We start from the raw sequence: 72,089 nt of genomic DNA on the forward strand, positions 1-72,089 counted from the left end.
TAACCTCAGCAAAAACTGGCAACCAAACGCCTCCTTCATGGAGTTGGTGGCATGAATTTCAACGCCTGCCGTCTACGGCGTACACTAGCCGTTGCCTATGGTTGACTAAACGAGACACGCAAGCATCTTCTGCAGGGTTCCGTCAACTGCCTAAGGCATGTTTGCATCTGTTGAAAAGGAAAGGAAAGTGTAATATAATAGTTCTAATACTAATCCGTACGTGGAAAATGAAAAATGATTGGAAGTGATATACAGGCATTTGGACAAAGATAAGCATGAATGAAGGTTTCAAAAGAGCTGGGCCATAAAGCATAGTAGTATTATTTTGAGAATAAAACAAAATGAGGTAAAATAAAACATGCAATAAAACAGCATGCAATAACTATTCAGAGGAACAAAGAAAGAAGTAGTGGGAGGTAAAATAAAGCATGCAGTAAAAAAGTAGGCAATAACTGTAATACAATAGTGGTCAGAAAACGGCTCTAGAGTTTTTCTACTTGTAATTCAAATTTTGTAGCTGATAGTTGAGGGAAAAAAGGGGAGAATTCGAAAGTCGAACTAGAGATCTCCTAACGGCCATTTCATTAATACCCAAATTGGTAAATTACTGCACAAACAAAATTCCACATAGATCCAAACCACCTGTAAAGGCTAAAAATTAATGACAAGGATAGTTTTGAAATTTCATAATCTTATTTTGATTGCACAAAAATCGCTTCTTTTTTTAAAAAAAAAAAAAATACCTAAAAGCTTTTTTAATGTAATGGTCTAGACAACAGTAGTGCTAAACATTTTTTTTGTATTATGACTGGATTAATGTTTTCAAGACGAACAATAATAATTACGTGTCATATTTTGCATGCTCAAAACCTGTTCGTATAAAAGAATTTTTTTTTTTTTCGTTATAAGTAGTTAACCAATAAATCCTTAACCATTACCACCTAATTCATGTTCCATCCAACCAATTGTCATCATAACTTTACACATACGTACTTGCACTTAAGTTTAAAACTTTATAAACAAATTTTTTTTCCTCATGTCACTTTCCTTAATCCTAAACAATTATAATCTTATAATCCGAATTAACCTCGTTGGGTTGTTCGGGGTACGCTATTAAGTTTACCATTATGATGAACATTGGAGATTTGTTGACCGTCAATCAGATTCGAAATTTACTAAACTTTTTGTTATCCGGGACCGCTTCTCATTCTTGAGAAAGACGCGGATTTCGAACTCTTAAGAGCTACCTATTCGGTCAAACACGTAAACGTATTAAGAATATTTTATATTTGATTTCTTATATTTTATAAGTAGCTTATATTTTTGGGGATCTACAAGAATCAAAAGCTCATTAAAGAGAAAAGGAAATTGAGAATATTATATATCAAATTTTTTTATTACACAGCAAAGTTTCTAGAAAAGAAGCTAAGACTAAAAATCAATTAAAAACAGTTCTATAGGTAGGCACAAAAGCCATTATAATCTTATCAACTATCACAATTTATTTAATTTCTTAAAACATGCTATTTTACTCCATTCATTTCTTTTGACTTTCTTTTTTGGCAGCATAATGCGTTTCTTATTCTAATGCTTCTAGAAAAAAAAAATCTTAATTTAATGTGACATATAAAGTCTAAAAAATTGGCATTAGATTTTCAATTTTCGCCTTTTCTAGCTACTCATTGTCATTTTCATTAGATTTATTTTGTAACTCAAGTACATTAGTATATTGGACGGATTGCCATTAATTCTAGATTAAATTAGTAAGAATATCATTACTCTACTTTTATAGGGGATGTAATTTCGATCTCAAATTGAGCATAAATTTTTTTAAGAAAATTATTTATTTTAAAAAAGAAAAATCTAGAGCAAGAAAAGTAAACCAAATCGTGGAATTAATACAATTTTAATTCCACATGGGATAAATTATCTCCAAAATCATTTTAAAAATATGTTATAGACGATTTTTTTTTTATAAAGGGAGGAAGTTAATTTAACATCCCTGTATTTCAAATCCCTTTCATGCATTCATGAATCGCATTATCAACATTAAGACTAGCATAAGGTGCAGATTCAGCCCCTCTATCAGATAGGGAACATCATGGTCCAATACTGCTCCAAATACATTCCTGACCAATACAAAAAAAAGGGAAAGATATATATCAACTTGCAACTATAAGAGAATTTTGATATGCATAAGACAATTTTGATAATGATTCTTCTATTACTTGCCTTTAGGGAACTTTTAAAAATTTGGATTGTGGTTTTTCGTGAACACATTTTTCAATCATCTTTTAATTTCACATATATTAAATTATTACAGTATATTTTTCTACAAAAATTTCTAAAAATAGAAATCCAAACGGGATCCTTCTCTTACATATATTCGTGTTCAAACGGGATCCTATATTCGTGTTCATGGGGCAGGTGATAATATTAGAATTTTTATTATGAAAACATATATTGTGTGTGTGCTTTAAACTTTTGATAAACATGAAAAGGCAAACCATGAAATTGATAGAATTCTAATCCCACTTGTTACAAATGAATTCTAAAATATTTTAGAAAGATATAAACGAAGGAAGCTCTTAAATCCAAAACTCTCTATTTCAAATCCTTGTATGTATTTTTCACTCGTATTTTCAACATCAAGACTTACAAAATGCCATAAATCAATTTCAAATTGATAATATACTAGCTAACTGATGAAATATTAATAGCAATCCACTACTCCACTTTTTGTTACTCACGCATATAGTTTAATAAATAAAAATTATACATAAAAAAATGCTGGGAAAGTGCGATCAATAGTAGTGAGAGTGCAATTAACGTACACGCCGCCTCCGCGAGTGGTAGCTTGAAACCTCAATCGTTTTCAAATACCACTATCCAACAAAGTTGGTAATGCTGTCTATTATTCCACGCTCCTCCAATCTCCACCCGCCCCGTCGACACGCTTCTCTCCCTGCATTTTATCCTGTTCCCATTCTCCTCCGTCTCCAACAACACCCCCCTCCCCCAAGGCCCCAACCCAAAAAAAAAAAAATCCTACTCTCAGTTCACGTGCGTCCCCGTCTCTCTAGTCTTTCCCCACAATCTCCGCCTATTCAAGATTCACAAATACATACGTTACATTCTATATAATATAGAATACCCTCCGTCCATATATATGCATACGCCTGTACATACACTACTGTGTTTTTTACGTATTCAAAAACGAAAGTCATCCAGCCGGCTTCAGTCAGTCTTCATATAAAAGGCAGCTCAGATAATACTGACTTTTGCTGAACTTTCGCTGGTTCGTTGGAGTCGGAGGATTTGGCTGTTTGATAAGAGAGTCGTGGTTGAGGATGGCGTTTTTCGATGCGGCTGCGATGATGAAGGGGCTGAGGGGGGCTTACGCGAGCGGAAAGACGAGGAGCTACGAATGGAGAGTTTCGCAGTTGAAAGCGTTGCTGAAATTGATGAGCTTTCATGAGAAGGAGATCGTCGATGCTCTTCGCTCCGACCTCTCCAAGCCTGAACTCGAATCTTTCCTTCAGGAGGTGGGGGGCCCCACTTTCTTTTGGCTTTTTTCTAATGATTGGGTTATTTAATGCTGTGTTATTCGCTTTTTCATTTTTTTTGGGGTTGATGGTTTGTAGCTTTGTATATGTTTGTGTTGGATTGGTTTTTATTTTTTATTTTTTTGGAACCTGATTCTGACTGAATTTTTTTTCTTGTGAAAAAAAGGATAGTTTTTTTTTATTTTGATGGTGAATTATTGAGATAATTTTAAACCGAATTTGTACTTCATTTTCCTTTTTGTTTTACAAAAGATATGGATATGATTCTCACTGGGAATTTACATTTGCTATAATGCATAGGAGCTTGCTCAAATAATTTTTTTTAAAAAAAGCAGGAATGTTAGTAGGAATACTAGTTTTTAGTCTTAAAACTAAATTTAATGGCTATATTTATTTTATTTTATTTGTTAAGGCAATACTTTTGCATCCTAATTGCACCTTTTGAAAAGGGAATTTATTTCTGTCAGCTACTATTAGTAGCTTTTCCCATATCTTTTTTTTTACGAAGAAAATTGAAAAGAAGAAAGAAAAGAAAGATGGATGTATGGCTATAAATGTTTGAAAAAGGGCACATTGCTGGGACTGGGAGGGGATAGTGACAGGAATTTGGCAATGGCAATAAATTTTGCAGCACTTTGTTTGGGAAACTGACTGCGTTTTTTGCAAGAAAATTGCGGCTATGAGCATTTATTGCACACCAGACTAGCTGAATTAATGTGATATTGCTGACTTAATTTCAGAAAATTAAGGTTCTTTTTGCCTGTGTATCATTTTCCAGTGAATGTTAACGGTAATTTTATTACTTTTTCATTTTGGATTGTTTCTAATTTTCGTCCGAAGCCTGGGCTTCCACAGTTATGGTGGATGTGATAAATGGGGGGAGGGTACTAGAGGAATGGGAGTTGAGTGCCCCTGCTAAAATTCTGGGCGAGGACCTGGTGGAGATTCCACCATTTCAAAAAATGAATGGTGCAGATTGAAACTTTGAGAAATTTTGAAAATATAGTAGGTTTGACGGATGAATAATGCCCACTATAATTGTTTATAGTTTTGGTGTCTACATTTACTGTATTAACTTCTAGAGCACTAGTAATTGCACTGTTAATTGCTATGACCCAGAGCCACCTGATTAGAAGTGTGTGGATTTCTCACATTTTACATCTGATTTAATGTTTTGGAGCTTCTCAACTATGTGTCTGACTTCATCTTGAATAGTGAGACTCAATTGTATAGTCCAGTTCAGACTTGCAAATGCTGTTATTATACTTGTGTTTCTAGCTTAAAATCTCCTTTTTTGTCAACGTTTATGTTATGGAAACTCTTGACTACCTGACATTATCTATCATCTTCTTCATTTCTTATGATTAGATGTTTTGTTCTTAGTTTCTGATGACATATCACGATGCAGATTGCTTTGTTGAAGGAATCATGTGGGTTGGCATTGAAGGAACTACATCGTTGGATGGCACCAGAGAAAGTAATTTCCTTCAAGTTACTTTCTCTTGCTAAATACAGTTTTGTCATTTCTCATTTACAAAATATAACGCAAAAAATTTTGTATTTTCAGGTTAAGACAATGATGACAACATTTCCGTCATCAGCAGAAATTGTTCCGGAACCTCTGGGTGTTGTCTTAGTCATATCAGCTTGGAATTATCCCTTCTGTATGTTAAGAATGGATCCTTGTTACCCATTTTCCTTTTTTCAGCGCCTTCAGATAGCCTGCTTTCATACTTCAAGTGCTTCTAATCTTATGCTCAGTTTAGGATTTGCAGAAAAGTCTACTTATCAAATCAAGGACTATCTATTTAGTTAATAAGTATCCTGGCTATGATTTATCAATTCTGTAGTTTATATCCTTCTTTCCTTATGTACTTTAAAGCCATGCTATTCGTCCCTATAATTGGTACCTGAGCGTATCTGCCGGATGTTGGTTTCATTAACAGATTGCCATGGCTGTACTTCATCAGATCTTTTTTCTTAGATATAACGTTTTCACAGAAAAGATTAATGTGTCCAAATGCTTTTCTGGTTTCTGTTCATTATGTACTGTGTTTACTTTCTAGAGAATATCAAACTTGTCTTATATACCACTTGAATGATGACTTAATAGTAACCTTTTTCTGCTCTTTTGTTTGTTTTTGTTTCCTCTGTCTTGCTCTGCAAACTTCTTCCAGTGTTATCTCTTGATCCCGTCATTGGAGCTATTGCAGCTGGCAATGCTGTGGTTTTGAAACCTTCAGAAATTTCCCCAGCAACATCGTCTGTTCTTGCTAAACTTCTCGGACAGTATATGGATTGTTCAGCTGTTAAAGTTATAGAAGGAGCTGTACCTGAGACAACTGCCCTACTGGAGCAGAAATGGGACAAAATTTTTTATACAGGTTCTTGAATATTGCGTAGTTTATGTTATCTTTCATTCTATTTTAGGAAGAATGTTGATGTAGTCTTGTTGTCTTCCGGATAATAAAGAAAAATAAATATTTGATGGACATGAACAATCATTGAAACCTTCTTCCATCTCTAAATAAGTATTTGTCTCTTTTTAGCCACCTTACCAACCACCTTTGCCAAGAAAGCAAACCACCTGGGCACTAGGCCCAATGTGAGTTGGATCACTTAGCCACGCTTCATAATTGGAAAAACGAGCACCTTGGAAATACATGCTGCTCGACCAAAGAGATGAGGGAGAGTTGGCCAAGATGGACACTAAATACTTTTCGAGAAATCTCCTCCAAATCACTGTTATGGCTATCGAAATCATGAGCATCAGCATGTAGATTCCAGATCCAAGTGGTAGTATCAGGTCCTTTAGCTATTGTTCTTGAGAAATGACCTGGTTTGGCCCATTCCTTGAAAAATCTTGTGCATCCTTGGATTTCAATAAGTTCATCATGATTTCAGATCCCACAATGAAGAAAGAAAGGGTTCAAGAAATAACATCAGGATTTTCTAGGGTTTTTCTTGGTGGCACTTCCAACGAACCAACACTGAAAGATTTAGCAAAGTAAATAACGAACATAATTACTGCCGTACACCTAAGCACTCATTACCTTAAGTGTATCTTCTAAGTTGTTGTAGTTTATATCATGATACTTTATATGGTTGATGAATTTTGATATTCAAATATCTTTTAATTTGATACATTTGTTTAAATCTACAAAAGTAGGTGAAACCATATGAACTGATTCCAGCAATTAAAAAAAAAGGAACTAGTTGAATACTAAAGAAGATTTAACATGTTATAATTATCTTAAGGTGGGTCCCTGCATTGGAATAGAATATTCCAACTTCACAACTTGAATAAGATAACTGTTGTCAACTAGCTTCTATTTTCAAATGTTAAACTTGGCCTGAAAACTACCATTGTTGATTTTTGATCAAACATGTAAGCCTGCAGGAAATGGAAAAGTGGCGCGCATTGTTTCAGCTGCTGCAGCAAAGCATCTAACACCTCTGGTGTTGGAGCTTGGTGGAAAATCTCCGGTTATTGTTGATTCGAATGTTGATCTAAAAGTAATGATTGGCTATTACAAGTTTTTCTTTTTTCTTCCTTTTCTTTGTCCTGCAACTTGTATGCCTAGCCTTGAAAGTGACACTATATATCTTGCACTTTGAAGGTTGCAGCAAGGAGAATTATTGCAGGCAAGTGGGGATGTAATAATGGACAAGCCTGTGTTTCCCCTGATTACGCTATTACAACAAAGGAGTTTGCCCCAGATTTGGTAAGATTCCTTATCAATAGCTATACTTGTGAACTACACAAATAATGAGCTGCGTCTAACTTCTTTTTTTGTCTCCTGTATTGCAGATAGATACTCTGAGATCTGAACTGGAGAAATTCTATGGGAAGGATCCATTAAAATCAAATGATTTATCTCGCATTGTGAATTCCAACCACTTCAATCGCTTAAGTAAGCTATTGGATGATGATAAGATTTCTGGTAAGATAATTCATGGAGGTCAAAAGGACATTGCCAATCTGTGAGTCACGTTTTCTGTTCTTTTAGTGCTTTTGTAGTTTTAGGAACACTAAAGCTAAGTGAGAAATCTTGTTTATGCTTTGTCCTTTCTGTGTGCTAGAAAGATAGCACCTACAATTTTGCTGGATGTCCCAGAAGACTCTCTAATCATGGAGGAGGAGATCTTTGGTCCTTTACTTCCTATTCTCACGGTAATTCTGCTTGCAGTTGAGTTAAATTTGGATATTATCTTAATTTTGGCACCTTTTAAGATTCTTAATATTAAACAATTCAAGTAGGGGCATTTATGAACAAGATTAGCACATTGCGACCTAATCAGCAGCAGTAGCATTTGTTATGTTGGTTAATTTCTACACTGACTGTCATTTACTAAACATTGATTTAGATCATTACAAGTTTTCTACTCAGTTACTAAAAGAAACATCATTCAATGCTGATGGGCTATAGAGAAGTGATCAAACTAAGAACTGCATTAACCAAATTTTGAAATCCCAAAGTGATACAATTAAATTTGAACATCTGATGACTTAGTTAATTTTTTTTTGGGTTCTGTTTCTACAATGCTCTGAAGGATCATCAATTTTTCTTTTTGACGAAGGTTAACAACGTGGAGGACAGTTTTAATATCATTAAATCCAAAGACAAACCACTTGCAGCATATCTATTTACAAACAACAAAAAGCTGAAGGAGAACTTCATCAGGAATATATCAGCTGGGGGTTTGGTTATAAATGACACAACCATGCACGTAAGTATCTGAACTTGAACTGAATGAAGCTGAACATTTTCGCCTAAATCTGGATTTCTTTGCATCTATTCATATTTATGGTCAACTACACGTTTCATTATATGGGTTCTAACTGTTGCTCAACTAATCAGATATTTATCGCACTTGTTCATTCTTCTTGGTGTTTAGCACAGTTCCTGCCATGCTGATTTTGATTTTAATTTACTCCAGATTCTTATTTTCATGTTTACATAATATTCACATGTTTCATTTTAGGTGTTTTTCCTCCTTTTTTTGCAATCTTTACATGATAGCTTCAGAACTTCAGCTGAAAGATAAACAAAGTGAGTCAGTTTATAGGCAAGCATTTCAAAACACAGTTGAAGAGATATATGCACAGCAAGCTTTCTTCGAACTTGTAGAAGTTGCAAGTTTATTGCACATGTTGGAAAAATAATTAATAGCTGCATAACAGAAACAACAGCACAGTTGATAAAGTAAGGATTGTGGCTTTTGGAGATTTGTTTAGATTAAGTCTGATAAGGATGCACAGGCCATATACAGTGTAAATATGTTTGGCTAATTCTGTGGCGAAATTGGTTATAATTAGCCACAAGAAGAAATGAACCAAATAGAGACAAATGGCTTAAATCAACTCTAAGGAAGAGGAGCCTGTGAACTTTATAAAAGAGAGAGCCTGATCTTCAGACGAAATGTGAGAACATAAGGACTAAGGTAGCCTATGAGCCACTGCTCTTTATATGGCCCTTCTTCCCTCCACTGAAAAGGGAAGTTGAATGCCTTCAAGGTACTGTCCCATCGGAAGCGAATGAGAGAAGGAAAAGCAATGACAGAAGTGGGAAGATAACTGTGTCTTCTTGTAACTTTTCAGCATTTTCCCCTTCATGTATGAGTGAATTTATTTTTTCCCAAAATCAAACATTTCCGTGCTAGTCAATGGGGGATCTGAAATTTGATAAGTTGATGAAGATGACTCCATTAAATGTCTTATTTTGCATTAGAACTGTTGGGACTGGAAAGGGTTTTTTATGTTACCACGAGCATTAACGAGGGTTACAAGTGCTTCACTTCATGGTACACGATCAAAATCCAGACCATATCAATTAATTCATCTGCATTCTCTTTCTGATGTCTTTGCTTATGTTACCCAAATGCAAAAATTTTCTCTACGTTTCTGAGCCAGAATCTAATGGCAGTCATTTAGGCAGCATTGACAATATAGTTTGGGCTTGTAGCAAATGTTTATCAATTCATCCACTGGAATCACATTTTTGAACTTGGTGCAGCTTGCAGTACCTACTTTACCATTTGGAGGGGTAGGAGAAAGTGGAATGGGAGCATACCATGGTAAATTTTCTTTTGACGCCTTCAGCCATAAGAAGGCAGTTCTGCTACGAAGTTTTGCAGGGGATTTATCTTCCAGATACCCTCCCTACACACCAAAGAAGCTGAATCTACTGAAGGCACTAGTGAATGGCAGTTTATTTGGAATCCTTCGTGCTCTATTAGGGTGGCATGATTAGTACCGGTGAAATGATTAATCTTCTGCGTAAATTCACATTTGGAAACTAAAGATTCCCCAAGACTGCTAGGCAGTTGTGGTTGTGTACTGTTTTCTTTTGGTTTAAGTTGGTCTTTGTTTTCTTTCATTTGAAGATGGTGCTTGTGGCTGTGACTTATAAATTCTCTCCATTTAAATTTGTAAATAATCCACTCAGACATTTTTGCACATTTTATTTCACGCACCTTATGACAAGGAAATCATAATAGACACAATAAAAGCAGAACTTTGTACGAAGCCATGCTCTGGTTAATGTATGCCTACTGTTCTTGTAGGAGCTTTTTAACAATTGTTACTGTTAAAATTTTTTTAGGGAATTATGTACCTCCTGAGTTGCTGTAGTTAGAAGCATGAATATTACTCCAGTGTCAATCAATGCCAAACAAAGCTCTGGATGCGGTAGTTATCCCAAAAACTTGATAACCTTATCCTGTATATTCTAAACACATTCTACAAATAACCTAATCTCCATATCAACAAAATGGAGTAGTTAAGCTATTAATAAGAAGCTGATTTTGATCAACAAGAATCTCGTAAAATACTAACAATTTCAGATCTCTGTTCATCTGTGAGTTCTGTTGGAAACTTAACAAGCATTGTTATTATTAAGTTTCCTCTTTCCCCCTGTTCATGTGGCTTTGGCATACCATGTCCTGGTATGATCTTTTGATAACCAGGGTATATGATATCATCAATCGTCAAAATCATCTTCTCTCCACCTAATAAAGGGATTGCGAAAATACAGCCAGTTAGAGCTTTTACCAAAGGGATTTCAACTGCCAACTCCAAATCATCCCCTTCTCTTCTATACATGTGGTGTCGTTTCTCTAAAACTGTGAATATAACATCTGCAGGATCTGCCCCGGGCATCTCGTTTCCCATCCCTTCAAATGTAATCTTTGTTCCTTTTCTCCATCCTGGCTTAACTTTGATGGTTAGCACTTCATCTTCTTGTATTAATTGCCTGTGAAAAGTAAGAACTGATCATGAGCTGATTTCTCTCAAGATTTTGCTTCATCAAATCTTTTACTTCTACGATAGAAGTGCAAAACTTGTAGAACTTATGAAGATCAGTATTTTGTGTCTTCCTCAACTTGTAAACTATGGTGCATATTTAGACAGGTAGCCTAAATATATTCAATGCAGAGAAATGAGCTACGGTCGTCATTTTTGAAATTGAGTCTTGCACAGCAATTTCCTATTCTTCAGTTCATATCAAGTGCCTATACATGTAAACAGATATTCAATATTCAAGTTACTAGACATGTCATATAGCAATACAAAGAAGACATGGAAGAGGATTGACAAATTAACAATTCAGTACTGAAGATTCTGTTCCTGTTTGACTTTAAAATCATGGCCGTATTAAAATTCTTCTCAAGTTATGATAATCTCTGCCATGTGCTAGTCAAGTTGTGTTGGATTGGAGCAGGTTGCCACCTTAAAGCTGCCAAATTCATGAAAAAAAAAAAAGACAAGGACGATGAAACAGTGTGTACCCATCATCAGTTACTGAATCTCTTGTGATCTCCATCTTCTTGATGCATCCAAAGCACAACTCTTCAAGCGTGCACTCGAGAGTCATTTCCATTGCTGGGGGCTTCATTAGCCCATTCGAGTTGGAATACATGATTGTTGTTGAAGCCTTTCGGCTTACACTCCTAGAAAGCGTGCTAGGGAGTGTAGTTGCTTCAGCACTTTTTCGGCGGCTCATGCTTCTCAAGAGATTAGCTGCAGCAGAACGGATTGGGGTTAAACTCCTTTTGCTTGTACTTCTGGACAGAGGAGACGGGCTTGTGTTTCTTGAAGCAGGAGGGCTTGATAGAGGTGAACGTGTGAAGTAGGCTTTCTCATAACTTCCACGCTTTGGTATTCCTCTTGGGGATCCTTCTTCATGGTATCTGCAATCATGCATCCCATTCATGTTTACCTGGTTGCAATTGCTGCGGTCAAGAGCCTGCAGAAAATGTAGTTACCAAACATGAATGTGATCAGACATCTGTTTCTGCATCTAGTTTTAACAGTTCATTAAAATCAATCTAATTTGCCAGACACTAACTTCATAAAATATAGGTTAAAAAACAAAAAAGCTCCCTGTGGTAAGCCTAATACATAGAAAAGCCCCCTATGGTTTCAAAATATACAATACGACACCTCATGCTTTGAACTAAATTATAAAGGTGACGGAATCCGTTAAACTTAACGGAAATGACTTATTGGAACCTAAAAAAAAATTTTTATGCCTAATTTTTATCAAATATACCTGTTCTACCCCTTAACCCTTAATTCTCTCTACTTAGAGAATAAAACAAATGATTTTTTTGAGCTGTCTTTTGCTTAATTATATCAGTGCATTTTGGTCATTTCGTCCATTTCCATTAAGTTTAACGGATTCCGTCACCTTTACAATTTAGTTCAAAGCATGAGGGATCGTGTTGTATATTTTGAAACCATAGAGGGCTTTTCTGTGTATTAGATTAACCACATGGGGTTTTTTTTTGTTTTTTACCCTAAAATATAATAACAAACATCGAAGAAAATTGCAATTAAGGTTGAGTTTTAGTTCAATGGTCTAAACTATGATTCTTTAAAACTTCTTTTTGTGTCTTGATTAATCATGTATTTATTTGCCTACAATGTTTAAAAATTTACGAACTTGAATATACTGAAATTTCTTGTTATATACTCAACGGTATAATTCAGATGTAACAAGATCATTATACGGATTCATCTACAAAAGATCCGAGTATTGAACTTGTGATTCAATCAAAACTCTGTCCATATATATATTTTTAAACTCTCTCCTTTGTGCATCAGTTCACATATCGGGTCGTGCATGACAGAAAAATCAAGAATCAGATGTAAATAAATATCATAGAGAAAGAGTTTCTTTAGACCCATTTTAGCATGATTATTTTCTGATGTTTTAATATGTTTGGATAGATTAATTAGGCCTCAAACAATCTGGTAAATCGTAATGTATATTTCATAAGACTAAATTTTCAATGAAAACCAATCAAGTATTCAACATGATATATTATACCTTGTGTTCCTTTTCCAGCGATCTATGCTTGTTTGTGTCAGTTGTTTTCAAAGGAGATGGATGCCTCTCCGGATAGCATCTTCTGACAAATGATTTGCATTTTCTACATACGCCTTCTAGGCTGCGGCCACTGTGCAAGTCCGGTGGTGGTGCCTGAGAATGATCTTCCATTGAGAGAGAGAGAGAGAGAGGAAGAGAAAAAAAGAGAGAGAGGGAGATCATGCATGTAATCCACAAAAAATGGATGGTTAGCCAGCCAAATATAGAGCTGTCTAGGAGATACATAGGATAATATTCCATAATCTCAATTAGTTTTGGAACTAAATCTACTTTGTAGCTTTAAAGTATATTTGGTCGTACCCGAAACTTTGAGTAATGATGATTTACATGCAAGAACTTTTATCTATTGCTGTACAGGTACAAACCTTGAAGCTTGGATTTAATTCTTGTTCTCAATCCTGTCTATAGTAATATTAACTATTATAAGCAAAATCTTGTTTCTCCAAATTCAAAGAATTTGACTTTGTCGTAATTAGAACTTGATCATTGTACTTGGCCAAATAAAAGTGAAATACATATAAAACATGAAAGGGCAAATCACCACAAGTTAAGAATTATTTGTGGCAAGTTAAGAATTATTATGTGAACAATTGATATTATTGCATCGCATGACCCTAACATAATAAACATGACACCATACATACGAACTCTTCGATATTTATTAGCGATTGATGATTCTATTACATGATACGTCACTTGATACACATGAACTTGTTAATACTTCTAGGATTAAGGGTTGTGGTTTTACTTATTAGTTACTATGTTTTTGTTATTTTAATTGTAGGGATAAATTTTATTATTTTCAAAAAATGATGTGTTGTTTTTAATATGATTTACATATATTCGTACCTTGAGCATACACTATCCAATGAACTACTCCCTCCATCTCAAAAAGATTATTCAATGGCACACAACTTTAGAATATTTAAGTCAATTGAAGACACATCAGTAAACAAAATTCAAACTTCCAATAACACCTCCAATCCAATTTATAAGTTGTCTTTTACATGGATGGATTTAATGCAACTCCACAACTAACACACAACTAATGAATTAAGTCACGATATCTTATCTATATCTATCTATCTATCTATCTATTTATACTATAAAGTATCATGAGTTTTGATACTTTGGAGTGTAAGTGTAAACATTGCTGTGATCTTAGTTTTTCTTATTCCTATTATACCTTTATTGATTGATAATTAAAGTTTCATATTGTGCCCTTATTATTTAGTGTGATTAAAGTGCACTATACTATATATATTGGTCTAGAAGAAAATGGTCAATGAGAAGACTAATTGTCATCAATCAGTGGTTAATGAGAAGCCAAAAGGTTAAATTAATAATTAAGTTCACCATACTACACCATATTGATTAAGAAAAAAATTAGCAAGAATAATTTCAAAATACTTAGGATACAAGGTCCACAAGCACTAAAACTAATGAATATTTATTCTATGTACATTTTTAATTGTATTATACCTTTCAAAGTTGTGTTTATATGCCCATTCTGTCCCATTTTTTTACAATTCTTAATGTTTTAAACTCTAAAATGTCATCAAAATGTTGCTTGCAAAGGTTTTTCTCAAATTTGTCACAAATTTTGATTTACAAATTAGTCTTTTGAGGAGTGTGTCGTTGGCAAAAAAAAATCATTGCTTCATTTTTGTTGATGAAATTTTGTCAAACCATCAGTGAAGGCTTGCTTAATTATGCACAAAACTTGGGAATGAAATAATCATATGGTCAGGGGGGAAGAAAAAAGTTCCCCTCCTGGAGTTATGATGGTAATTAATTTAATGCAACGTTCCGCTCTAAAACTGGTCATTGATTACTTCATTTCCTTCCACTTCATCCCATTTTTCCACTATTCCTAGCTTCCTACAACTCCTCAACAACCATTGCTAAAATGAAAAAAAGGAGCAATAAAGAGATAGTGTTAATCATTAATTGAGCCATTCATATCCCATAAAATGGTGAAAATCAAGATTTATTGAAGAGTAAAGCTGTAAATATACTTTTCAAATTGCATGAAAAGGAAGGCCTACTTATGAAGAGGGCAAATATTATTGGAACATATGAAGGTATAGATTCAGAACTTCAATTTGCATATACTATAGCATGGAAATTCCACATGAATCCCAAGTGTATTGACCTGCTGCTTCATAGCATGGAAATGCATGAGCCATCTCACGAATTTGTCTACAATTACAATTAACCAACTATAGATAACAACAAATAGTTTACCTATCACAGTCTTTGTAATTCTATCCAATATTCACATCTTTGGCAAACAACGTTACAGTTTACCTATATCAGTTTTGATTACTACCCCTTTTCCGTCCTTTTTTACTGCATAATTACCGCTTTTAGTATGCTATGCACCTTGCAGAGGTTGCTCTAATTGGCTGGGCTATCTAATTCACTCTATTTGCCATATAACAAAGTTGGTCTAATGGATTGTCTAATTCATTCTATAAGCCATTTTATGGCAAATATCTACTGAATCCACAATAGTAAGAGTTTTCTCCCGGTTTGTTCCAATATCAATATTAACTTTGACAAACATAAGCCAAAGAACTTGGTTTAGACAAATGAATCAAAACAATTGAAAATAATAGACAAATGTAAATATCCAAGAATTTAAAAATTTATCCTTCTATAGGTTTTTCCCACAACCAGAGAACATATTTGGCATTTGAAGAATAACACGAGCAAAAAACATGTAAGCTCATGTTTTTTCTCCCAATATCCCCTCTCATTCTACCAATTGTCTGTAATTCTAACATAAAAGGTTAATATTATACAAACTAATCTCAAATAGTAGTAGAGTCAAGACCCTGCACTGAGTGGTGTTAAATTTGAGATGTGGTAGAATAAGTCAATGTTGAACACTTTTTTTTTTTCTCAAATGTGGCTAACTAAAAAATCATTCAACAATTGATCCTCATGAATTATGCACATTGGCGGATTAAAAGGAGGCAGGAAAGGGCAGCCGCCCTCCTAAGATTTTGAAAATCTCATATATCCTCTTAAAGTTGTAAGAATTTAATTTATATATTTATGAAAATTAGAGTTTGTCCCCCTAATTTTTTACGAAAACCTAAAATTACCTTCTTCAGTATACATCTTTGCTAGTCTTGCCCCCATCTTTCTTTTCTAGTTTGGCCCCACCTGTTGATCTCTGTTTCTGCCAGTGATTATGTAGCCATCTTTTAATAATGTTTATTGTTGAAAAATTTCCCTTAACAATTGCACTTAATATAAGGACTATTTTTTGAGGGGTTAAAAAAATGGAAGTACAATATATTTTTCAGTTTTTAGTTTGAAATATATTATGAAATCTTAAGATATTTAACTGTAACTTTTCCCAAATATTTTGTGACTCGCTAGCCATTTGAACTTTTCATTTAAACATCTATATATAACTTCATAAAATTTCATAAGTGAAAAGGTAAAATTTGATACTTCACGTGAACATATAATATGTAAAATAATTAATTCTAAAATATATATTTAGTTAAGGCAAAATCTCCTGTCTTAATATTGTAGGAGAATAATTTTTGGAATAAATCTTCAAAATAATTGATGTCTTAATATCGTGCAAATGATTTTAATATATATATATTTATTGTTTTAAAATTTAACTCATTTTTTGGTATTGTTTCAAATTCTTTGGGTTAATGTGCTTCTCTAAATGACATAAATCTGGCATGCAATTCATTTTCTAGAAATATTCAAACAAGTCTTGGTTCACTTCCAAGTTTGAACTTTCTAAATCTCTCAAATAATCAATTTTTTGGTTAGATTCCTCCAAACTTTTCATCACCATATCTAAATCTTCTTGATTTGTCAAACACTTGGTTGGGCACATCCCAAATTCTTTATTGATAAATGTTTTTGTTTGATATAACGACTCAAGTTAACCAAAAGGATAAAATTATACGTTTTAATTAGTTGGAGGGCTAAAATTTATCAGTTAATAATTAGAGGGTCAAAAGTTGAACTTTGTAATAGTTTGAGGGGCACTAGCATCTCATGAATTCTTTATTTTTGTTAGACATAACGACTCAAGTTGACGGAAGGGTTAGAATTATATGTTTTAATTAGTTGGAGGGCTAAATTTTATTAGTTAATAGTTTGTGGGCTAAAAGTTGAATTTCGTAATAGTTCGAAGGCCATCAGAGCATTAATTATATTCTACCAGTCTTAATTGAATATTCAGAAATAGAATTTCTCTACCTCTATTTGAATATTTGAAACTTATTAGGGATCATTTGATATTTTCATAATTTCATAATGTTATATTTCAAAACAAATTCAAATTTATTTTTGTAAAATTGGTGGTCAAAACTAGCTACAATACTTTGTGTCTTGCATTTTTAGCTCATTCTGGTAAGATAAATGCAACCCTAACAAAAAAAAAAAGACCCATTTATTTATTTACAAAGAGGACATAAATGGCATGAAATGCTCATTTCTATTGTTCATCCTATTATAAGTTTGTCATTGCTAATCTACAAGGGTGTAGGAATACCTATCTCTTTACCTGAAGGACAATATACCTCCTATTTGTGGCGGTCATTGAATTTTTTGCTACAGATTTACTCATTTTATCAAACAACAATAAAGTAAAATTTGAAACTTTCATAAAAAAATTAGCAGAACTCTGCAAGAATCTCAAGACTAATGCAGACGAGCAAAGCATGGAAAGTATGTGAACTTGAATATTATAAAACACACATAAGTAGAAAGTGTGCATTAAAATATTTTATTACCTCGCATATTGTGATCACTAGGATATATTTTTGTTTTTTTTAGGGAAGCACTAGGATATAAAACAAAAAAGAATGGGTAAAATACATAAAACCCCCCTGTGGTTAAGGAAATTGACACGAAACTTCCTCATTGTTTAAAAACTCCCACATAACCTCCTTGTGCTTTGGACTAATTTGGAAAATGGACGGAAATCATCCAAATTGACGGTGTTTGAGATGCACTCGTGTATTAAGGGAGCTTCAAGTGACATTGTCAAGGACAATTTAGTATTTTGCAGTGTTTTATCATTTTTTTTTATTTTCCTTCTCCATTTCTTCCCTGCTCGCAACCAAACTGGTCAATAACACCAAAATGGTCAACGACACTGGTGAACACCAATCATCATCAGTACCGCCACTGATCACCAGTAGCTCCACCATCACCAACAATCACTATCAACTCTAGCACCAATCATCACTCCGCCGTGGGAATCTCAGGGCCAACCACTTGCAGGAGGTCGCCAACGATGTCGCTTCTAGATACCCCATCGGCAACGCCAAAACGGCCGTTCAGTGCCAGCACAAGATGGAGAAGCTAAGGAAACGTTACCGTGCTGAGATCCAACGTGCCGCCCCCTATGGCGGATCTAAGAGCCACAGGTATTGTTCCTCCTGGGTCCACTTTAAATGCATGGACGCCATGTAAAAAGGTCCCAATTCCTCCGCTGCGGCGGAAGCCGATGAGGATGAAAAAGATCAGGAAAATTCACATGTTAAGCCTATTGGAGATATATATAACACCAATAGCTTGAATCATACGGGTAGTTATATCAATAATAATAGTAGTAACTGGAGTAGTTTTCATGGGGGTATGGTGAACGGAGGCACTGGGTTTCGAATTAGGATCCCGGGAAGGGGGAACGTGGGGCCTGCCGCGGCTGCCAAGGTATATAGTAGATTTGATGAAGTGGGTGGGCAAAACCCTAACCCTAACCCTAACGTTGGTGTAAATTATGGGTCTATTAAAGCTTTGAGAGATGGGTTTGGCGGGAGAAGTGATATCGGTAAAAGGGTTGTCGGAGGTGATGTGAAAACGGGAGACCCGTTAGCAGAAATGGTGTCGGCTATACGGGTTCTAGGAGATAGGTTCGTGAGGATGGAGAGGATGAAGATGGACATGACAAGGGAAGTGGAGGAAATGAGGATGGAGATGGAGAGGGAGATGAAGAGGACTGAAATGATTCTTGAGTCGCAACAGAGGATTAGTGATGAAGATACAGTAATGAAAGGGTGGTGTTGGCTGGATTGATAGGGCAAGAAAAGGAATGGAAAATCAAAGGGGAAAGGGAAAACAGGAAAAATGTTAAAAAAGGAAGAAACAAAAGCCCAGAATGTCCTGACATTTCCTTGAAGAAGATGATACATTTTATAAAATTTCAAATGAGCCCCTTAGTTCTACCTTTGTTTCAAATGAAGGAAGAAAGTTTTTAAAACTTTAATTGAGCCATGAGTTAAACTTCGATTCAGTTTGTAAATAGGGTTAATATAGGAAATTTGCATCTTTTCATCAATTTGGATGATTTTCGTCCATTTTCCAAATTAGTCCAAAGCACAGGAGGTTATGTGGGAGTTTTTAAACAATGAGGAAGTTTCGTGTCAATTTCCTTAACCACAGGGGGGTTTTATGTATTTTACCCAAAAAGAATAAACCTTGTTATTAATATGAAAATATAATATATTAATGGGTTACTAAATAACTTGGGTTAACCATTTTGAACTTGTAATTCCACTCAAAAGTTACTTGAATCAACTTGTGGGCTCGGGACTTTGTTCGACTCAAAAGTTACTTGAGTGAGCCTATGGGCTCGGGCCTTCACAAATATAGTTGTTTCGAAATTTTTTTGCCGGCTCATGCTTTTCAAGAGATTAGCTGGAGAAGAAAAGATTGGGGTTAGGCTCCCTTTGCTTGTGTTTCTAAACAGAGGACACAGGTTAGTGCTTTTTGGGTGCGATAAAGGCCTTGTGCTTTTTGAAGCAAAAGGGAGAGGTGAACATGTGAAGTAAGCTTTCTCAAAACTTCCTTGCATTGGTATTCCTCTTGGGAATCCCTCTTCATTGTATTTGAAATAATGCATTCCATTCATGTTTATTTGACTGCAATTGCTACGATCATGAGTTTGAAGAAATACATTATCAAACATAAATGTAACCTAACATGTATTTTTGCATTCTAGTTTAAACATTTCATTCAAATTAATCAAATTCCTACTGTATTAACTTCATGTAGTATAATAAAAATAAAAAATAAGTATATAGAAGAAAAGTTGATGTGAAGCTTGATTTTTGGTTCAACAATCATCTAATTCTTTTGAACTTTTTTTTCTTGATTAATTACGTATTTATTTACCTCCAACTTTAAAAGTCAAGTTTAGAATTTACATCCTTGAATGTACCAAAACTTTTTATCATGTACTCAACAATAATTCACATGAAACAAAGATCATTATATGGATTATCTACAAATGATTTGAGTACTGAACTTTTTATTCAATCAAAACTTGGTCCAAAATTTTAAACTCTCTCCTTGCTACATCTATGCACATTTTTGGTCGTGCATGAAAGGAGAATCAAGATTTAGAGATAAACATAAATCATAGAGAACGGTTTTCTTTAGATTCATTCGAGCATGTTTACAATCTAAAGTTTAATATGTTTGGATAGATAAATTAGACCTCAAACAATTTGGTAAATCCTAATGTAGATTTGATAGGACTAAATTTTCAATGGAAATCGGTCGATAAAACTGAAACCTATTTTTGATGACATTGTGTTCCTCTTTCCATCAATCTATGCTTGTCTGTTCCATTTGTTTTCAAAGGAGATGGATGCCTCTCTGCATAGCATCTTGCGACAAATAATTTACATTTTCTACAAATGCCTCCAAGGCTGCAGCCATTATACAAGTCCAGTTGTGGTGCTTCAGAATGATTTTCCATTGAGAAAGACATAAAGAGATAAAGGGAAGAGAAATGGAGATCATGCATGTATCCACAAAAATGTATGATTAGCCGAATATAGAGCTATCTACTTTGGCTGTTTAATTTTTGTTAATTATTGAAAGTTATGTGCTCTACTAGTTTTAGGACTAAATCAACATCGTAACTTTAAAGTTTTTGGTTATATCCTAAACTTTGAGGGATGATGATTCACTGCTTGAAATTTTATCTATTTTTGTACGAACCTTTAAATTTGGATTGAATTCTTGCCCTGAATCATGACGATAGTAACCAACATAAGTAAAATATCATTTTTCTGAATTAAAGAATTTGACTTTGTGATCATAAGAGCTTGATTATTGTATTTGAACAAGTCAAAGTGAAATACATATAAAACATGGAAGGACAAATTATCTCAAGTTAAGAATTATTTGCGAGCACATAAATGATATATACTATATCTTGTGATTTGACCACTACTATTAGCTCTCTTTATCATGGATGATGGTTAATTGGTATTGTTGTATGATGTTGCTATGACATGATATAATTTGTGTTATTATATTCCATGGCTCATGACGTAGTACACATGAACATTAGCTATATGTATTGACTATAGCTCTCTATCTTGCATCATGAATGCGTTGACTACTATTAAACTGTTGGATATAGTTAATGATGACTCTTCATTGGAAGTTAAAGGAGAACGGAAAGGTTTGCACACCAATTCAAGTGTCTTGATGTTTGGGATTTCTAAGAGTTATGCCTAATGTAAACTAGTACAACTCTTAAGGAAGTGACTAGTCATTTGAATTGTGCCTGTTCATTTAAAAGGGGCCTAACCAGGTAAAAGTATGTTTCCAAAAGACATGACATTTCTTTTGGGTTGTCTGAACGTTATAAATAAGGATGTTCAGATATTAAAAAAACTCACAATTGTTACTTCTAGATTTATCGTACTTCTACTTCTTATCAAAACAATAATTCTCTGAACCGTTCTTGGGAGAATTTCATCATATTACTGTGTGAAAATTATGGTTGGCTTTGTTATTCCTGGACGGAATTGCCACAAACTCAATAGTAGAATAGTGGGGGTAAATTTCTTTAAGAAAAGTGAATCTTCACGTCAAAACCATTTTTTGCAGTTGTAGTTGAAACTTCTCTAACAATCTTAAGGAAATTCCAACATGAAGGGCACCAATTTGGATAATGTTCTGAACAAATTTTTCAACTCTGATATGTAGTTAAAACAAGTTGTTGTTTCTTCTCATGGAATTGGGCATTGCATACCTATTGACTGATAATTTACCAAAGATTCCTGAACCATCTGATGACGAGTCTAATGAGATCAAGGCAAGCCGCAAGAAATGTGAGGAAGACAAAGTTCGTTGTAGGGACTTCATCTTAAATGCCTTGTTTGACTATCTATATGATCTCTTTTGTTCTCTTAAATCATCACAAGAATCTGAAAGGCTTTAGAGAACAAATACGTGTCTGAAAAACAAGGTACGGGCAGATTTTTAACTATGAAGCTCTTTGAGTTTCAAATGATGGATAACAAATTTGTGATAAATCAAGTGGATGAATTACTTCTATTAGTGTCTAGACTAAAGGATTTAAGTATTGAAGTGTTGGATCAACTTCAAGTGGGTGCTGTGATTGCAAAATTACTATCCACTTGGAATGATTATAGAAAGAAACTGCTGCACACTCCTGAAAATTTCACCATAGACCAACTTACGAAGCATATCCGAATTGAAGAGGAAACTTGTATTCGTGAGAATAAGTTTGCTTTGGAATTTGGTACCAAGGTGAATAATATTGAGTCTAATGCTAATAAAAAATCTGGGAAAGGTGGAAAGAAATCCGGCAATAAGAGAAAACATAGAGATATGTCTTCTAGAAATTCTATGAACAATAAGAAAGACAAGTCATGTTTTTTCTGTGAAAAGAAAGGGCATTTTAAGATAGAATGCAGGTTCTACAAGAAATTGAAGACAGAGACAAATGCTAAACAAAAGAAGGCAAATGTTGTTGAAGATCTTCTTCCCAATAATTCAGAAATTGTTGCTATGGCTGGTAGACTTTCTATCAATGTGGTAACTGAATGCAACTTGACAAATTGCCAATCTAATGATTGGTGGTATGATTCGAGTGCTACAGTTCATATATGCAATGACAAGAATTTATTCAAAGATTATCAAGTTGCTACCCCAAATGAGATTGTGTTAATGGGAAATGATAACACATCCGATGTGCTTGGAAAGGGGACGGTTGAAGTGGAGTTTACTTCTGGCAAAACGTTGGTTTTAACAAATAGTTATCATGTTCCTGACATAAGGAAGAATCCGGTTTCCACAAGCGTACTTTGCAACAAGAAATTGAAAGTTGTCATAGAAGCAGAAAAAGTAATTCTATCCAAAAATAATATATTTGTTGGCCAAGGATATTCATGTAATGACATGTGCAAACTAAGTATCAATAAAGTTATTATTTATACTTATTTGATTGAATCTTCTATTAATTTATGGCATGCTCGTTTATCACATGTTAATTTTAGATCAATCAAGTTCATGTCAAAACATGGATTAATATCCTGCACAAATGACAACTTTGGAAAATGTGAAACATGTCTACAAGCAAAGATGACCAAGAAACCTTTTCCAAAGAATGAAAGAACTTCTAAATTACTTGAAATTATACATTCTGATATATGTGAATTGAATGGTCATTTAACAAGGGGTGGAAATAGATATTTCATAATTTTTATAGATAATCATTCTAGATCTACATATGTTTATTTACTGAGAATAAAAGATCAAGCATTTGATATGTTTAAATTGTTTAAGACCTTGGTTGAAAATCAATTGGAAAGGAAAATTAAAATCCTACAAATTGATCGAGAAGGCGAATATTTTTCAAATGATTTTTCTAATTTTTGTGAAGAAAATGGTTTGATCCATCAAACAAGTGCACCATACACTCCTTAACAAAATTGTTTAACCGAAAGGAAAAATAGAACATTGGTTGATATGGTAAATGCTATGCTTATACATGCTAGATTACCATTTAACCTTTGGAGAGAAGCTTTATTAACCACATGTCATATACATAATCGAATACCTTCAAAGAAGGCAAAAGTTTCGTCATATGAACTATGGAAAGGAAGAAAACCTAATTTAAATTATTTGAGTGTATGGGGTTGTACAGCCTATTATAAGGTTCCTGACATAAAAAAACAAAATTAGAACCAAGAGCTTTAAAGAGTGTTTTTGTGGCATATGCTGAAAATTCTAAAACATATTGATTATTAGATTTAGACTCAAATACAATAGTGGAGTCTAGAGATGTTGAGTTTTTAGAAACAAACTTTCTAAGTGGTTCAATTTCTAAACCAAATACTATATTACCACAAAATATGACTATGAATCCTAATTTCCTCTACAAATGTTAATAAAAGGAAAATAGTTGAAACTCCTAGTAAACCCAGGAGGAGTAAGAGAGCAAGAGAAGAGTAAAATTTGGATCCAAATTATATTTATTCACAATCTTTAGTTTCTTTAGTTGAAAATAGTAGGAATGGGGTATTCAATAAAATACATATACTTTTACATTTGGAAGAGGATCCTAAAACTTATAAAGAGACATTAACTTCAAGGGACTCAACTTTTTGAAAAGAAGCAATTAATGATGAGATGAATTCTCTTGTGTCAAATGGTACATTGATGTTATGTGAATTACCTCCTAATTGTAAACCTATAGTATGTAAGTGGATTTTTAAAAGAAAACGTAACATTGATGGTTCGTTACCAATCTTCAAAGCAAGACTTGTAGCAAAAGATTTTAAACAAAAGGAAAGAATTGATTATTTTGACACGTATGCTCCTGTTGCAAGAATTACTTCTATAAGAGTGTTGTTTGCTCTAGCATCTATATATGATTTATATATTCATCAAATGGATGTTAAAACAGCATTTTTAAATGGAGATATAGACGAGAAGTATACATGGAGTAACCCGAAGGGTTTGTACTTCCTGGGAATGAAAAGAAAGTCTGCAAGTTAATTGAATTCTTGTACGGTTTAAAGCAAGCGCCAAAAAAGTGGTATGAAAAATTTGATAAAGTAATTTTATCAAATGGCCTTAAACACAATGAAGCATATAAATGCAAATATTCTAAAGTTACCAAAGATTATAGTGTAATTATATGCCTTTATGTGGATGATATGTTAATCATGGGGACGAACATGCAAGGAATAAATGAAACTAAGAAGTATTTAACCTCCCAATTTAAAATGAAAGATTTGGGAGAAGTTCATATCATCTTAGGAATCAAAATTAAGAAACATAGTGGGGGTCATGCTCTATGTCAATCTCATTACATTGACAAGATTCTATCCAAATTTAATCATTTGGGAACAAAAGAAGCTAATACCACATTTGATGTTTCTAATAAGCTAGTGAAAAATTAGAGAAGATCTATTAGTCAATTAGACTATGCTAGTGCAATTGCTAGTTTGATGTATGCTATGTATTATACTAGACCTGATATTGCATTCACTATTTGCAAATTTTTTGGATTTACTCATAATCCTAGTACTGACCATTGAAAAGCAATTGGACGAGTACTAGGTTACCTTAAATTGGAAAGCAATTGGACAAGTACTAGGTTACCTTAAAAAGACAAAGTCTTTTGGATTGTATTATAACAAGTTTCCATCGGTACTTCAAGGTTACTGTGATGCTAGTTGGATAACTAGTGTAAATGATAACAAATCAACGTCTGGTTGGATTTGTCAAATAGGCGGAAGAGCTATCTCATGGGTTTCTAAGAAATAGACATGTATTACTCATTCGACTATGGAATCAAAATTTGTTGCACTAGCAGCAGCAAGCAAAGAATCAGAATGGTTAAAAAATTTATTGCTAGATATAGAGTTGTGGCCATAATCGATGTCAGCCATCTCTTTGCACTGCGATAGTGAAGCAACTATGTCTAGGGCAATTAGCAAGATTTATAATGGTAAATCTAGACATATTGCTTTAAGACATGAATATGTAAGACAATTAATTTCTGATGAAATTATATCAGTTGTCTATGTAAAATTTGGTAATAATCTTGCTGATCCTTTAACTAAAGGACTCTCAAGAGAAATGATCAAAAGCACTACGAGTGCTATGGATCTAAAACCATTCTAAAATTGTAAATGGTAATGGTAACCTAACCTTTCTTATTACCAAGTAATTCTAAAGGTTTAATAGGTAACAACAAGTTATTGTTTGACTGTTAGCAAGTACTAGTAATTAAAAGTACTTATGAAATAAGGAGATTGAATAAATTATTCTTAATGAAGTAAACATGTTTGGTATAAGAACAAGGTAGTCTAATTACAAGACTCCAAGATAGACTTCACCTATATGAATTTAAGAGGTGGTGCTGCTTCTATCCAAAGTTTGGACTAAAGCTTTTGTAAGAGTTCATGAATCAGGAGGTAGCACAAGGCCATAATACGGTGCTAAAGCTCACGGTGAACGTTTTATAAGAAATAAGTAAGATTTATGTGTATAGTTATTTCCAATCTTGTTATGTAGGATTTGTAGTTTAAAACTTATAATTACCATCAATTTCAACAAGGTTTTGAAATAATTATACTAATAATAGGTTTAAGTCGAAAGGCACCTATTTTGTGCATAAATCTTAAAAATGTTTTGATTTTGATTCATCACTAACTAAGTGGGGGATTGTTGGATATAGTTAGTGATGACTTTTCATTGGAAGTTAGAGGAGAATGGAAAGGTTTGCACACCAATTCAAGTGTCACGATGTTTGGGATGTTCTAAGAGTTGTGTCTAATGTAAACTAGTACAACTCTGAAGGAAGTGTCTAGTTATTTGAATTGTGCCTATTCATTTAAAAAGGGCCTATTCAAGAAGAAGTATGTCTCTAAAAGGCATGACATTTCTTTTGGATTGTCTGAACATTATAAATAAAGATGTTCAGATATAAAGAAAACTCACTTTTTTTACTTTTAGATTTACTGTACTTCTACTTCTTATCAAAACAATAATTCTCTGAACCGTTCTTGGGAGAATTTCTTCATACTACTGTGTGAAAATTCTGGTTGGCTTTGTTATTTCTGGAAGGTAATGCTGCAAACTCGATAATAGAATAGTGGGTGCAAATTTCTTTACGAAAAGTGAATCTTCATGTCAAATCTATTTTTTATAGTTGCAGTTGAAACTTCTCTAACATGAACACAATATGGAATTCTCCCATATTAATGGACAAATGTAATCCGGAATAGAAACAACTGAAAATAATGGACAAATGTAAATATCTAAGAGTTTAAAGTTTACTCTTGTACAGTTTCTCCCAATGCCAGTGAATATAATTGGAACTCGACGTTAAACTATGTGTAGGGGTGCAAATGAGTCGAGTCGAGTCGAACTTTGGTCTAATTGAGCCGAGCTTCCAGTTAATTTTATGAAGCTTGAGCTCGAGCTCGACGAGTTCAAAATTTCAAGCTCGAGCTTAAAAAATAAAAAATAATTATAATTATTTTATTTTTAAAAAATAAAAAATTTTAAAAATAAAAAATAATTATTTTATTTTTAAAAATGAATAAAATAATAATTTTTTAACAAATAATAAAATATCAGAGATATATATGTAATTTCACTATTAAAATTAATATATATATATAATCGAGCGCGAGTTTAATGTTTTTGAGCTCGAGCTCGATATTGACCGAGCTCGAGTCGAGTTCGTATTCGAGCCGCTCGCGAACAGCCCTCACTGTGTGTAATGCACGACCTCCTGCTTTGCTCCGTTAAAGATATCTCATCTACCAAATGTCATATGATTAATACAAATCCAAAAAAATCACCCATAAGTTGCATTTGTAAAATTCTAACACAAAACTTAAAATTATATAGTTCACTCTCAAAAGAGACCAAAAGTAACCAAACAGAGTTCAGACATAACCAATGAATATTCAAAATAACATCTCTAGAAGCATTCAATCTTCAAAACATGCATAGTCCAATAGATAGGATAGAGATGTCCTAAAACTTTGGTGTACGTTCAAACTAGTGTTATAATCTGTGCTGCACATGTGAATTATAAATTTTTAAAAATAATTAAAATTTAAAATAAATATATAATAGTTAATAAAAAATTATCTAAAATCCTTACAATGAAACACAATTAAAACTAAGTGCATGAAATTTTTGTACAACTATATAAATGTTAATTCTCATTTAAATTTTTGATTATGCTTGAAAGACGTAGGCATATTTTTCTCTAACATTTAATTTTCAATAATTGTAGTTACAACTCTTTTCAGGACCCTTGCATATGTAATTGAAAATATGCATACTTACTTCAATCCTGTGTTTACATAGGGATGCACATGATTGAATTTATTGAAATAAAGATAAAAAACCAAAATCTATTGTAATTTATCAAAACTTTCTATGAAAGGCACCTAATGTAAATTTGTTTAAATAATTTTTTAATTCATTAGAAAATAAGAAGTCAAGAATAAGATGAATATTTAAAATATTAAATCAGATTATTTTATTATAACAAACTAACAATCGCATAACTTTTTTTAATATTTCTAATAGGAATTAGGGATAGAGTAGAGTTTAAGAAGTAGGTTACATAACTTTTTTAATTTTTTTTCTAGTAAGGATTAGGGAAGGGGTAGAGTTTAAGAAGTAGGCTACATAACATTTTTAATTTTTCTAGCAGGGATTAGGGGAAACCCAAGAATTGTAAATATTAAAGCCTCTATCTTACCCAATGGACCAAGTCTTCTTCAGCATTTTTGGACATTTGTAAGCATACTTATATAAATATTTAATAGTTTCATAACATGAAACATGCTTGCTCACCATATGATTTGATAGTATCCTTTCCAAAACATGCTTAACTTCAATATTGTCGCATAATATTTTCATTTTTCGTAACTTGAACCCACTGAGAAATTATCATTCTTCACCTTTTTTGACCAAAGCTAAAGCTGCCCATCATTACAGTACAAAAAAATAACCTTATGAAATTTGCCAAAAGAAAAAGAAACATATTTTAAATTTTTAGTATATGATACTCTTAAGTGACTATGACACAAATAAGTTATGAAAGACAATTAACATCTCAAAGTTAATACTTGAAACACTAATTATCGTATTGATGTTTCTTTGAAATACATATAGACTTTGAAAAAGAAATAAGAGAAATATGGAAGTTTTTCTTAAATTTAAAAATACAAAAGAAAGCCATTGATAGCAATGTACATAAAGGCCTACCTAAACATGGTGGTAAAATCATTCTATGTTATTTCCAAAAGACATCTGAATACCCAATCACCTCATAAAAGATGAACATAAAAAAAAACACAAAAAAGAATAGTGAGATTTTTTTCTGTCATTTTGAATATGTGAATAAAAGTCATATTGAAACATATAATTGTTAAATATTGTGCATGAAGTAATAGGCAGAAAAGGCCTATAACAAAAAAGAAAAAAGTAAATTTATGCATAAATGGTAATACAATGAAACTTCTCGAAGCTGCCTTTAAGTTATGGATAGCAAGTGGAAAAAAGGATGATAAATTAGTTAGATAGAGAAATTGAGAAATAGGGAAAAGCTTAACCAGTTATTGTTAGATTAATGTAGTATTTAAAGTAATAAAATTTGGATAGAATTTAACTGCTTTGTTGAATTTGAAAGTAGATTAGATTTTGTTAAATTTGGAATTGTTAGATTAACGTAGTATTTAAAGTAATAAAAATTGGGTAGAATTTAACTGCTTTGTTGAATTTGAAAGTAGATTAGATTTGGCAGTAGAATTCGAAATATGTAAAAATAAAGGTTAACTATTAAGTCTAACAGATTGTACTATTAAAATAGATCATAGTAGTATAAAAAAGTTTGGATAGACTTTAATTGGTTTGTTGAACATGAAAGCAAATTAGATTGGAATTTTGGAAGTGAAAATTATTATATTAGAATTCATATAGTAGAATTATATGAAAATTGGACATGTTAACCTTGTATAACATAATATGGTTTGGTATTGGAAAATGTTAAGTGATAAGTTTAAAATTTTTGAAACATTCAAAAAAATATATAAGACACGTACCAAACTGTCACTATTAGAAAACTTCTAGAATATCTCAACTAATAAATGGTGGATTAAGGATGTTCATGGATAAGTTAATTTAACTATGGTTGTAATACCTATATTGATAAGTTAGTTTAAGTACCGTTTTCACTACCTATAGGAATTGTTAAAGTAAAGAATTTTACTTAGACGGGTTTTTCATCATGTGACTTTGACCTTGCTGATTTAAACATTTGAACTAAACTAACACATAAATAGGCTTTTTGATATGTTAGTTTAACCAAACTTTTTCATATCGAATTTAAACATTTGAATAGTTAAGCTTTAGATAACATTAATTGAAGTTATTCAAAAATAAATAGCCCAAAAATCTTGGGAAATGACAGGTCATATTATTGGAAATCTTCTAAAACATATCAACTAGTGAACAATATATAGCATAGATATAGATATAGATCCTATTGGAGGTAAGCTTTTTATTCATACTATTAGATAAAATGGGTAAATTATCCTAAAATTAAGTTTCGGTTGCAAATTAGATGAGTGTAACATCCCACATATAAACTATCCTTGGCATAAAAATAGTACTGGTGGGATGGCCTGTGCGATGTGCAGGGGACTAATATTTCCCATGTTAACTGTATTTTATTGTGTGGGTTTATTAGTATACATCTTTGTTATTATCTAATTCATGCGGATCATTAGGGAATAATTGTTTTTGTTAAGGGATAATTTCAGAAACCTCCCTTGAGGTTTCTGACAATTTCACTCAGCTCCTCCCAATTTTAGAAAATTACACTGACCTCCCTTGATTTTACTATTTAAGTAACATTATAGACCCATTAGGCTAGAATTATACTTAAGTATCCTAAAATACCCTTATGCAATATCGTAACATCAAAAGAAAGTGAAAAAAAGGTTTAGTGATCAATTTAATCAAAAAAAAAGTAACAAACACTTTTATCCAAATTTGCTATACTTCCATGATAATTGTAAACCCAAAACCTCATCAACTGTTCAAGCAAACTCCAATTTAATTCCCAAATTCTATCAATTTTGGTATCACTAAAATCCAAAATTTTACCAAAATCGCACTCCAACTTAATTTCCAAATTCTATCAATTTCGACATCATCAAAATCCCAAACTCTACCCGAATCACTTTACAAAGAGACCATAACCACCACCACCAACTAAAATACCCTCAAAAGCTTCCCGCCCCAAATTAACACTATATTTTGTCTATTAGCTGATCGCACACCTCAAATTATGAACCCAACACCTATCGCATATCATCTTCCTTGAACAGAAGACCTGGCCAACCACTATTGATGTCTATGTCAAAAGCAACCCCATACTCCAATGGCGTTAGGAACAAAGAAACTAATTTTTATGACAAACCACCACCAATACTTGTAAATCAAACAAAAGTGAAACTAAATGAAGATATTAGATTCTAATGCGTAATGAACATAATAGCATAACCTAGAGTCATCCCTTTTTCTCTTCCAACCATAGTCTATTAATTTCATTTTTTTCCCTCTCTATCACAACCATCTTTATTATCTACATCTATTTTGACCATGAAATTTTCATTTGCTCCCTCAATTTGTAATTTTGGAAATTTTGATTCTTTAATATATGCAAATTATAATACGAGAAGAAATAAACAAGAGGGCTGATAGTTAAGTACCACGGAAAGAGAGAAATATACAGGAAATAAACACTTTGGGTAGGTTTGCATGGTGGTGTAATTGATGGGTGAAAGAGACTGTGGGGTTATAGGTAGGAAGGAGAGACTCATAAGAGACAGAAAAAAAGGGAGGGAAAGAGAAAAGAAACTGATGTTAATTAAAGTAGGGTTTGAAATGATGACGAGTTATTGCAAGTTTTTATATTTTCTTTTACTTTTGGTTTGGTTTTTGTATCCCACATATGTGGTAAATTATCTATTAAGTAGAGGGTATTGTAGTCATTTTATTGAACTGAGGGAGGTTAGCGTAATTTTCTAAAATTGGGGCGAGCTAAGTGAAATTGTCAAAAACCTCAAGGGAGGTTTATGAAATTATCCCTTTTGTTAAAGGTTACCAATTATGAAATATATAGAATGCATAAGGACAATAATATATAGAATGCATAAGGGTGATGTTATTTGGATCAGGATAATTAGAAACTCATAAAGTGAATGATTTCCAAAAGAGTGTCAACAAGTATTAATCATTGTTGACACAAAAAAGAAGGGACCCGCAAGTCAATTAAGCACTTAAACTATAGAACTTGACATTGCTAAAAATTAATCACCACTAATTAAGCACGTAACCGAACAAACCCAAGTTAAACGACGTGTCAATCTGATCAAAGCAATCAACTTTCTGACCCCAATCTCTGACAATTTATTTTCACATTCAAATGACAACCCAAAAAAAACTCCATTATAAAAGAAGCGAAATTAAATTACTCTAAACTGAAAAAAAAGCCATTGTTAATTAGCTGAAAATTAAGAAAGTGACCAGCCCTACTCGGCTACTAATATGCATAATAGGAAAAGTAAATTAGATTTTATTTATATACAAATATTCTAGAAATTTAAAATAGAAAATGTGGCAGTATTACTCTAAATGACTGACTAAAATGGAGATTGAAGGGATAAGATGTGCAGGAGTGACAAAGAATACGAAAGCACGAAGACAGGGGAGCACAGTAAATAGGACAAAATTGAACAAAAAAAGGGATTAAAAATTTATATATATCTTTGAACAAATACATTTCGAAAAAAAATTATTTATAATTAAACATAAGTTCCATGATTCTAAACATATAGAGTTCAAGCATTAAAGAGAACCTAATCCTCATGACACTCGGTAAAGTCTATTAAAAAAATGTTGAATGCAAATCCTACATAGCCTTTTTTTTTGTGGAGAATTGGTGAGCTTTATATAAACAAAATATAAGAATTTTCACTGCAACAGTCAACTTCCCCTCCTATCCTCCTCTACAATTCTAAGAAGATCCCGAAAAGAGGGAGGGGATGGGAGTTTGACTCAAAAATAATTTTAATTATCCTGTTGAAATAAACAAAAGGAGTAACCCAGATGACAAATAAGATGAGGAAAGAGACAAGAGAGAAGTAGTAAAAAATTCAGAATAGAAAACTTGTGGCTGGCTCGCTACATGAAGGAGTTCCAAACCACTAAAAATGGAAAGAGTGGAATGACAAAAAAAGGGCAGAAAGTTGATTATAATTGCATTATAACAGGCCATTTGGATAATTGCTAAAGCACATAATACCCTAAAATTACGGTAAAACCAGCAGGAGAGGGCAAAAAGGACAATAGGAGGATAAAAATTGAAGGAAACACATCCATCCACGGAGAAGAAGTAGCTGGAACCAAATGAAGTAGCCCAATTGACAAAAAAGGGCCAACCATTTAGCAAGAATTACGGGATAACTGCTTGACAAAAAGGCACTATTCATAGGGCAACTCTCCCTTTTATATTATTAAATATACTATCATAATGTGACATCAATGAAGAAAAATATTATATACACTGTGTGCAATGTAGTATTATATCACTTATCACCGGTGACTTACCACCTTCATAGTTGCTTGTTTTTGTTGTAGGTGATGCGTCTTATTAATTGTGGTGTAGCCTATTATGTTTTCCATATGATTTGCATTAGTTAATGTTTGAAGTAACTTAAGCTAAATAATTTGCTTAGAACATCAAATTGTTTAGCCAAGTTATGCATCCCTGGCCGTAAGCAGTAGCTTCATCTGTTTTTGTAATAGCTTCCATACTACCAATTTACTAAATCGAATGCTGAACCAGTTTTCATATAAACCATGGCCAACGGCATAGCATTCATACAAACTTACAGGTGCATGGAAAACCTGTTAAAAATAACTCGTGAACCTTCGCAGCCTCAGTAGCATCCGTACTTGGCATTGGGTGCGTTTTATAAACAAAACAACCCCAAAACTTTTCCACCTTTTATGCCTTTTTAGGGTGCAAATAACGCAATTTAGAAATCACAAATGAGGCCTACCCACAAATTTCAGGTGTAGTCATTTAGACGATTGTATTGATTTCACTTTTCATTAAAAAAAATTTTGATGACAAACAACATGTTAGCTCAGCTATAAATAAAACTAGGCAATACCAGGCCAATAACATTCCTCGCCTTACACGAAGAGCTGAAGCAAATGACGTTAATTTATAAAGAGCAAATGACTTAACCCTATTATTGAATGTCTCAGTTGCATCAAAATTTAAGAATGCTCCTCGGCCAATGTATAATGTAGCACAAAAAAAATCTCATAGTGCATACTGATTATAGTTTGCTCTTAAAAAAGGTATCCCAACAACACATCTTAGAGGTACTTTTAATCTGGTGTTGCTGCACCTTGGTTAAGTTCTGCAAATCTCATCCCAACGCGCATCGAGTGCTTCAAGAACTTCTCAGCACAACGGCGTACGCAAGTCTCCTCTTGTTTATCTAAAGTTTTCCGTCGGAAGGTGTCTACACAATCGGTGAAACATCTTTCCACCAGTGAGTTGTACATCCTTAAACTGCACCGTAGTTTCAAGCACAAATCAAACAAGGAATTTAGACTACAGCAACAATATACAAATGTATATCGCATATAGATTTGTATAAGCTATGAATAGCAATTTGACGCGGACATGCTGACAAAGTGTCAAAAGTACTGTCACTTTAAGAATTAGCTCCTCAGCCTAATAAATAGCAGTAATAGAACACTGCCACTAACACTTCGATTGGAAATTAATTGCGCTGAGATATACCTACTATGCATGACTAAGAATTAAAATGAACCCAGGCCTTTAATCCATGGTCTGTCACAACTACATGTTGCAACATGTCCTTCGTATCAAGATAAGTCCTTCACCAAGAAAACATCATTTACAAGTGCAAAAAGCTCATCAACGTTGTGAAAAACTATAAAGAAGAAAATAATTTATCATGTTCTGGTGGGGAAGGTTAAAATACAATTAACCCGTAAGAGGACCCCAGGGGAAAGAGAATGTCAACAAAAGAGAACTACTATCAACAAGCAAACCCAGAGAGAGCTAACAAGTAACAAAGAAATAGTGAATTTTGAATTCTGTCCATGAAAAGTAGGTTTTGACCTCCTCCAAAAGCTTCTCATGCGTCATTATAATCTTGCACTAAATTAGGTTCTTCAAAGCTCCAGCTAGACTCTTGAAGACTTGGACAATCATGTGAACATGGAAAAAAAATGATGCTGATGAATTGCAAATCAGATATAACAATCACTACATAAGAAAAAATACAGGAGAAAAAGTCTGATGATCTATGCAATGCAGAATAAACAATATATATGATGGAAACAATAATATACTCTATCCAACAATTGCCACTACTACCCCTCCCCCAACAAAAAAAAAAATACCCCGACAACCCAACAAAGGTAGAAAAAGTTAAAAAGCTGGGGTTGACAAAAATTAGTACCACATATGCACAAAGATTGAGAGTTCCAAGCATAAAAAGCAACAGGTAACCACAATTCGGTGATGCACACAGAGAAGAACACTCCAAAATCAGAAGTTGCAGCATCAAGAAGCAGAGGAGATCAAACTATGCCTGTCTTGAAGCAAAGCAAGCTGTGCACATCAAATTCCATTACATGTTAAAATTGGCTCATGAAGAAAAAGGAACTACCTGATTTTAGATCAGATTCTCAATTACACTGACATCCCACAGCAGATGCAGAAATCATGAAGAAGATCATTTCACTTTTTAAATAAAGATAACATTTCATTGCAGAAAGCATGTCAATCACAATATAGATCATCCAATTGGCCAAAGCCAATATCCATCCATCAGAAAGCCACCAACTTTTAAAAGAATGAACAAATATCCAGATTGATATGCATTTTTCAATTTGATTTTATACACTAAACTGTTTTATCATGATTTCCTTGTCCAGTTAACTTTTCCAAACTTAAACTCCAGACTATATTATTCAAGATTCTTTGCATATTTGATTATTTGACAGTTAAATCCTATCATTTTGACATATAGACAAAGAGTATACACTCTGTGTCCCAAAGTATAAGTGCTCTTACCTTTGACTTTGGACTTTTTCAGACACATTTATCATGGAAGTCATTTATCTCACATCGAAACACATGATAGGAGTAAGTCGTGATCTAATATGGGGCCTTATCGATTTAAAGGGAATGTTTCAAGTAGTACTGACAACTAGGAAAACAAGGGAGCTGATATGCAATTGGTCAAATTTTAACCATAGCCTACGCTTTCTTGCTGCCCTTTTCAGTCTTAACATGTGTGCCTTGATACATGAAAAGCTTAAGCACATTAACATAAAATTGTATAATAATAATATTAGTCAACTAAGACAATTGCAGGAAAAAGATAAGCATGGCTGAGGGAACAAAAATCTCATAGACACAACCGAAACAGGTTTTTTTCTGAGAATGCAACCCAACCACACATAAAATTCAAAATTTCACCATGCAAGACAAACTAATCTAGTCGAAAAAAATGATAATCAAGATACGACAGGGTAAAATAGGATAAACATTCAAATCTTGGACATTGACCCAAACAAAGAATAAAAGAAAGTGAATATAGCTTATACATCAAGCTATTTGCAAACAATTTTCAGCATCCAAAGAACAGTATTAATTTACACCACCACTACCAGTGAATGCTTCAAATGATTCACGCAAGCTTTTAGCTCAATTGCTTTTCACCAAAACAAAACAATCCAGATCCCACCAGAAAATACAGACTTTCACCACATTGTTTGATCATGGGAAACCAAAAACCCTAAAACCACTAAATTCTCGATCTTTACTTTCAAAGAATAAACAGACAATTTACAGCATCCTGACAACACTATTGTCCTGGACTCAAACAAATCCTATTAGCTAATAAACACCATTATCACTACTAAATCATGCCCTAGCTAATTAATTCAACCTTAAGCGTTTCCTGGAACAAACAAAAAATCTCCCAATTTTACCACATTCATTCATCACTAGGAATGAAGATTGAAGAACATGGTAGTAGCTAGTAAGTAGCAAGTATTTTATGTGGTTGCCTGATGGAATAACTGAATCGTTACTTAAGTTATGATTTACTCATAAACTTCTTTTTTAACTGCACATGGGAATCCACGTACAACTGGATCCCGAAATAAATTCTTTAGTAGTACTAACAAATAACAATGTCCAATCATCATTAAAAAAAAAAAAGAAGAGAATAAGTAGAAGTACAGGAAATATGCAAGTCCATTATTGATTAGTAATCTTCAACTAACTCAAAAAAATTCTTCAGATTATACTAAAATTCTTCTTTTTTTCTACTAAATATTTTTTTACAGAAATATACACTGTTGAGATTCAAGGTGACAAAACAAATCATGAACTACACGAGATATTTGGGTAATATAAAACAGTAACCATTTTGACAAAATCAACCTAGTCTCCTATCTTGGATCCAGATTCTAGAAAATTTTAGAGCTTAAACTGCAAATGGAAGACCAAAAATAAAATGAAATAAATTCCAGAAAATTTTAGAGCTTAAATTGCAGTCAGAAAAATTAATCTGCTCCTCAATTCCCTGTTCCTCCGGTTGTAAACAACTGCAAAAACTGAAAAACTGCAGCTTTCCACCACCACCTCCTCTTTCTCTGGTCGTAAACAACCCAAAACCCCAAAATAATAAAAAGAAAAATCAACCCACTTCACCACATTCACTAACCATTAGAAACAAAAAGGGAAAATTTAAGCACTAAAATTTCAATCTTCATTTTGGAAAAAAAAAAAAAGAAGACAAAATTACCTGTCACGGATTTGGAGTTGATCGATCATAGCCGACATTCGAACCTTATCTTCTTCCGGAAGAGAATCCAAGTCTCCAAGCATGCTCTTGTCCATCTTCTTCTTCTTCTTCTTCCTCCTTTTTCCTTCCCAATTGATTTTCAGAGGTTCCAAAACCCTAGCTAGCTATCCAAGTTAAAAGCTCTGCCAACAACAGCGATTATAATGTGGTAATAGTGTTGGACTGGATTGCTACTCTTGTAATGGGCATTGAAGTGGATTGGGCCTATGCTGCCAATAGTGTCCACCTCCTCACAGGCCTCGACTGTGATTTTTTTGAAGGTTTCTTTTCTTTCAAAGGCCCATACGAAGATATTGGTGAATTGGAATATTGGATGGTGGTGTTGAGGGGCTCCTTTTTTCTTATTATTATTATCTTTCCTTTATTTGTTTTGTTTTTTTTTGTACTTTTCCTTATACCAACAAGTATATAGTTATGTAAAGTATATAATTTGTTCCTTATTTTTTAGGAAAAAGTAAGTTTAATCTCATGAATTTAAAATTTCTTCGTGTTTTACATTCCTACATTTTTTTTCTTTACTTTTCCTTCTTATTTTAGTTCAAGTTTTCTTTTTTGATTTTTCCAATCAAGCTTCTTGTAATTATGCATTTGAATCTAGGGTGATATTGTCATTTTACTACCTTTAACATTAACATGGATGCCATTGCTGATAAGGGGATGAATGTCATTTAGGATAATCTTAAGGGTTAATTGGTAATTTGGTCAAATATTGGGGAAAGTAAATGTCATTAACCATTATTTTAATCATTGTAATGTCATTTTTATTAGTTGTTATGATTTTTTAAATTTGGTTGATTATTAAATGTTAAATTAAATCAACAATCCTTTGCCTTTAGTGTGTTTTTCACTAACTAACATTCATTAATTTTTCACCAAGTCAATTAGCCCGTCTTTAGAAAAATGACAATTTGAATTTGAAATTCATTACAGCCATGTTTGATAATCTAATTCAACATTTAAATTTACCTAATTCACCACTTAAATTTAATAGATTTAGAGCTTCATATGTTTATATGTGTTTAATAACAAAAAATAGAACATCTGAATTAATTAAGTGACACTGAATTTCTTAGACAAACTTGCTTTAAAAAAATAAGTGACAAGCTGTTCACTTATTATTTAATGTGATATACACTCAAATATATTAAATTTAATACTTAATAATTCAATAATTTAACAAATTTAGATTTCAATTTTCAATTTTTAGAATTAACTTTTATTAAATGCATCCTAAGAGTGTGTGGAATGAGGGCTTTGGATGGATTTGACTTGAAATCCTCCACAAAGGTCCTCTACCTTGTTTGATTGATTTAAAAGAGAAGAATTTGAAATCCATCAATTTGGTAGGAGGTATTTGGAAGGTTAGAACCAAAGGAATTGAAATTCCTCCAAATTAGTTGTTATTTCAAATTCTCCCTCTTTCTCTCACACCACTTTTTTCCTCAGAGCTATGCATCTTTGTATAAGCATCCATCATCTCTGATCTGCCTTCATGGCCTGTCGCCATTAAGGTTGTCAGAGATTAAAAACGTGGCTGTCATGGAGCAGGGGCACGGACTGTTGTCACTCAACCTTCATGGCCTACCGCCATTAAGATTGTTAGAGATTAGAAACGTGGCTATCACAAAGTAGAGGCACGAACGATTGTCAGTGACAACTATCCGAAACAATGTAAGAATTTTGAACGGATTGTAATTCAAATTGAACAGCTTGTACATGGGTCTCATGCATAATATTACATCCTTTGTTATAAGGATGTGCAAGCCGTTCAGTTTGAATTACAATCCATTCAAAAATTCTTATACCGTTTTAGCCCGGCTGTCACCATGGTATGTCGTGCTTGTTATGATGGCAGAAAACAGAGAACAAAACCATACTAATATTTAAGTTTTATCTTCTTCTCATTTACTATGGTTTGAGATCCCAATGTGTGTGCGAAGTTGTGTGGGTACGATGTATAGGGGGTAAGCAATCATGAATCTCAAAAACAACCAATGAAGAAGACAGCAAACGGAGGAACGGAAAATTAGAAAATTTATCACTTAGGCCCTGAATTTTTCATTTTTTTCACTTTTTAACCTAATTTATTTGTCAAATGGAGATTGCCCTCATCATCTAGTAATTACAATTAAACGTATGTAAATATTTATTAATTTATCAAGTGTACAATTCAAAGAAACACTCAATCAATCAACTTAATTTTTATTTTATTTTTTAAAATATAAATTAATAAAAGAAGACTAAAAGCCGATAGAATATAATCTAATCCATATGTACTTAGTTTGCAAGTATAATTTAATTCTATTAATGTATGTAACTGATATCATTCATCTATTATCAAGATGTCAAAAAGATAGATGTCCACCTCTATTTTGTTAAATGCATACAATGAATCATATTAACAATATTATGTATATAAATGACGAGGAAGACTTTTTTTAATAAATAAATATAATGTCTTCTTACGTATCTCATTGTTACTATGGCTTCCTATTTGAAAGGTTCATAAATAATATTTTAGGAAAATATGATATGTAATTTTAGTAAATTATTAATTTATGATATGAATGGAACAAAGGGTTACAGGAGGTTTTCAAAAAAAAATATTATCTCATTATTTTATCGACGTTATTAATTTAGCTTGATAGAGATCATTAATTTATCAACTATTAATTTATAGAGTTTTTAGTATACTCATCAAACAAAGTAATTGAATAAATGTGGATTTCAAATGAATTCATCTCAAATCCATTCATTTAAAATTCCTCCTTGTTTTCAAATCCAATCAATCAAAACAGACCCTAAATAGATCAAATTAGCAATAAATTTTGAATGTATTGAGGTCAGGATATGTTTGTCTTGGGACTTCAACTATGTGCATATTGAGGTAGATTTAGTCATTATCATGTGCAGGCAGGAAACACAGCTGCCCATGGATTGTTTTTGCTGAGGTACCGAATTGATTTAATTATTAGGTTATTTTGTATAAGTCTCTCGTTCTGTTTGTGAGGACAACACAATGACTAATGTTCTTTCCAAAGTTGTGGCTCAACCCTCCATGCCACTTATGTTTGCTTCTAAAGTTTATCTTCTTAGAGTTGATAGAGGCAAAATTAGACTCAATAGATTAGATCTATTCGAAAATGTAATAGTTAAGTTTGTTAGTAATTTTCTTCTAAGTTAACATGTACTTGGTGGAGGTAAAAAGTTTATATCCCTCTATTTTGTAATTTTCAATTTACTTTAATAAAATTTGGGTTGACATCCCACCCCTTGTATGGGATTAATCTAAGTTACCATGTAATTTTTGGAGGTAAAATCAAAAAGTTTATGCTCCCTCCATTTTGTAATTTTTGATTTAATTTAATGAAATTTTAGTCCATGTACTGGATTAATTTAAAACACCTATATTATTGTTAATTTGTTTCCCAGTTGAATTCTTCTCAAGCTTTTTTTAATACTAATTTCCTGGAGTTTTACATTTGTTTCCATCTACAATTTTGCAAATGTTTAATTGTTTATCAGCACTATGATTCTGTGAAAAGAGGCTTGGCAAGTTAAATGATACAGTTTGGATGTCAGTTTGTGGTAAATTTTGAAGTGTATTCAACAAATAAAAGAGAGGTGTGGAAAGGTGAAAGGAAGCGTATAGAACCAGGCACGTGGCAGCTCACCTGTACGGAGGATGAAGGAAAGATTTTTAAAATAGCAAGTGTTGATGCGTCTATTACAAGCGCTGTCGGTTTGAAAATGTTGATGGGTCCAATGACCGTATGGCATATTGGTGAAGCTGGCAATGTATAGGGGTGCGATGGAATTGACATAAATAAAAAGGGCCTAGGAAGTAGGCCAAGCAAAAGACGTTGAAAATTAAAATATAAAAAAATAAGTAGCGTAACGAGTACTAAACACAGCGTTGCTGGGGCTAACAGTAATATGTTTGTCTGAAAAGAAATGGTGAGCACAGAAGTGATGAAACAATTTGGAAAAGAAGAAAGCAAAGCAAAATACATAGGCAGGGGTGGCGGTAGGCATAACCTCGGGCAGAGGTGGTCACAGTGGATATAGCTAAGCAAGGACGTTTCAAGGTTGCTGGTTGGCGACAGAAGCTGCAGTGAATGGCTGAATGCGCCGATATAGTGTAGAAGCAGCGGAGGAGAAATCAAAGGTGAGTACTCTCATTCATTACTTTCAAATAGTAAAAAGGAAGGGTTAATAATAGGAAATTTATTTAAACAACGAGTAAAATATGCAACGTCTAGCATCGTGAAGATTACGTTTGTGGTAAGACCTTCCATTGAAATACATAAACATGGCAATGATAGAAAAATAAGGATTAAGAAATGCTGCCCTAAGACCCAGCGCCTTTGAACAAAGAGGAAATGATACAAGAAAATTATCCCTGCTTATTTGTTCACCGAGCATTGTGTACTCTTCGCCAAGCCCAGCACCTCTAAAAAATGTACATCGACTATCGTTAGAAAAAATAATGAACCACACACGTGCACCATCCATTTGGTATGATTATTTTTCCAACTTGTGACATGGTGGAGGAAACGCAGAGTGGAAGCCTGAGGATGGACGGTGGTGGCAAAAGAAGTTTATTTGACCTTAATTTGAAACCTGAATGTGATAGAGATACAGATACCCTAGAAGGTGGTGGTTCAAGTGGAGGACATCAAAATGAGGAGGCAGATGAATTGGTGGGTGCAATAGGCGTGGATGATGTAATGATATTAACATTTGACACGGAAGAAGAAGCTGAAAAATTCTGTATTTTGTATGTAAAACTAAGCAAATTTGGGATTCGTAAAAGTAATGGCAAACGAGATGCGGATGGCATTTCAAGATTTTGAAAATGGCTATGTTGTTGTGAAGGATACAGGGATGAAAACTGGTTTAAGTACGAAGACCGCAAAAAGGAAGCAAAACCAATCACAAGAATCGGGTGTACGGCTTGCTTTCGCTTGAAATATGACATAGAATCGCTGAAGTATGCGGTGGCATCGTTCATTATGGAGCACAATTACCCACTGGCATCAGAGGCAAGTATGCAACATATTAGGTCTCATAGAAAAATCATTTATGTAGACTATGCTCATGCCAAAGTTTGAAGATGGTTGGGGCCAGAATCTATCAGATAATGAAACATTTTGTTATCCAAGCCAGAGGGTGCGGTAACATGGGATTTTACATTAAGGATCTGTATAATTGAATGGATGAGAAACGTAGAAAAGATATTTTTAATGGCGATGCAGAAGGCACACTTCAGTTCTTGGCAGCGAAGAAGGATGGTGATGACATGTTCTTTTATAAATATTATGTAAATAACGAAGGAAGATTGGCAAGGTTGTTTTGGGTAGATTCTAAATCTTGGATGGACTTCAGTACATTTGGAAATGTGTTGGTGTTTGATATGACATACAAAACAAATAAATACCGCAAGCCACTAGTTGTACTAGCAGGAGTAAACAACCATTTGAACAGTACTATTTTTGGATGTACACTGCTATCAGATGAGAGGATTGAAACATATGAATGGATCCTCAGTACATTTATAGAGGCTACGGATGGTGAAAAGGCAATAGTAGTGATGACAAATAGGGACAATGCAATGCTAAGAGCCATAAAGAATATTCTCCCTGACGTTTGTTATAACCTATGTTTGTGGCACTTGCATAGAAATGCATCGAGTAATATTCGATGTGAGGAGTTCAATGACAGGTTGTTTAGCCTGATGGCAAAAAAGTGTAGCATACAGGAGTTTGAGGATCAACGGGTTCGCTTAGTTAAGGAATGTGGGGTAGGAGAGAATGACTGGGTAAAAAAGATGTATTGCAGGAGAAGGTTATGAGCATAGGCCTATTTACGCGGCCACTTTTTTGCATGTATGAGAAGTATTCAAAGGTGTGAGAAAATGAATACTTTTTTGAACGAGTACTTGAATGATAAAATGGGGCTATATGATTCGTTAGAAGTTTTGTTTTGTCAATAGCAAGAGCATGGCTTCGATATACTGAGAGCAAAGTAGTTCACACAAGCAAAAATGCAAAACCAGTGTTAACCACAATTCTGGCCGAACTGGAGAGCAGCGCAGCGGAGGTGTTTACAAGGTGTGTGTTCTTCATGGTGAGGAAGCATTTGAACAAGCAAGGGCTTTTAATTTATGAGGGTTGGAACGAGGAAGGAGAAAGTCGCACATATTATTACTCAAAATGTTGTGGACATAAAATAAGTTGGACGGTGGATTATGATAGGTCCACGGAGAAGCTAAGCTGCTCTTGCATGAAATTTTGAGTCAAAGAGAATTCCTAGTGCTCATATGTTTCGCGAGATGGTGGTAGAAAGAATACACAGGATCCCAAAATCATGTATTTCAAAGCGGTGGACGATGGGAGTGAGAAATAATAATGGGAGGATAGCATTTGTTGCGCCCGAACAGATGACACAAATCTCCAAATATGGTACTTTAAAGTCCAGCTGTAATAATATGTGGTACTATACCTCCTACATGGATGACGAGTTTAATGAACTGCAGCAGATGTTTGACAAACGTTTGGTAGAGCTGAAGGAGAATGGATTAATAGAGGATACAGGGGAGACGGATTTGTAATGGATTCAAGAGTGAGGACTGATAGAAGTAGAGAACATTTGGAGTGTTAGACCCGAGGCTAACTTGGGCTAAAGGTGATCACAAGCAACCAGAAGCAAAGAAGAAAAGAAAGTGCGGCCATTGCAAGTAGTAACCAAAAAGTAGGTAGTTATACACTTATTTGATTTAAAACATGAACCGAACATTGCATGTAATAATGAAAAAGTAGGTAGTTATAAACATGTTATTGTTTGAATTAAAATGTAAATTTAAATCCAAAGTCCATACAAAGTAAACTAAGTTAGGGGCAATGCAAGAAAGTTGAAGTGGTGTAATGTTAGCATTTTGACAGCTTAGTTGATGTAATTACTTGCAGTCATAAATAATTTAACATGTTATCAATTGGTCGGAAAACTGTAGGTAGGCCACAACCAATGAACATGCCCATACAAAAAAAAAATGGCACAATTCAGCGGCATGTCCTGATTGGATGGAAAATTCTTTGGATAAATCGATGGAAAATTCGTTTGAAATTCATATGGGGGGAGCGAGTCTGGCGAATGGAGGCGACAAACATTTATGGTAGAACGATGTGCTAGTGGTGGAAGTGACACAGGTGGCCAACAAATAAGTGCAGGAGAAAGAGAAATGATGAGTTGCGATGCTGAGGTTTGAAAAAGTTGTTAATTCGTCATGAATTACATCGTTCATTGATATTGGATGTGTTTGGACAAACAAAATTTAAAATAAAATAATTTACTTTACAAATTCCAATCACCTTTTATCTCACATACATTACATCACAAAAAATGCTACAGTAATTATCTCAAATAAATCATCCAAATAAACTTTTATCCAAACAAACTCATGATATCACTGATAAATGACTGAGTATGTAGGATAAACTTGAAAAGGGGAATAGATTCATCAATGCAATTGGGGAGATGAGCAAAATGGAACAGTCCATGTTTGAAAACATGGATGAGGGTGCAGGGTGGTTGGTGTGAAGACTGAAAGATTGATAGTTAAGCCAAAGGAATAATTTTGTTTATAGTTAGGGATGTATCAGCTAGACAGTTGTGGTTTGGTACCCCAACTACAAAGGCCTTAATATGTATTCAAAAATGGATGTTGCATCAAACATGTGGGAAATTGTAGAAGTGGCAGCAGGTATATTGGATATGAATTTGTTTTGAGTGTGAGCAGGCCAAATGGTATTCGACAATTTGGAATCTCTGCCGTAGCTTATTATGCTGCAAAATAAAATTTTCCATGTTAACATTGAGGTGGAAATAATGTAAGTTTTTCTGTGTGTTGGGTGTTAAAACTGGGGTAATGTCCATTGTAGTTTGCAAATATAGACATACGGAATATGGAAATATGGAGGCATACAAAAAATATTTCAGTTTACGAAATATAGTATTAATAACAAACAAAAAATTAATTACTATTATTGTTTATTCTTATCTTTTTATTTCACTTCAAATAACAATTGTTAACTTTTCTTTGTTATGTGATATATAATAAACTTCTTTTGTTATAAATAGTTGAGTATTTGTATCATAATAAATGGTTTATAGGTACTTCACTTGTTGAATTACTAGATTAGTACACTTGATGATGTAAGCTACATGTATTTGTAATAAGAAAGAGTTTATGAATGAAATGAACAAATAAATGAATTGAAAAAGCAATTGAAAAATTATTACAAAGTTCTTTGTAAGTATTTTTGCATTGGAGGGAAACATTGGTTAGTTCGATGAGAGAAGGGGAAAAAAGAAGACAATAAAAGGAGAAAGAAAGCGGAGAAAGCGGAAAAAATGAGGAAAGAAGGAATAATTTAAAAAAAGCAAAAAATGTTCGATAATAACGATAGTGTTGTCCAAACATATAATTCAAGGGAGGAAAAAGCTTATTATATAGTTTAGGAGGTAAATTGCAACTAGGTATGTAGTTTGTGGGGATTTTATTGCATTTAACCCCAACAATTAACGTTAGACACAGTGTGTTCTGGTGGAAAAATCAAAATTATTATGAGAAGTGGTTAAAGCACACCGAATGGGTGTGGTAATAATAAAAAGTTATGATAAAAAATTATTTTAAATGTTAGGCGGACAAAGATACTTGAAAATAGTTTCAAATGAGTGCTTGATAAATAGTTGATAATTTGTTTTACTGTAATCAATTTTGCTTCCAAAATTAAAGAAAATTAAATGCTTTTGGATACTTTGATTACTCCCATATTAAAATCATTCCCCTCCTTACTAGTTTATTACTTAGCCTATTTTACTTCTTGATTAATAAAAATTGTAATCAACCCCAATTCAAACAATGCAATTAGTCATGTTTTTTAATCATGCGATTAATAAAGAATTTTGATACCAAGGCAAACATTATAATGTTTCATGCCGGCCAAGTTGATCAACTAGGATAGAAATCTCCGGTCAAAGAAGTAGATGTTTCTATATTTGAAAAAGCTGAAGCAACAAATAATTAATTAGTCTTCTTGAGTGGTGTATGTATGCAAAAGATGAATGAAAATTACTCCCATTTACATAGACTTCAATAAGAATATGGAAGAAATAGTCTATTACACTGTTGCTGTTGCTCAGAAAAACCATGATCAAGTGGTTGTCCCTCTCAAATTTTGATTATCAAGTGTGATTAAACCCAAAAAAAAATAATGTACATAATATTTTACATTCGCAAAACTCCATTTGCAAAATTTTTCATATCACGTATATAAAAATGTGCATATAAAATAAAATTTGTATATGAATTTTAAATTAATAACAGGGTGATTTGGATGGGTGTTTGTTGAGTACGTAACAAAAATTTTAAAACAAATATTACTTTAAACAATAATGTTGGGTGGTCGTGAAAAAAAATTAGTAGTATTTTACCAAAGTTATTGTAATGAACCAAAATTCGACGAGTTTCAAATTTTGTATTCTATAAGAATCTCAAAATAATTTTGGTTTGAATGCAATAAATCAATTAACACTGAATGAGTTAACTAAAATTTTGATAGAAATTGGGGAGTAAGGAGGATGAAAATTAACAAAACTTTTAATAAATGAAAATTAAAGAATAGGAAATACTGGATAAATATGGCTTTGCAAAAAGTATGATGTAATTATTGTATTGGTTGCGATTCTAATTTGCTTACTAATGAATTTGTATTTACGTCAAATTGAATTAATTATAAATCTATCCATTTAATAGCCACTATTTAATGGGTTTTATTCAATTACCCATTTGAAATTAATAAAATCGCATACCCATTTGGATCAAGATGGCGAAGAAGAGAGTAATGAAGAGTAAAGAAATGTCGAGAGGAAGTGTTGCATGAATAGAAAACATAGAAGGGAATGGTAATAATGTTGTGCTTTGCTAACAAATAATAATAGTAATTCTATTACTATTATTATTATATTAAACGTAAATCTGCCAATTGTATGGATAATTTAGGTATTCAGCCAAAATATATAGATGCAAAATTAGGGGTAATTTTAGAAACCTCTGCTAAGTTTTTTGACAATTTGACTAGCGTCGTCCAAAGTTTCAAATGTTACACAAAACTCCCATGAGGTTAACGCTTTGATAACAATTTTAGTCCAATTCCAAAAAAATGTTATCCAAAAATGGTTTATTACACCAAAAGTATTTCTATTATTTTACAAATTCAACTTACATACATGTATAAGGAATATTTATTGAATAAACATTTCAGGGATATTTATATACTCCCTTTTTTGCACTTCACTCCCCTATGTAAAGTAATTTTTTTAATGTTACTTTTTTCCTTGGACTAAATTTGTAATACACATCTTAGACTCTTTAGAGGTTTGTATACTTTTGCAAACATTAGGGAAGGCCTATGAATATGTTAGAAACCTGTAGGAGGTTTCTACAATTATGCCTAATTTTTTAATTAGCCAAAGCAAAAGGTAAGCAAATGTAACTTGTAAGTAATCCATTCTGATTCATGGAAAATAAGGGAGTAAAGTGCAAATAAATAAAAAATCCACCTTGAAGCTGTTCGTTGTGAAATGCAGACGTATCCCCGCCTTTGTTTGAGTTTGATTTATGACAAAGGACAAAACTTATTCCCTTCAAAACCAAAATTTTATTTAAAGGTGTTCAGGTTGGGTAGTAAGGAGCGTTGTGTCCTTGTGTTTGAGGCAAGCAACCAAAACGGTTTAGTTGAGGAGATTAAATTATCGACGATGACTTCATCCTCGTCTGCAGGCTCGGCCAATGGCACGCTATGTTCGACATTATATTGCCATTGTGGTTGCAGCTGTGCAGTTCGCATTATGTGGAAGTCGGAAGTGAATAGGGGCCGACACTACTATCGGTGTGCCAACGCCCAGGTAAGTGAATCGCTCTTTCTATTGCACAGATAATAATCCCATTTCTAAGATAATTCTATTGCAGAGGCCTTGTCACACGTTCATTGCCTGGTGTGATGAGTACGCGCGATCAACGGGGTTTCAAGTTCCCGATCCCATCCCCCCCCCCTCAAAGTCAGGCTCCCATCACAACTACACCTGTGGCGGAGTTGTCCCACATGGTCACAAAACTGAAAAGCATGCAAACTAATCTGATGATCCTTAACATTGTTGTGGTTGCAGTTGTGACGGTACTCGTAGTTTTGGTTTTGAAAATGTGAAGTGCTTTGTTCCGGCATAGGGGCGGGGGTAGGGGTTGGAAAATGAAGGTTGACGATGTGATGTAAGGTTTTCGCAGGATAGGCAATGCCTCAAAATAAGGGAGATGCAAGTGCTTACAAAAGGACATACTAGTAGTTATTAAAAAACATGGTTTACTAAATCGTTTGTGTCAGTAGTTACAAGAATGGGGTTTAATTTTGTTTGCTTTCATTCCATCCCCCCTCTTGTACATTACTCCAATATTGTGTCCCTACGCTGAATAGGAATTTAGCCTAATTTGGAGGTTGTTGGTTTTTGTTCTTAGTGTTCTATCATTGGCTTTTGTCCCTTCTTCCTCTGGCGGATACTGGCGCATATGTGTTTGGGAAACCAATGAACGGATGTATAATTGCTTGAAATGACGAAAGGGAATGGCTTTTTCTATTCTTTTATATTGTGCATTATGTTTCCTATCTTCACTTCCTGTTGATTTTTTCCCCTAGATTGTGTATGCTTATGTGAATTCAGAACATTAGAGTTTGCTTTACTTCGTGTAAATAAGTGCAATTCAGCTCTGAAATTGTTTATTGACTCTAAGCCAAGGCTTTGATGTAAATTGCCAATGCTTGCTTAGCCATACAAGTGCTCTTTCTCCATATCGTGTAATGAGAGTATTTAGCAGTTCCAGGTGTCTTCGAAGATGGAACATGATATCTATTTAACATTTCCTGGGCTATGGTAGACTTTTATGTTAGCACGAGATATTTGAATCAGAACTGAATAATTTTGTGCCGACTTTTTTTTTGTTCCTCTACAAATCAAAACTGCAAGTAAACTTCATGATATAGATGTAGTTCAGATACCAGGAAAAGGATTATTATGAAATGAGGTATTGCAGGAGGGAAAGTTTTCCCGTTCGATTTCCACATACGTCTGGGACTTTCACTACTCATGCTCTCCTTTTACCAGTCTTCTCCCTTTTATCCCAAAAGCTTTGTGAAACAAAATTCTACGGTTATGAAATACTTGAATCAATGGTGGTATGAGTGGGAATTTAAAGAATAAGTAAGGTAGATATCTGGTTCTCGTAGTAAACAATGAAATCTTAATTCCTCGAAAACCAGATCTCATAACAACACACTTAGAGGGCTTAACTACATTGAAATCTCACGGTATTAATTGCGAGTTAAATACTTACTTCTTAATTTGTTCTTCATTTTTTTCTCACTTACAATATTACTAAATGGTGTACTCATAATTTTTCAGCATTACATATTATCAGCCCCTAACCTGTATGCCCGTTTGCTCTAGCAAGCACAACCCACCATCCTAAGGCCATTAACACAAAGGCCACGAACAAAAAACAACCCATCAGCAAAACATTAGCAAAACAAAATTAAGAGCACACCATTTCAATTATGAACGTTCACTTAAACTGCTCTACAATAAGACCAAATAGTGGGTTAATGGTGGCAACCGTGGTGTCCACCCTGAGAAAGCTCTGGTATTTCTTGCGCCTCACAGTCAACAGGAGGCTATCAGTTGCATCCCTCTCTTCGAAGGTTATCTCGATAGCTATTGGATTCTAGCAAATAGTGGCGGTATGCACGTTGTCTCCAATGGCCATGTTGTAGGTCATAATGGTGTGGTAGCTCTAATCAGACATAAACCAGGTGACTGACTAATTTTCGAATTTGGCTCCGAACAATATCCACACGTTAGTGTACAACAGTGGTTTGAGGGCCAGGTAGTGTTCCACAAATTCATCATTCCCCACATACCAGGCATTATACGTCATAATATAAAATGCCTTAAGGTTGTGCATAATTAGGAGTGGCCAACAGTGCCACTCCACCAATGACCGAAAGACTTCCTCGTTGGCTATGGAGCTGCGAATGGGGATGCAGGAGACCAACATGGTCTGCGGCAACTCTTGTCCGGGAAACCTATCCAACCTCACAAGTGCTTCCTCAACAATTCACTTCACCCCTATGTGGTGAAGTGGTAAGTGCTCATCTTGAAAGTAACCCACGATTCCGCCATTGTTTAGGACACGGATTTCTAGAAATCATTCGAGTGCCATGACAAGCAGTGTCTATGGAGAGGCTGTGTAAAAGTGAAAGATGAGGGCTTGCTTGATAGGTTGTGTATACACAAGGGGAGGGTATGCTGTTGAGTTAGAAGCTGATTGTGGCTTTGAGATGATTTCCTTCAATCCCAAGAGAAAGGAATTGAAGGTGCAATTCAATGGCCATGTACGAGCGAAGGTGCTTGTGTGAAGTTCTTATAGGAGAGAATACCGTGCATGGACATGAAAATTTGAGTTAGGGTCCAGGGATTGGTCAGGTGCTGTTGGGTTAATTTTTACTATGGTTACCAAACTCGGGGATTGAGTCGGTGTCACTTGGTTAGTGGGACAATGGGTAACAATTGCTGGGTGTTCCGATAACTGGAAGTTTGGTGTCACTGTGGTTTTTGTTGGAGAAGATGCACTCCATTTGCAAACGTCACTTGTAGATGCCCATTCAGTCGAACAATACTGCCAGATGTCATGAATGGTGTTGCTTGACAGTTGGCCCACATGTCTGTGGCATTTCCAATGGGATAGGCTTTGCACTCTGAACTGAGCAAATTGTGATGGCCCTTGCCTCTTCACATGTGTGTAGGGGTGGCAATACTGGAGGTCTTTAACGCTGGTCAAAGGGTGATCAGCAGGTGTACGTGTGAAGATACATCGATCGGTGCCTTAATATGCGCCCAAACTCCACTAAATGTCTTTAAACCAAATTCAAATTAAAGTATTAAAAAAATAGTTCCCATTTATGAACACATCAACTCAATGTCGTTAATAGCAATTCAAATTGAAGTTTTAAAATATGTGTAATTAGTAATTTAGTTAAAAAATATAATTAGTAAGAAGAGTATTGTGGCATAAAGAAGTGTATTCAATAACTCAATATCCTAAACCTCCCCTGAGGTTTCTCTGCATATCACCTGACACCCATAAAGTTTTAAAAATATCACCCACCTGTCTTACTTTTGTTATTTGTGTAGCAACATTTTTAAAATTTCTAACCTACCCTTTTGCTCACTAAATAAGAATATTCGTAAACTACTTTGTTCATTTAAAAAAAAACCATCATCATTTACATAATCTCTTGTAGCGCTACTACATCATAATGCTATACCCCATAAAACTATAAGTTTGAAAAGTAAAAATGATATTTGAAAACAAATACACTTGCATAGTCATACCTCACTTGATCACAATCACAAAAACTAAAAGAAAACAAAATTCAATTTATTATAATTTACAAATACATTATTGCATAGTTATCCAAAAAATTTCACTTAGCACCCCTCGAATTGACATTTGTAGATACAAAAAATTTTGCTAATTCATTCATTTTTTTAATTTTCAGTTATTTCATTTTTATTGTTACCTTTTATTTAAAAAAAGGAAAAAGAAGTTATTTAAACAAAATCATTTTTTTGTTTGATTATTTTTTAGGAAATGTGAAGAAAGGAAAAGAAAGAAAATAGGCATGAGAAACTGCAGTTTTTGTAAAAAAAATAAAATAAATTTTGATATGCATGCAGGATCCTCTCCAGTTGCATTTTTATACCAGAAATGGTACATTGCAGCTGGATTTTTGAACAAATTTCAAGCGACTTTTTTTTGCTTTTCTTCTTCCCCAAGCCTTGCCAGTACAAGGCCACGTAACCTCTACAAGAATCATCAAGAAACATCTGGAAAAATTGGATCAAATGACCCCAAATGAGCCATAAAAATCCAGCTTCATCTCTACCTTTATTCTTAGGGTTTGGTGGTTTTGACTCCATTTAAATAGCATCAAAATGTGGCCATTAGAGTAAGTGAGAAAGGGGAGGCGGCCGAAAAAGAGAAAACAGAGAGAGAAAAAGAAGGAAAAAGGGAGCCGAAAACAGAGAGAGAAAACCTTGAGCTAGGGTTGAGTATCCTGCCTCTTCCTTGAGCAAAATCCGATCTTGATTTTAGTCCTTTAAGTGTGTTGTTTATTTCTGCACTACCTACATTCATCAAGGGAAAACTTTTGTTCAGAAAATTTTTAGAAAAAACGCCTGCAAATCTCTTGAATCAAGGCCCAAACTCTCTACCCTCACAACCCATGAGCTCCGAAACAAAGCTTCATCAGTTCCCTCCATCAGCTTTTGGATATATTTTTTTGAGGTTTACCGTGCTTGTTCAAGGCATCAAAGGTAGTTCCCTTTGTTTTCCTCATCTTCACAAACCTAGACCTTCACTAGATGTACCAAAGATTTTGCTGCACTTTGTTCTTTTCTCTACTTTTGCTGTTTTTCTTCCTCTTATGGCAGCCTACTAGTTGAGATTTACAGCATGATTTGCTATTGGATCTTGTATTTGGAAACGAAAATTTGATGATTGATTGTTTGGGTTGAACAATCTTGTCCAAAACTGCGTAAATTAGTACCGAATGTTTGCTGGTTTGGTGAACCTCCAAATGCAGAACCCTTCGTTGGTTCTTGCATGGAACTTAGAAAAATTTCATTTTCATCCCCCAACTTTTGCATGATTGCACTAAAGCTCAAAAGTTTGCAAAAATGAAACAAATATGCCCTTTTCAAGTTTTGATCTTCTTTTATATATTTTTTTACATATTTTTTAGCAAACTATTTCTGGATTTTGGGACATAATTAAGGTTTAATAATTTTTGGTAGATTTAATATCTTGTTGAGTTTTAGTAAAATGAGTTAGGATTTGGGTAATGTTATTTTGATTGGGCTTTTGTTAAAGGATTCGGTATTACTTTTGGGTTTGTGGTATGGGTCTAAGGGATAAAACCCAAGCTTTTTGGTTGGGTTTGTTTGGGTAAAAGGATGGGTTAGCCCGTTCTTCTGCTTCTGGACTTTCGTTGGGCCAAGATGGTCTTTGGCCCAAGAAATAATGAAGAATGGCCCAAGTGGCCTTTCTTTTTAAAAGAAATCTACTACAAAAATTGCAATTTAGCCTATGACCTTTTGAATAATTTCATTGTGGTCCTAAAAATTTTGAATTTTTTTCAATTAGGTCCCTAATTTAATTACAGTTTGATCCTTAAACTTTTTTTATTTTGACCCCTAATCTTTGTAATAATTATAATTTGATCTCAAAATTTTTTTTATTTTTACAATTAGGTCCTTAACAGCTTTGATTTCTTAAATATAAGTTGTTTATCTTCTTTAATTGTTAATCATGTCTCATTTAAATGCATTTAATTAGTAAAATTTTAGGAGTCTTAGGGTTATTTATATTTCTTTATAGTAAAAGTGAATTTGCTATATGTTTACATTTTTCTTTTTAATTGTTAATTAAATTGGTGCTCTGACTATTTTGTTTATTTTGGTGTATAAATAGGGCAAATTCTACCTTATTTAACTATTATTTCAAGGGAGGTACTTTCTATTATTATTTTGAATCCTTTTATGTGCTATTATGTGTTTTTATGTGTGATTGCATGTTTTGAGTGCTTTTTTTTTGTATTTACTCATTTATATTCATTTTAAATTGTCATTTATTATATTTAATTTTTCATGATTATTTGGAGGGCATTTAAATACCAAATTATAATAGATAGATGTTCAAGAAATGTATTTAGTTAGGCTCTATAACAGATAGATTTTATTTTTTGCCAAAAATATAATTAATTAGATGAATGTAATATTTAAGTTATTATTTTTCAAATTCCCTCTTTAGATTGTAGTTGGGGTTCCAAATATAATAGTTAGATCTTTAAGTGATTTTCTTTATTTGTGTGTTTATATGTTTATTCGTTTTCTTTAGAGTTTTGCATCTAGATATCATGCCTATGTGATTATGTGCTCTATATGTTTTATGTGTTTATTTGTTTTAATTATAATTTATATGTTTTATTTATTTATAATAAATGCATGATGTCACCACACTAATTCAATGTCAGTTGCGGCCTTTCTTTCTGATTTCTCACTAGTCCAACGCTAGTGAGAACTTATAGACATAGGTTAGTCCAATGCTAGATCTTTTGGATCATCTACACGCTAGAATCACATGTTTGCATGACATTTATTGCATTTCATGCATATTTTTATTTTTAGGATATTTTTCCATCTTGCATGATCTTTCCTCTATATATTATCTCCCTTATCCCAATGTGCGCGAAACATGACATTTAGACTTGCATTCCATTTACGAAATTAGAAGTAGAATAGTCCATTTACTTGATTAGGTTATGAGAAGTCACCCTTCAAATATGAAGAATGAACGAGTATGACTTTTTAACCTTAACACGCTCTTTTCCCCTCTACAAGAAGGAAAATTTGAGTCACGAATCTTAGCATCCTGTATTCGTTGTATTGCATGCTCTTTTTCTAGGTCATATATATTTATCTATATATATTATAATTTCTTTTTAAGTTTCATCTTTTGCATATTCGTAACCTCTTCAAGAAATTACTCTTGGGCGTCGCAATTAATGTGATTTATACCAACTAAACTATGAAAAGACATTCCGACCCTTCCGATACCCCTATGTCTAGATTCGTATCCATATAGAAACATTCTAATGTAATAAGTTTTATAAATTAGATTAGAAAAATTTTCGACTAAATGTTGCAACTATCTTTGTTTAGATTGAAAGGGTGTCTTAAGTTTGAACCTATCAAATCTTTGCCTCCCCCTTTTTCGACCGTTACTCTCGAATCCTCTTTTCTTATTTTCAAAGATTTGGAGTCGTCTAAAAGGGGTTTTATTTATTTATTTATTTATTTAAAAATATATTTTAGATGACTTGGTACACCTAAATTCAATATCAAGTGGTGACTCCTATTTTTCTTAAAAAATTCTTTTTAAACTACTATTTTGGGTCAAAATTATCACACTTTCTAAGTCCCATATTAGGCCCCTAAAATTAAAATCTCATTTTTCAACATCTAAAATTTATTTTTTCAAAAATGGTACGCGACAGATGGTGATTCCACTGGGAATTCCCCAAGAGAGTCCATGCACTTGATTTAGTAGATTTTTTTCTTTTTTTAACCTTTTTATATATCACATTGAGATGTTTAAGTTACATTTTTCTTTTTTTCTTAGGATTTTCTGCATTTCACACATGTAATCGCCTCCTGCTCTCCGTATATGTGATGAATAACTTGTTTACTTTCATTTATCGTACTTTTGCATTTGAGATGGGGGAGTGTCACCCTAGAGCCTTCATGCGTAGTTAATGATATCTCTCCTCTCAAAAGAGCACTTCATACGTAATACGTTATTTCTTTTAACCCCTTATTTTATTTTCTTTTCGTGGTTGTCACACCACTCCTCTCTATTAGAATTATGATCGATCCACTTGGATATAGGCCGTGGCATAATGTGCTCATAGCAATGTTTGTGAGATCACTCGAACCACCGTCTGAAAGATTTGAAATTAATGACTCTTTGCTCTTTAGTCTAAAAGTTTGGGATTCTAAAACCTTAAAGAGTTTAGATGCATTAGTGAACCCAATCTCATGCATCTATATTAGAAATTACCTAAGATAGAATCAATCTTACCCAATTAGTAACACTAGACACAAGGGTAGGGATTCTACCCCTCTTTCGTTACTTTATACTTTTATATAATTTTCTTACTCCAACGTGTTATGTGTTATTTATTGAACTAATCTCTCTTTGTTTTCTCTTTTTTTGCATTCATAAAATTTAGAAAATAAGAGTCCTGACATGGTATTTTTTTAAGAGCCAACCTTGGTAGATAGATTCTTACACATTTGAATTACAAGTTATTGCATTTTAATACCTTAATATTGCACCTCATTTTTAGGCCAACCTTTGCATATAAAAAGAGTTCTTTTAGGTCATATTTAATTCATGTTATCGCATATTTACTCGATTTAATAAACTAGCATCATACATCAATTTTAGAGAGAATGCCATTTAGGAAATCCCACTTTAAAATTATGCCAAACCTTTCTCCCCTATGTATCTAATCTGTTATGGGATTTGTATATTTAAATTTTCGTTAAAACTGGAGGGGTGGGGCCCGTAGGTAAGGTATTTGACCCAAACTTTATGCTCCAAATGGATAGTTCTGGACTAATCAAACAGTTGCTGGTAGTTCCGATTAAAGTTCGGAGGTGGCCCGCACTTCTTTCACCAAGTGAAATCCATCAAGTAGCATCTCAATTAGGACCAATTGGAGATCTCAAAGACATTCAGTCAAATGGTTATTTGGTAGAGGTCTTGGTACAATTATGGGACCCTAGTTGCTCGGCATTTAGGATAAAAAATCGAGAAATAACCGTAACAATTGAAGAGGTAGCCGGTCTTCTTAACTTGTCGGTGCTTACCACTGTAGTAATATTTCTATTTGCGTCCGGTAAAATCGAGTTTTGTCATTTTATTGGATTAAAGGAATATGTAGTACAAGAATCTGATCAAAGTATAGATGTGAAGTTCCTATTTGACTGGTTTGCACTAAGAGATGGGTTTGATAGATATTTCAGAGATTTTTTGTTTACGTTTAAGATAATAAGGGAGCGAAAGAGACCGTGGATATATGGACTTGTCATGACAGGAATTTACCTCTTTCCGCGAAGAGACAAGAAGATCACCTTCAAGATCACTAAATGTATGTTTGACCTTTTCCTTAGGATTAAGAACCGACATGCTTTATAGTACCGATCATTTTAGCCGACATATTTGTCGCTTGTGCCAATTGTCAGAGGGGAGCAAAATTCTTTCATGATCCAAATTTGATCTTGCACAAGTGGGTTATGGAGTATTTTAGGAGAAAACTACCTATTTTGGATAGCTTGCGATTGATTAGGTACAATTGGATATCAACCCATCACAAGAGGATTGATAGGAATAATTTATTGAGAAGTGCGTAAGAATACATGGGTTTCTTGAAGATGTTGTCGGATCAAGAGATTAGATAGGTTTTGGATTGAATCAATTAGTTCAAACCTGTTCTGCATGCCAAGTCATCAGAATTTATCCCATTGTTAAGAAATCAAGGCATCATTGAAGTTTAGGAAACATTGTTCGACAATGAACAGCCTACATTCCAGAATTCCAGCAAAAAATTTTGATCACCCCGCAATACGAGGATTGGTTTAGAGATTCTAGTACAAAAGAATTGTAAGAAGAGCAATCCAATGAGATCAAGAAGTTGATGGTTATTATCGAGGCAAAAAATAGGGAGAATCTACAACTGAAGAAGTCCATCGAAACTAATAAGAAGTTGGCAGAAAAAAGTATAAGATCATGTGAAGAAATACAAGAAAAGTATCAAGAGCTCAAGAGAAAATGTGGAGAATTATATGATCAAGCGGAACGCATGAGCAATCCTTACAATAGAGAATCCAAAAATGTTGTAAAAGATAGGTTGAAGAGAACTAATGAATTTGTACGAAATCGCTTTCGAGAAATGATGTAAATATTCTGCAAATTCGACAATAAAATGACTTTTCTCTTTCGTGCAAAATCGTTACTAAAAAATAGGTTTGATAAACAGGTCCCATTTCGAAAGTGTTGCACCATGTTAGGCTGACACTTTGGGTAAAAAGAGCTCTCCCCATAGGACATGCATCCGAAATTATTCAGATATTTGCTGACTTATATCTTTTTTCTATTGAATAAACTACAACAATTTGATAGAAAATGTACTCCTGAACCGATTTATTTTCCACATCATCAGGTATTTTTAAAATAGCTACCCGTAAAAGCCCGGTAATCACGCGGTCCCACAGCCGAGCCTTGAAATACTATGAAAATGTAAGTTTTTATCCAGAGCTATCAGAGAGGTTTGCAATAATTTCATCATCAGACGCTGCAAATCTAGGGGTCCAATTAAGCGAGATGCTGAATAAATTTAATGAATTAAGTGCAAAAATGGCAGCGGAAAAACGCATGATCAATCAACTGGTCTCGAACAATACTGGCGGTGTCCAAAACGACCATATACCTATTGATGATAACCAGCATAAGTTAAAAAACTCACCACCTCACATGTCATATAATTAAACTGCTTTTGTCCCACCTTTTACAAGTCCAGTCTGAGGTGTCTTTACTTATCCCATCCCTAATTTACCACATACATATCCGAATAATATTTTCGTCAACCCGACTAACAACCAAATTCTCTAAAGTTATCCACAAATCAACCTGAGCATTCCATCTTACCCCTAAGGATCTCATCACCCCACCACAGAGCCATTTATGTTAGACACCGCCTTTTAAGAGAAGATAGAAATAGACGAGTCCTCTCCTCTGATTGACAAATTCTATTAAAGAGGTTGGACCGATTTGATGAGTTCATGAAAAAAAGTCAGGGATTGAACAAGTATGGAGGATTAGATTATGATGAGTTGTTCTTCTTTCTAGACATGGAGTTACCTTTGGGTTTCAAAACTCCTAAATTGAACAAGTATGATGGAACCGAAAATTTCAAGACGCATCTCCGAATATTCGGAACCAAGTTAGGGAAGCCAGTGGATGATGAGAACCTATCGGTGCATTTGTTCCCTAAAAGTTCGGAGGGTGATGCTTTAGACTGGTATTCTAATATGAAGTCGGAAGAGATGAAAACTTGGTTGGATCTATTTACAGCTTTTGTGATGCAATACGAATACAACTACGAGCTTGCGCCAATAAGAATCATATTTGAAGGGACCAAGAGAAAACTATCAGAAGATCATAAGATGTATGCTAAACGTTGTAGGAAGTTGGAAGTTAAGGTAGAACCTCCCATGACTGAGGAAGAAATTTTTGCATATTCATCAAAACATATGACCCACCGTACTTTAAGAAAATTTTTCGTATGACTGAGTGTTCATTCGCAACTATTATTAACAAGTTGGAAGAATTTAATGAGTTCTTCAAGGCAGAAAAAATAGTTAACGTGTCAACGTTGAAAATGCAATTAGAAACCCTGCAAGATCAGAATAACAGTGGAAAGAAATCCCAATTCGAGAAGAAGGAAGGAGAAGCTGCCTTTGTATGGGATCAAAACCCCTCAACTAGACCCAATTTCAAAACTGCTCCACCTACTCATCTCCCTACCCGTACTACCCAAACTCTCGTCCTGTTTATCATACTACTGTTAACCATTCTCGTCCCTGACCCAACTATACAAGTATACCTGCACCACATTTTCAAAATTTTCAACCAAACTTGCAAACTTGACCCTGACCTCCTTATAACTCAAGACCCATTCCACCAAATAACCAAACCTATAATCATATTCAAACTAATGAAATCCAAAATCAATATCAATATCAAACATTCACCAATTTGGGTCGATCTCTTGTCCAATTATATTCACAACTTAAAGCTGCAGGCAAGATCAACGTGATACCTTCTAAAACCTACCCTAGAGGTGTTTGAGGAAGAAGTTATTTAAACAAAATAATTTTTTTATTTGATTATTTTTTAGGAAAAGTGAAGAAAGGAAAAGAAAGAAAATCGGAATGAGAAACTGCAGTTTTTGTAAAAAAAAAAAAAATTTTGATATGCATGCGGGATCCTCTCTAACTGCATTTTTGTACCAAAAATGGTGCATTGCAACTGGATTGTTGAACAAATTTCTTGTGATTTTTTTTCTTTTCTTTTTCCCCAAGCCTTGTCAGTACAAGGCCATCTCAACAAGAACCATCAAGAAACATCTAGAAAAATAAGAATAATGGCTCCAAATGAGCCATAAAAACCCAACTTCTTCTCCATCTTTGTTCTTAGGGTTTGGAGGTTTTGACTCCATTTAAGTAGTATCAAAATGCGGCCATTAGGGTAAGTGAGAAAGGGGAGGCAGCGGAAAAAGAGAAAAAGAGAGAAAACAGAGAGAGAAAAAGAAGAAAAAAGGGAGCAGAAAAATTTTGTGAAAAACCTTGAGCGAGGGCTGAGTAGCCTGCCTCTTTTGTGAACAAAATCCAATCTTGATTTTAATCCTTTACGTGTGTTCTTTATTTCTGCACTATCTACGTTCATCAAGGGACAACTTTTGTTCAGAAAAGTTTTAGAAAAAAACGCCTGCAAGTCTCTTGAATCAAGGCCCAAACTCGCTACCTTCACAACCCATGAGCTCCGAAACAAAGTTTCATCAGTTTCCTCCATTAGCTTTTGGATCTGTTTGTTCGAGGTTTACTGCGCTTGTTCGAGGCATCAAAAGTAGTTCCCTTTGTTTCCCTCATCTTCGCAAGCCTAGACCTTCACTAGATGTACCAAAAATTTAGCTGCATTTTGTTCTTTTCTCTACTTTTGCTTTTTTCTTCCTCTTATAGTAGCCCACTAGTTGAGATTTACCGCATGATTTGCTATTGGATCTTGTATTTGGAAAAGGAAATTTGATGATTGATTGTTCGGGTTGAACAATCTTATCCAAAGCTGCGTAAATCAGTCCCAAATGTTTGTTGGTTTAGTGAACCTCCAAATGCAAAACTCTTCATTGGTTCTTGCATGGGAACTTAGAAAAATTGCACTTTTGCCCCCCATTTTTGCATAATTGCACTAAGGCCCAAAAGTTTGCAAAAATGAAGCAAATATGCCCTTTTCAAGTTTTGATCTTCTTTTATATTTTTTTTGCATGTTTTTGAGCAAATTATTTTTGGATTTTGGGACATAATTAAGGTTTAATAATTTTTGATAGATTTAATGTCTTGTTGGGTTTTAGTAAAATGAGTTAGGCTTTGGGTAATGTTATTTTGATTAGACTTTTGTTAAAGGCTTTGGTTTTACTTTTGGGTTTGGGGGGATAAAACCCATATTTTTGGGTTGGATTTGCTTGGGTAAAAGGATGGGCTAGCCTGTTCTTCTGCCTTTGGACTTTCGTTGGACCAAGATGGTCTTTGGCCCAAGAAATAATGAAGAATGGCCCAAGTGGCCTTTCTTCTTAAAAGAAATCTGATATGAAAATTGCAATTTAACCTCTGACCTTTTAAGTAATTTCACTATGGACCTAAATTTTTTTGATTTCTTTCCATTAGATCCTTAATTTAATTGTAATTTGGTCTCTAAACTTTATTTTTATTTGATTTTGACCCCTAATATTTGTAATAATTATAATTTGATTTCAAAAACTTTCTTTATTTTTGCAATTAGGTCTCTGACAGTTTTGATTTCTTAAATATAAGTTATTTATCTTCTTTAATTATTAATCATGCCTTATTTAAATGCATTTAATTAGTAAAATTTTAGGAGTTTTAGGGTTATTTATATTTCTTTATAGTAAAAGTAAAATTGCTATATATTTATATTTTTTAATTATTAATTAAAGTGGTGTGTTGACTATTTTGTTCATTTTGGAGTATAAATAGGACAAATTCCACCTCATTTAACCATTACTTCAAGGGAGGTATTTTTCTATTATTATTTTGAATCTTTTTATGCGCTATTATGTGTTTTTATGTGTGATTCCAATTTTTAAGTGTTTTTTCTTTTATTTACTCATTTTTGTTCATTTTAAATTTTCATTTATTATATTTAATTTTTGATGATTATTTGGAGGGCATTTAAATGCCAAATTGTAATAGATAGATGTTCAAAAAATGTATTTAGTTAGGTTATGTAATAGATAGATTTTATTTTTGTCAAAAATGTAATTAGTTAGATGAACGTAATAGTTAGGTTATTATTTTCCAAATTCCCCCCTTAGATTGTAGTTGGGGCCTCAAATGTAATTGTTAGATCTTTATGCGCTGCTTTGCTTGTGTGCTTAAATGCTTGTGTGCTTATGTGTTTATTATCTTTCTTTAGAATTTTGCATCTAGATATCATGCCTATGTGATTATGTGCTCAATGTGCTTTATGTATTTATTTATTTTAATTATGATTTATATGATTTATTTATTTATAATAAATGCATAAAGTCATCACATTAGTCCAATACTAGTTGTGAACTTTTTTTCGATTTTTCACTAGTCCAATGCTAATGAGAACTTATAGACATGGGTTAGTCTAATGCTAAACCCTTAGGATCACCTACGCGCTAGAATCATATGTTTGCATGATATTTATTGCATTTCATGTATATTTCTTTAGTGTCTTTTTCCCATCTTGCATGATCTTTTCTCTATATATTATTTCCCTTATCCCTATGTGCGCAAAATATGATATTTAGACTTACATTTCATTTAGAAAATTAGAAGTAGGATAATCCATTTGCTTAACTAGGTTAGGAGAAATCATCCTTCAAATATGGAAAATGAACGAGTATGATTTTTTAATCTTAACAAACTTTTTTTTTCCTTTATAAGAAGGAAAATTTGAGTCACGAATCTTAGCATCCTGTACCCGTTATATTGCATTCCCCTTTTCTAGGTCATGTATATTTATTTATATATATTATAATTTTTTTTTGAATCTCATCTTTTACATATTCATGATCTCTTCAAGAAATCACTCTCGGTCGTCGCAATTAATGTAATTTGCACCAACTAAATTTTGAAGAGACATTTTGACCCTCCTGATACTTCTAGTTCTAGATTCGCATCCATATAGAAACGTTCTAATGTGATAAGTTTTATAGGTTAGACTAAAAAAATTTTCGACTAAATGTCGCAACTAATCTTGGTTAGATTGAAATGATGGTTTAGGTTTGAGCCTATCAAATCTTTGCCTTCTCTTTCTTCAACCGTGACTCCCGAACCCTCTTCTCTTGTTTTCAAAAACCTGGAGTCGTCTAAAAGGGGTTTTATTTATTTATTTAAAAATATATTTTAGATACTTAGTACACCCAAACTCAATATCAAGTGGTGACTCCTATTTTTACTAAAAAAGCCCTTTTTAGACAATTATTTTGGGTCCAAACCGTCGCACTTTCTAAATCCCATATTAGGCCCTTTTTCTTTATTTATTTTCTAAAATCAAAATCTCAATTTTTCAACACCTAAAATTTATTTTTTCAAAAGTGGGGCGTGACAACATTTTTTTTCAACGTTAACGATTAAGATTTTATTATAAAAAGAAAACTAGGAGAATTTGAAAAATGCATAGTCTGAAGCTTCAATTACTTAATTTGGTGCATGCTTAACATGAATATGAACAAATAAATAAAAAAATAGTTAAATATAGCTGTGAAAAAAAGGGAAGAAAAATAACTTGACACTATTCCAGGTTCAAATGCACTGCAGTTTACATTGACATTTGCAAGTCTAATTTGAATTTACCATATATATATATATATATATATATATATATATATATATATGAATGTATGTATGTATACACATTGTTAAAAAAATTAGGAAATTTAGAGAAAGAAAAAAAGTTTAAAAATTTAAATATAAGGGTATTATTTGATAATTCTTCACTTTTGATATTGGCATATTAAACTACTATCACGAGAAACGGAATTCTACCAAGGGGAGTTAGGTGATATTTCGGATAACGTCAACTGAGGTTATACAAAATTATCCCATTGACCAAAAAAAGTAGTAAAATCCGATGTTGTATTCAAATATTTATTTTGTAGCCTAGTTGTTGTTGCAGCCCATTGGCAGATAATTTGTAAATTTGAAAATTTTTATTCCTAGGTGTATTCAGTGTTAGCATTTGAGTGGGCTATAAACAATAATGTTCACATCATTAGTTTTAAGGGGAAAACCCTTCAGTCTTATTGCTCTATATCACCACATATATTTTGACGCATAACCACCAGCAGTAAAAAATTGTTGCTAATTATTGCTGTGTTTGGGGCCAAACAAAATTCTCCTTAGAGCAATACTGTCGATGGCAGTCAAGTGGCGTGCAAGTTCAATTACGTCTTACGGTGCCATACAAACCTTTAATTAGATATGACTACGGCTTTTGTTATTCACATAAAGTCCAAAATTCATTGGTTTATCCAATTTTGACAAGAACCACCGCTGCTGTTTGACCAAATGAGGGAATCATGTATTGTAACATAATATTCACCTTCATCCACAGTCACCTATGCCCCAACCCAAATTTCAGGGACATTTTCTAATGTGCACAATCCAGCTCTGAACTCCTATGCATATTTGCTTTGTGCATAATTTGATTATGGACCAAGTTGGCATCATCTAGAACCAAACACAGTGCTAATTTGCGGCACTCAAATTTCGAATTGTACTGCACCGATTCATTATAATTACTATCTTCATCGTTGGCTACCAAAGACAACGATTCTTAAAACATAGGATGCCATATTTTTTTTCTTACCTGTTTCCATTTCTAGCTTCCAATTCCAATTGATAACATATCCATGAACTTCAGCATGAATAACCCACAATCCCACCTACATTACAAACCATAACCGCGAATTTATACACAACCCTTGATGAAGTATGTAAAAAACTACCAACCTATATACACCGAACTTACCCATTCCATTGTTGTGGATATGCGGCTGTAGTTTTTATTTTGTATAACCAAAGGCATGACGAATACTGTTCCTTCAAACCATAAGTCAGCGCTGCTTACAACCTTTCAATCTGAGCTGCAACAGTAGTTAAACATATGCAAATTCAAGTTTACTGGCACTAATTAAAAGGTGATAGTCGTGTTCGTGAAATGTTTGACAAACCGAATATTTCTTATTGCTTACCATTGTCTCCACACACCCGCACCTCATCATATCCATTTCTTTGTTTCCTCTCATTGAATCATAAATCAATACTTCTTCGCTGACCATGTCCACTATACACAAGTACCAATGTTCATTGTGCCACATTGGCACAAATATTTGAGAACATCGGCGCTTAGTTAGTCATGATTCTAGGATTCTACATGTATTCCATTATGCTACAGAACCTTCCTTGTCGTACCTTCTCACACTTTCTGATATTACGTCCTACTTTAGATTCCTATATGTATGTGCAATATAGCTCATCTGCTGATTTGTTGAAGTCCAAAATCTCTTGCTACAACAAAACATTACTAAATCTCATTTTTATATGAACGGACATACTTACCCCCCCGGACTTTGGTCGAACACTTGTACCTGAAACCAAGTTGGCATGAACCATCATTGAATTGACTTCTCTACTGCTCGCCTTTGTTGCCTTGCTGTTTTCATTGCACAATAGCAATTTATTATCTGCACCAAACCCATATAAATCACTTCATCATGCATGTAACACTCCACAAAACACCACCCAATTTTTATCCCTGCAATTACTCACATCACACGCCATGGCTTTTTCGAGAAGCTATAACTCCATTGCACTTCTAGTTGTAGCCTGCCTTTGAATTGACACCAATACTTCCCTGTCATTATCCACTTATATTAAAGTTTGCACTATGCCTATTATGTTTCCATAATCTACAAATTTCATATTGTCATTTTCAATGACTTAAGTAAGCACATCAATTTAAATTCGCTCTTTCTTATAAACATAGCCATGAATTATGTTTAACTTCCTTAGGTAGTGCTCAATGAGTATAAAGGTTATGTGCAAAACACATAAGTTTCTTGAGTACTACTAAAGTTCAATATCATTCTAATTCCACGTTCAATGTACTAAATACTCACCTTATATTATATATCGAAGCATCGTCATCACACTTGTTATTATATATGGAAGCATGGTAGACAGCAACACAAATTGTAAATTTGCCACATACTTCTAAACCAAAATTAATTGCTTCCACAATAGTCGCTCCCATGCCCCCTCCCCCGTGGGGATGATCATACTGCCAATTTATTCAAACTTATAATTGCAACTAATTTTGCATGCCCTTTGTTATTACATTTTCAAATAAAGGATCAAACAAAATACAACTGACACTTTACCAAATCCATGATCCAAGCCATACCCTTGTGAGAGCTGGATGTCAATCAAGAATTTCTGTATTTTTGCCCATTCTTCACTCAATTTTCCACCAATGGATGCCAGCCTAGTCTCCTACTACCACAAAAATATGTCACCTTTCCTAGTCTACAGTTCTTTCCTTTAGTAATTATGGAACACTAGAATTCTCACTCTTGCCAATGAAACAACCATCTTCCTTTGACACTCATTTAACCGACTACTACCCATCTGTACACAAAAGTTATATTTACACTTTGCTTTTATAATACTACTAAATACCTTTGCAATTATTTCTCACATACCTTTATTCTTTTACCTTGCCTTCTGTTTTGTTTGCCTTCCCACAGAGGTTTCTCCGTATTGTCCATCCTTAGTCTCTTTCTGCAGCTCTAATTCGTAATTTTCGATGCAGTCTTTTCACTGATTATTGCAGTATTCCTAGTTACTCTGGCATTTTCACTCCTATTTCTCGACCTAACATCTGCTATTTTAGGACTAAATTTATGTACTTCACTGCCTCTTCTAACACTGCCACACCAATCGTCCTTCTGCTCGCCTTCCATACCAGGTGGCCTATTTTTTTACACGGGCTTCCAGTTTCATACATGTTCCTCAGTGTTTCAAACTGAGATTCAATCATTGCTTCTATTTTACCAATACTGTCATTCACATCTTTATTAACACATTCAATTTTAACCAGCCTTTTATCAATGTCTTCGCTACAGCCTACGCTACTGTAAAACTACACATTGCCTATCAATACAACCCTTCAGCTTTCTACAACTAGTAACATCACAAAATGCAACTGGAAATTCAACAACAGTTCACACAAGTGCATTTTACATTACTTGTTCCCCCTTAAATATGCGATTTCTCCTCATTATTCTCACACTTTCATTAATCTCATACCTTCCCCAAAATCTTATCCTCGACTCTCTCGACTGGAACTTGCGAAACTCGTCCTCACCTTCGATATAGAATCATTCCAAATAGTAAATCTGCATGGACAAAAAATCCATTAATCATTTACAGTTCCTTTATATCAAAGTTAATTGTTATAGCAATTTCTAGCGCTATTTTAAAAGTTGCGTCTTCATATACCACCAGAAAAAGTGCACATCCCGCTATTCCGTTGCCATCTCTTTCACGGATGCTCTTCACCAAGTTGTCTAGTATGAATTTTGACCATTTTAGATTTTCCATATTCTCTCCTTTATCCACTACAACCACAAGCTCCTTGATTACTATGTCATTCAAAAGTGGTGCTAACACCCTACCAACAACAAATAGTACGAATTTCACTATGAATTCTAAGCCTTTGTTATGCAAACAATATAGGCTGTCCCTCAATTCCTCCACTGCAATTTTTTTGCTATTTAATCTAATATTAAACTCTCTTTCCAACTCTGTATCCATCCCTTGCCTTCGGTTTTTGGTTTCAATAGCTTTCCCATGGCTGCTCAAGCCAAATACACATTCCATATCCTCTGTCGTGAAGTGTTGACGGTAGCAATGAACGTTCAATGCCCTCCGATCTATATCAAAGTTATCCACTAACTAGTTGAACATCTCTTTGTCAACCTCAACTCCCTTCACATTCAAAATTGACCCGAACCCAAACTCTCTAATAGCCTGCCACTGCTCATCCAAAAGGCAATCTATCATATTCTTCACTAGATGAGTCGAGTTCCTTAACATTCTTTCCGCCATCTGCCGAAGTTGCTTCCTTTCACTGCTGCAACTATACTAATTTGTTGCGATTGCACTTTTATGCGTCAGTGAGGGCCGATTTTTGCTTTCTCCTTCATTATCCCACTGCATATCTGAAGCATCTATTTCGGCTGCCAACTCCATAACGAATACCATTTTGTATTCTTCATGGTAATTCCTGTCCGGTTTCGCAAACCTTCATTTTATATGTGTACAGTTTTTAGCTTCTCCACCAAGCTTCATGCTTTTTCAATCTCTTAGTTTCGCTCACGACCCTCTGTCTTTGGCAATTGATTATTTTAGGCACTCCACCTTTCCCATTTATGCTTTCAAATCCTCTCAACTTTTCATATGTCCCTTACGCTCAACTTCAACAACCAATGGCTCTTCAAGTTGCAGGTCACAAAATACTTTTGCACATGCCCATCCAAGACATATTCCCTATCATTTGCGGCCACAATCGCTTAGTCCTTTTCCCCCACCTTTCCACACCTCGTCTTTGACCAATAAACGTACATCGGCAACGTCCTTAAACCTATTTTTTTAAACTCGGACCGGACCGGCTGGTCCGATCGGGAATCGGTCAAGTGTCCGGTCCGAGTTACTCTAAAAGACCGGATGGGTAAAAACTCGGTCAAACCCAGTCAAAAATCGAGTTTGACCAAAAAATCGGAAGAACCGGTTTGAGTCAAAGCCTTTTTTTTAAAAGGTCAAACATTTTCAATATTATGTTTTGACCACTAAGTTGTTAAAAATTATTAATATACCTCAAATATTTCATAGTTTATAAATGTTGTCCTAAAATTTGATGTTAATTTTCAATCAAGTCTATAATTTTAATTCTAAACTTGTTAATGTTCATTAAATAATATAAATTGCTACTTGGTTGTTCTAATTTCTTTGTATTTTCTTGTTAAATATATTTGAAGCATCAGATATATATGAATATACCTTTATTAATATTAACATATTCTTAGGTATTTTACATACAATATTTTAATTTTTAAATAATTTTTATTTATGACATCATCCGATTCAACCCTTATCGAATTCGATCGAACCCATTGACCCCTGACTCCTGAGCTTGACCGAGTCGATATCCAGTCCGAGTCTAAAAACATAGCCTTAAACTGAATTCAAAGTCTGGTGTTAGTAAACTACTAAGATGTGTAGTCTGGTCTAGGTCAAATCAGAAAATTTGGAACGTGGTTAGCTTTATGTAGTCATCAATGAACCATCTCTCAATTCAGATGCGCGCAGAGTTGGATAACGACTTCTCCTTGAAAAGGAGTTGGTTAATCAATATAGAGCTTTTACCTCATTAATTTTTTCATAATAAAGAAATTTGACTTATTGGAATAGATTAATCTTTTCAATATTGATAGAGTATAACCCAATTTAAATTTAAATTTCAAAATTTGCACATATATCATGCACTCAGACTCACTAGAGTATATATTAGGTATTGTATGAATATGCACCTAGACTCGTAAGTGCATATAGTGTCAGTATAGAATAGATTATAAGCGTATCGAGACGGGGTGGCGGTAGCTTTAACATTGATTACACGGACTCTTAAGTGCACGCATTCTTAGTGTAAAAGAGAGATATCCATTTAGAACCAAATGCAGCCAAGATAGAGGCGTTTTGCTGGGGGTGGCTGCTTTAATATCAACCACACATTGGTGAAGTTAAGTGACAGGTTTGCTCATTCTCGAATTAAATTAGCAACAGTGCAAACTAAGATGCAATTGTAAATCACGTAAAACCTGTATCTTGACAATATTAGACTAGATTTGCCAAGTCAATCAATATTTTTTACCACAAACTCCTTTATTAGGATTGCTTTCTATTTTCTGGTTAGTTTTTGAGATAAAGAGAATTTGAATTCATGAAACGTCTATCTCTGACCTCAATGAAACAAGATGGGAATTATGCTTTTTCTCAATTTGATCAACAAATGGAGCAATTATCATCAAAACAAAAATTGACACTGCCATCTTCCTTCATGTGCCAAAAAAAAAAAAAAATCCCAAGTAGAGATTACCAATAATTGATTAGTCATGCATGGGATACTGGAAATAGACTTGCGTAGCTAAATTTGCTTTCAAGAGCAGTCTCATTTAAATTGCTATTTTCTAGAGCTTTTGTAGAAAAATATACTGTTGTGATTTAATGTATGTAAGATTAAAAGTGATTGAAAATGTGATCACAAAAAGCCTAAAATTTTTTTGAAAACTGCAATCCAAACAATGCTATTAAAGTCCGTTTGGATTGCGTTTTTTAGAGAGATTTTGAGAAAAATAATTGTGTTATATTTTTAAAATGTGATTTTTGTGAAATAAAATAGTGAAATAGAAATTGTCTAGAAAGAACATTCATAGCAAACATAAAATTGTTTTTTTTTTTAAATCACAATCCAAGCAAAGGATTTAGAGTTGATTAATCAATACATAGCTTTTATTCGGTTAACAGAATTTATTTCTACATAATAAAAATTTCATATATTTGGGGTGGATTAATCTTTTTTTCACTAATAGAGTATAAACTAGAGGTTTAGATGCATGATAATTATCTCAATTTAAATTTAAATTTCAAATTTTATACATAAATCATCTATTTAAACTTGCTAGTGTATACATTGAATTTTGCAAATATGTAATGCATTCAAACTGTTAGTATGCAAAAGTGTTATCCATTTAGAACCAAATGCAGCCAAGAGGGAGGCGTCTTGGTGGGGTGGCGGTTTTAATTTCAACCACACATTGGTGAAGTTGACTGAAAGGTTTGCTCTACCCCAATCAAATTAACAACAGTCCAGATTAAGACGCAACTGTAAAAATAATGCAGAACCTATATCTTGATAAAATTAGACTTGATTAGCATGCGAACTCAATCAATAGTTTCTAATAAACTTCTATGTCAGGACTTCGTTTTGTTTTTTGGTCAGAGCCCTTCCCGAACCAAGTTTTTGGAGTTTTGGTAGGAAATTATAATGTAGTAATATGGTGCATGTGAAGTAAAACAAGATATTGAAAAATGTGTCAAGACAATGTTAATGCGAAAACTTGCAATCTGTTATGAAATAATGATAAGATGTGGATGTCCGTTGATATTCTCTAAATGTGGCTGTCCGTTGATATTCTCAAGAAGGATTACAAGATGAAGATGTCCGTTTGCATTCTCAAGATGATAGTCACATGTATTCTCCCTAGATTCATTGGTACATTGGATGAACTCATTTATGGATGTACTTGATGTACTAAATTCATGTATTAGTACTTAATAGGGTTCATGTACCTTCTATCTTGGATCACCTATATATAGGGGTGAATCTTACTTCATTTGTAACATTGAAACCTGGAAGTACTTTGATCAGGAAATATAATAATATTCTATCTCTCACTCTACTATTTCAATCCCTACTTTGGGAGTTTATTTTATTAGTTTCACAACACGTTATCAGCACGAGTCTCTACTTTGAGTGAAGGAAAGGCACGAAGCAAAAGTGAAGCACGAAACGTGTCAAGATTTTGCCCGAACAACTTTTGGCTACTTATCAAGGTAATATTCTTTCCTACGAATCTATTGCATAG

At 33.7% G+C, this 72,089-nt stretch overlaps 4 protein-coding genes and 1 pseudogene across 4 annotated transcripts; 3 read left to right on the plus strand and 2 right to left on the minus strand.

The window, feature by feature from the left end:
* The first annotated feature begins 3,200 nt into the window (after positions 1-3,200).
* Positions 3,201-10,095, plus strand: LOC113712291 (aldehyde dehydrogenase family 3 member H1-like). Its single transcript, XM_027235644.2, has 10 exons — positions 3,201-3,545; positions 4,975-5,043; positions 5,134-5,230; positions 5,744-5,950; positions 6,967-7,082; positions 7,187-7,291; positions 7,378-7,550; positions 7,650-7,740; positions 8,148-8,297; positions 9,584-10,095. Exons 1-10 carry the CDS (start codon positions 3,351-3,353, stop codon positions 9,818-9,820), a joined length of 1,440 nt encoding a protein of 479 aa, XP_027091445.1. The 5' UTR covers positions 3,201-3,350; the 3' UTR covers positions 9,821-10,095.
* A 282-nt stretch (positions 10,096-10,377) lies between these two features.
* On the minus strand, positions 10,378-11,761 carry LOC113711492 (uncharacterized; the record flags this gene model as incomplete). Its single annotated transcript, XM_027234655.2, has 2 exons — positions 10,378-10,822; positions 11,358-11,761. Coding segments are annotated over 2 exons (849 nt in total), but the record flags the coding sequence as incomplete, so codon positions are not given.
* Positions 11,762-13,276: 1,515 nt separating this feature from the next.
* Positions 13,277-19,098, plus strand: LOC113711493 (uncharacterized; annotated as a pseudogene).
* A 14,942-nt stretch (positions 19,099-34,040) lies between these two features.
* LOC113711084 (mitochondrial import inner membrane translocase subunit Tim9) lies at positions 34,041-37,898 on the minus strand. Its single transcript, XM_027234229.2, has 2 exons — positions 37,699-37,898; positions 34,041-34,415 (listed from the first exon to the last, which is right to left on the minus strand). The coding sequence occupies exons 1-2, from the start codon at positions 37,791-37,793 to the stop codon at positions 34,229-34,231; spliced, it is 282 nt and encodes a 93-aa protein (XP_027090030.1). The 5' UTR covers positions 37,794-37,898; the 3' UTR covers positions 34,041-34,228.
* A 5,075-nt stretch (positions 37,899-42,973) lies between these two features.
* LOC140015246 (protein FAR1-RELATED SEQUENCE 4-like) lies at positions 42,974-43,612 on the plus strand. The gene has a single exon (XM_072067168.1). It carries the CDS (start codon positions 42,974-42,976, stop codon positions 43,610-43,612), a length of 639 nt encoding a protein of 212 aa, XP_071923269.1.
* Positions 43,613-72,089: the final 28,477 nt, after the last annotated feature.

This window comes from Coffea arabica, chromosome 10e (genome assembly GCF_036785885.1).
Source record: "Coffea arabica cultivar ET-39 chromosome 10e, Coffea Arabica ET-39 HiFi, whole genome shotgun sequence".
Classification (NCBI taxonomy): domain Eukaryota; kingdom Viridiplantae; phylum Streptophyta; class Magnoliopsida; order Gentianales; family Rubiaceae; genus Coffea; species Coffea arabica.

What these genes read in the sequence shown, in the direction of transcription:
- LOC113712291 (XM_027235644.2), top strand. Translation starts at nt 3,351, where the DNA reads ATGGCGTTTTTCGATGCGGCTGCGATGATGAAGGGGCTGAGGGGGGCT. An exon ending in GTTGGATGGCACCAGAGAAA is followed by an intron (nt 5,044 to 5,133) that starts GTAATTTCCTTC and finishes TTGTATTTTCAG; the next exon opens with GTTAAGACAATGATGACAAC. An exon ending in CAAAAGGACATTGCCAATCT is followed by an intron (nt 7,551 to 7,649) that starts GTGAGTCACGTT and finishes TCTGTGTGCTAG; the next exon opens with AAAGATAGCACCTACAATTT.
- LOC113711084 (XM_027234229.2), bottom strand. Translation starts at nt 37,793, where the DNA reads ATGGACAAGAGCATGCTTGGAGACTTGGATTCTCTTCCGGAAGAAGAT. An exon ending in CAACTCCAAATCCGTGACAG is followed by an intron (nt 34,416 to 37,698) that starts GTAATTTTGTCT and finishes ACTACGGTGCAG; the next exon opens with TTTAAGGATGTACAACTCAC.
- LOC140015246 (XM_072067168.1), top strand. Translation starts at nt 42,974, where the DNA reads ATGGATGAGAAACGTAGAAAAGATATTTTTAATGGCGATGCAGAAGGC.